The following is a 72089-nucleotide window of genomic DNA, read 5'->3' on the forward strand; positions in this document are numbered from 1 at the left end:
ACTAAAAAAATCACTGCTTATTTCCTAGATGGTTAGCCTGGAAGATTTTGTAAAGCTTCATTTTGTCTCTTTTTTCTGTATTTTTAATTTTAAAATTACGTAATAATATTGACTATGCTTTCCTCAATTTCATGTACACACCTCCCGGATATTCCAATATGCCTCCTAGAAAAGCATGCCCTTCTGAGTGGAAAGGATATCATTACTTACTCTAATGATGCAATCCATGATCCAAGCATCATTTTTTTTGACAGCAACATCATATTAATCTTGCTTTCAGAAAAGTACTATGTCATTTCATCTTATTGTTAAACTCTCCCTGTATTCTATACCTTTGCAATTCATTTTTTAGATAACAGAGGAAGATCGTATATTTGTTACATTTCATCTGTTGCAACTGGCCCATTTTTCTAGCTTATTAAGGCCCTTTGGATTTGATGGTGTTATTCATTGTATTCACCATCCTTTCCAATAGAAATGTCATCCATAAAGTTGATATATCTATCCATAATAGCAAAAGGGAGCAGGAATTTTTTGTTGTTTGTTTTTACGAGATGGAGTCTCACTCTGTCGCTCAGGCTGGAGTGCAGTGGCGTGATGTTGGCTCACTGAAACCTCCGCGTCCCTGAGTTCAAGCGATTCTCCTGCCTCAGCCTCCCAAGTAGCTGAAGTTTTAAGGTGAGAGTATTTTCTTTATGTGGCTCCATACTCTGTCCAGGAATAATTTCTCTGACATTTGAGTATTAGAGTAAGATGAAGTAATATATTCCACAGCTTGTTTCATTCACTTGGTCTCATGTTCTTAATAACTTGATTTTGCATAATTAACATAAAGCAAATGTACTTGTAAAGGCTTCTGCTTTTCTAGAGGCAGTGAAAAACTTTATAAAAACATTGGATTTTCTTATTAAAAGGAAGCTAATAACTACTTCACTGAGTTACATGTCTGGCAGCACTGGAGATAAGGATGTGCTATTGAACTTTCTACTTGTTGTTAAATAGCAAACTATATTGTTTATTTATAACTTAATATATTGTGTGAAGGAATAGGCAATGGTGCTGCTTACGGAAACTTTGTATTCTTGAGAGTAAATATATAATATAGTTTGGATATTTATCCCTGCCCAAATCTCATGTTGAGTTGTAATACCCAATGTTGGAGGTGGGTCTGGTGGGGGGTGTTTAGATCATGAGGGTGGATCCCCCATGAATGGTTTGGGCCATCCCCTTGGTGATAAGTGAGCTCTCACTCTGAGTTCATATGAGATCTGGTTACTTAAAAGTGTGTGGCATCTGCCCCCTACTCTTGCTGTCTTGCTCCTGCTTTCACTATGTGACATGCTATTTCCCCTTCACCTTCTTCCATGAGTGTAAGCTTCCTGAGGCCTCCCCAGAAGCCAAGCAGATGTCAGCACCATGTTTCCTATAAAGCCTACAGAATTGTGAGCAGATTAAACCTCTTTTCCTTATAAATTACCCAGTCTCAGGTATTTCTTTATAGCGATGCAAGAATCATCTAATACAGAAAATTCGTACCAGGAGTGGGGTTTTGTTATAAAGATACCTGAAAATGTGGAACTGACTTTGGAACAAGGTAATGGGTAGAGAATTTGAAAGAGTTTGGAGGGCTCAGAAGACAGAAAAATGAGGGAAAATTTAGAACTTCTTACAGACTGGTTAAAAGGTGGGACTAAAAATCTGATAGTGATATGGATAATGAAGTCCAGGCTGCCAAGCTCTTGGATGGTAATGAGGAACTTAGTGGGAACTGGAGCAAAGGCGACACATATTATGCATTAGCAAAGAGCTTGGCTGCATTCTGTCCATGCCCTAGGGATTTGTGGAAGTTTGAACTAAAGAGTGGCAACCTGGGATATCTGGAGGAAAACATTTCTAAGCAGCAAAATGTTCAAGATTTGGCCTGGCTGCTTCTAATAGCACATGCTCAGATGTGGGAGCAAAGAAATTACTTCAAGTTGGAACATACATTAAAAAGGAAAGTAGAGTGTAAAATTTTGGAAAATTTACAGCCTGGCCATATGGCAGAGAAAGAAAAAGCTTTTTCAGGAGAGGAATTCAAGCAGCCTGTGGAGCATCCACTTGCTAGAGATATTTGCATAACTAAAAGGGAATCAAGTGCTAATATCCAAGATAATCAAGAAAAGGCCCCAAACCATTTCAGAAACCTGTGCTGAAAGCTCTCCCATCACAGGCCCAGAGGCCTAGGAGGAAAGAATGATTTCATGGGCCAGGCCCGGTGCCCTGCTTCCCTGCACAGCCTCAAGACACTGCTTCCCACATCCTGGTCACTCCAGCTCCAGCTGTGCCTCAAAGGGGCCCAGGTACAGCTTGGGCTGCTACTTTGGAGAATGAGAGCCATAAGCCTTGGCAGCTTCCACGTGGTATTAAACCTGCAGGCACACAGAGTACAACAGTGGTAGATTCTTGGCAGCCTCTACCTAGATTTCAGAGGCGGTATGGGAAAGCCCGAGTTTCCAGGAAGAAACCTTCTGCAGGGGCACAATCCTCACAGAGAACCTCTACTAGGGCAGTGTAGCAGGGAAATGTGGGGTTGGAGGCCCCACACTTGGTTCCCACTGGGGCACTGCCTAGTGGAGCTGTATGAAGAGGGCCACCATTTTATAAGAGAGTGGAGAATACTCAGAGAGATTAAATAACCAGGGGCACACAGGGTCCTGGGGATAAATGGAGAAAAGGTTCAGCATGGCCAGGAGAACCAGAAGTTTGAGGCAAATGGGAGGGAAATAGAGAATCAGAGGTTACAGCAAATTTCTCTGTAGTCACGGCAAGGTCTTTGGAGAAGCTCAGATTGACTTAGGGGCATGGCAAAAGGTAAACATAAGTGAGACTTGGGCCTAGCTTTGGAGGAGTATGGGAAAAGCAGATGCATCGGTATGTTAGGGAGGTGAGTCTACTACTACAAATACTACTACAAATTGACATAGAAGCTAGCATTTACTGATTGATTACTTAATATTTTCCAGGTATTGTTCTGAGTCTTTACACATATATACATAATTATTGCAACCCTGTGGGACAGGTACAATAATCCCCTCATACAAATGAAGAAACTGAGCACAGAGAGATTAAGTAAGCACTTAACTAGTAAAATTAAAATTCAAACTCAAGCAGCTTGGCTCCAGAATTGATTCTCTGGAAGATTCATATGTATATTAAATTCTTTTCCAAAATGTAAAAATTAAACTTGAAATTGTATATATGCCCCATAGTGAAAGACAGAGTTTTAAGTCAAAAATTAATGCAGCATAATTGTGTACAATTCAATAATATTTATTACACCTAATTGAACATTCATGTGAAATGTATTCTTTTATATTATCATTAACTTTTGTTCTTGTTGTTGTTGTTGTTTTTGAGACAGGGTCTCAGTCTGTCGCCCAGGCTGGAATACAGTGGTTCACAGGGTTTCACTGCAGCCTTAACCTACTGGGCTCAAGTGATCCTCCTGCTTCAGCCTCCTGTGTAGCTGGAACCACAGGTCCATGACACCATACCTGGCTAATTTTTGTATTTTTTGTAGAAATGAGGTCTCACTTTGGGTTGCCCAGGCTGATCTTGAACTCCTAGGTTCAAGCAATCCTCCCACCACAGCTTCCCAAAGTGCTGGGATTACAGGTATGAGCCACTGCCCCTGGCTATTATTAAATTTGGAAAATGTACATCACATATGCCATAATCATTTCCAAGTCTTTCCAAGATTTTTTTTTTAATTTCAGCTCAAAATACTAGAATGAAATGCGCACTCAAGACTAAAGAAAGTATATTCTATGCTCAAGAAAATGTACAAATATTGATTCTTTTTTCTTTTTGAGATGGAGTCTTGCTCTGTCGCCCAGGCTGGAGTGCAGTGGTGTGATCTTGGCTCACTGCAACCTCCACCTCCCAGGTTCAAGCAATTCTTCTGGTTCATCCTCTCAAGTAGCTGGGATTACAGGCCCCCACCACCACACACGGATAATTTTTGTATTTTTAGTAGAGATGGGGTTTCGCCATGTTGGCCAGGATGGTCTCAAACTCCTGACTTCAGATGATCCATCCGCCTCAGCCTCCCAGAGTGCTGAGATTACAGGCATGAGCCACTGTGCCCCGCCTACAAATATTGATTCTATCCATGGTTTGGTGAAAACCATAAAAGTTCAGCTTATTCTCCATGGCATTGGCAGGGGTCGTGTATAAAGATGACGAAGTCCTGTCCAGCATGCTGTAGAAGGAAAGTGCTGAGTGAACGTGCTGAGTTACCCACTTAGCTGTCCCAAGTTAATAGGAATGTGGATGGACGCCGTGCACAATCAGCATGAAATTTTACGAAGACCTGATTTGAAGAAGCCACAAAGGGAGCTATGCTGGTGTCCTAAAATTGAAAAAAAAAAAAGTACCAAATTATATACTTCACATATTTGGACCTTTTTCTAGAAATGTTAGCCTAGTAACAAAGTACCACATAAAGAAATTTTATAGAATTTACGGTGAACCTGCATATATTTCTTGAAGTAACTTTGCAAAGAATGAATGCAAATGCTTTACAAAGAAATATTTCCGGGCGTGAGAAGTTGAGGGAAAAGGGGGAAGGACTGCTAATGGGTACGGGGTTTCTTTTGGGGGTAATGAAAGTGTCCCGTAATTGGCTGTGCTGATAAAGGCCACACAACTCTGTGAATCTACTAAAAACCATTGAATTGTATACTTTAAGAAGGTGAATTGTATGGTACGTAAATTGTATGTATATAAATGTATAGTATGTAAATTATATCTCAATAAAAGTGTTATCGAAAAATTTGAACTTCTTTTCAAGTTCTTACTGCAAATTTAATTTTTCTTAAAGAAACATATGTAAGTGAAATGATCGCACTAAGTAAAGTATACTATTTTCATCCTCAATGTTTACAGTTTCCTCTTGGGATTTATTTTCATATACTTCTGTGGAACAGTGTGTGTTTGTGTATGTGTTGGGGGGAATAGATGGGTCCCCGTTTTCTCTCACTTTCTGTTCATTCATTTGGCAAATATTGATCAAGGCACTGCCACACTGCAGGTATTGTTTTTAGTACTAGGGATATTAAAAAATGAGCAAAACAAGCAAAAAGCCCTGCTCTCATGATGCTTACATTACTGGGTTTTCCTGCCTCAGCCCCACCCCAAGTCATCAAAACACAGACTTATTTCCAAGATACTCACTTTTTCAAGTGAGTGTAGATTTTTCTCTGTAAGAGATATATCAAGGTATATACAATATTTTTATTCCTATGCGCATCTACATTTTACTTTCATTGTAATCTGCTTCCAAATTTCAACAACTTCTTTTCCATTGACAAACTAGTATAGACAGTCAACAGAAGTTTTAGAATGTCCTTTGATTCTCCATGTTTTTCCCATTATTCTTTCATTTGCTTGATGTTCATATTCTGTAGTTGCAAGGGATACAGGATTTCCCTGTGAACAATGGTATTTACCATAACATAAAATATCATAACATAAAATACGACTTTTTTTCCATATATTATTTACCATATATTACCATATTTTTTCCATATATTATTTACCATAACATAAAATATGACTTTTGTATGTGAATATGCATGTAAATATGTATGTAAATATGTATGCATGTAAATATGTATGTATGTAAAATGTAAAAGTTTTAGGTATGTAAATATTAGCAAAATATTACAACTTACAAAAAGTTACATACTTACAAAAAGTTGTAAGTTTGTAAATATTAGCAAAATAAGAGCTACCTCTAGGTAAATTGACTTTATGTTTTATACTTATGTTTTACATTTTTTAACTTATGTTTAACATTTAGAAAGTGTTAAAGAAATCAGTGTACTTTTAAGGAAAAAAACAATTAGACATGAAATTATATCCACATTTATAAAAGAAAATGTAAAACTGGGAAAATACTGTGATACGTTTAAAATACCAACGGTTTAAAAAATTGATGTATCTTGCTGTGTATTACAACTTAATGTGGCATTGGATTAAATGGCAATCACTTCTCTCAGTGACTCAGTTTTCTTTTATCTGCAAAGTCCAGGATATACTTGTTCTTTCCACCTTATGGGATTGTCATTGTGGGGATCAAATGGGGTTGTATGTTTGCAAGCCACTGAAAACCATACCCACAAAAAAAAAAAAACCTATCGATATAAAGTCATGATATTGTTAAAATCATCTCTTTTCCTCCCTTTTGAAATGTTTGTAAATTTCAATTCAATGTCTCAGAGCTGGTTAGCTTCTAAATCTGATGTGTGGCACATTTACTGGGGTCTCTGTGGGTCTTCTATGCATCCCGGTGATACAGTATCTGCTGGTCCTGTGATCACCATTTCTCACCAAGTAATGTAACTCTGTGTATAAAGATATCACTACCAAAAAGTTTATTAAGTGTCGTCTGTAGTTGTGAAAAGTTAGAGAGAACTAAATGTCCACTTAGAGGGGCTTCGTTAAATAAATTAGGCTGCACTTATGCAATGAAATACTCTCCAAAAATTAAATATGATGCACCAATGTTTTTATTAATATAAGATATTAATGATATGTTGGTAAGCGGAAAAAACACACCATCAAAGAGTAAAAAATATGCATGTAAAATATATGCAAATATATTCAAAGAAAGGTGTTAAGAATATATGAGAATGCCAGGGTGTTAGAAAAATTAGTCTATTTTCTGATACTTCTGAAAATAGCATTTATCAATTTTATAAATCATATATTTTAAAAACTATCTAGATTTCCAGCTGATATAATTCTCTGTCTAGTTTGATTACAAAGCCTAAGTGATTAAAGAGCAGAAAAATTAGAAACAGATACCCACTTGCCAACAGCCACTTTTCCCTTACTCACTTGTTTTGTTTTTGTTTTTGTTTTAATGTTGCCACAGTACATAATTTTTTATTCTTTGACTTTGTTTTTTGAGACAGAGTCTGGCTCTGTCACCCAGGGTGGAGTGCAGGGTCGCAATCTCGGGTCACTGCAACCTCCACCTTCCAGGCTCAAGCGATTCTCCTGCCTCAACCTCTCAAGCGGCTGGGATTATAGGCGTGTGCCACTATGCTGGCTAATTTTTGTCCTTTTAGTAGAGACGGGGTTTCCCTGTGTTGGCCAGGCTTATCTCGAATTCCTGACCTCAAGTGATCCAACTGCCTGGGCCTCCCCAAGTGTTGGGATTACAGGTGTGAGCCCATACTCTAAGTATCTACTTGCACATAAAATGAGAGGACCATAAGCACAGATGCCTGCAATATTGAATCAACATCAGACTCTGAGTTGTTGAGCGAAGATATCAGAACTTTACAAAAACAAACTATCAGTCATCATTTCTTCAAAGAATTCCTGCAATTTTCAGCAAGAAGTAGATAAAATAGAGTCACGTGTCCAAATTTTCTATGCTTTTATTTATGCAGAAATAAACATGGGTATTCAACTCTAGGCAGTGCACTGATGTCACAGAGGGAGCTTTTTAAAAACAGCATGCTGTGGCTCCTCCCCGGGAAATCTTGATTCAATAGGTTTCTGTGGGAACTGGAAGTCTAATGTAAGTAACTCCACAGGTGATTCTGACGCAGAGCTGATTTTGGTAACTATTAATAGTAATTTAATGCAATGCCCACCAGATGGCACTCATGCTCCAAGAATAGAAAGGCAAGTCGGAAAACTGCTCAATCTGTTAAAAGGCTGTGCTTTGTACTCTGCACGTGTCTGCCTTTAAAAGCCTACACTAGGCCGGACGCGGTGGCGCACGCCTGTAATCCCAACACTTTGGGAAGCTGAGGTGGGAGGATCACCTGAGGTCAGGAGTTCAAGGCCAGCCTGGCCAACATAGCGAAACTCCGTCTCTACTAAAAGTACAAAAATTAGCCGGGCATGATGGCAGGCGCCTGTAATCCCAGCTACTCACAAGGCTGAGGCAGGATAATTGCTTGAACCCGGGAGGCGGAGGTTGCAGTGAGCTGAGATTGCACCCCTGCACTCCAGCCTGAGTGACAAGAGCGACACACTGTCTCAAAAAAAAAAAAAAAAGTCTACATTAAGTGACTCTCATTGTCTAAAAATAACAAAAAATAACAAATGGGAATATAAAATGTTTGTTCTACTCACGCCTCTGCAGTGTGGTCCATAGGACGGAGACATTGGGCCCATCGTAGTGTGAGATTGTTCTGGACACGTCTCCTGGATCGTCAATGCTAATGAAGTAAAAGTTGACGGTGAGAAGCCTTCCAGCAGGAGCTAACAGGGCTCACTCGCAGTGCTTGTTGTTTGGATACATGCCTGGATAGCCGGGGCTGGTGAATGAGCCTCTGTGTCCATAAAGACACACATTTCCTTGCACATCCTGCAAGGAAAACAGGACAGGAAGTTTGATTCAACAATGTATAAACCCCCATTCAGTCTGGCTTGTTAGGTAATAAGACTTTATTTTCTTAAGGTGCTGAGACTCTTTGCAAGAATAATGGAGGCAGAAACCCCTTTTCCTGTTCCTCTTCATTGGGCTACACCCATTCTCCTCCCTTCCCCTCTCTTCCCATCGCCCTCCACCTCTTCCATCCTCAACACACATGCCTTTGACTGCATATCATGACCCAGGGACAAGTTCCTCCAGGACTGTACTTTGAAAATTGGGCGTTGAGAGCAGAATGGGGGAAAAAAAAAACTTGATAAAGTAACTGTGGGAGAAAATCAAGTTGTTGTCTCTGTGCTTTCGATGGGGCAGAGATGTTTGCATGCCCTGAGTTGATGCTAATGATGTGAGTGAAGTAAAATTAGAGGTAAAATTCAGCGCTAAACCAAAGGGAGTGTGTTACTATAGGTGGTGGCAGGAATGACTTCATTATAAAAGTGACTTTACCAGCCTAATAATGGACATACTTAAGGTCGACTACTTCCAGTTTTGGTGTTAGTTTGTTCAATTTGTTAATCTGTATATGAAGGCTGTCATGATTTAGACTACATATAGACTACATATCTGTGGAGATCCAGATCGCCTCCAGGACAGGAAGAAGCTGGCATAGTTACAGAGCACCTGGCTGGGCCTCTGACCACCGAGGTCTAGTCCCACCTCCACCTCAGTCTAGCGGAGCACTTTGGGCAACTCATTAATCTTGGTGGGTTTTTTTTTTTTTTTTTTTGAGACGGAGTCTTGCTCTGTCGCCCAGGCTGGAGTGCAGTGGTGTGATCTCGGCTTATTATAGCCTCTGTCTCCCAGGTTCAAGTGATTCTCTAGTCTCAGCCTCCCGAGTAGCTGGGATTACAGGCATGCGCCACCGTGCCTAGTTAATTTTGTATTTTTAGTGGAGACAGGGTTTCACCATGTGGGCCAAGCTGGTCTGGAACTCCTGACCTCAGGTGATCCACCCACCTTGGCCTCCCAGGGATTACAAGTGTGCAACACCACGCCCAGCCTAATGGTGGTGTTTTATTTCCTGATAAGGCTGATAAAATTTCAGCATTGGAAGTCATCTGTATCTTCCTTTGGGTGCCAAGATTCCATTACCCGTGATTATCTTAATAGAACCATTTTCTTAAGATATTTAAAGTGATTTCTGTTTATCTTTTTTATTTTGAAGGTATTTTGGTATTTCAGGACATTTCATAAAGGTGTTCCTCCTCTCTTGCATTAAATGTATTGACATGACTTAAATTTTCTTTAGCTGTTTGATAAGTGGCCAACCAAAAATGTGAGAAGATACTTACTACGTTAAAAAAGCAATTTCTCTCCAGGACTGCCAACAAATGTCAGGGCCTGCGAGAAGCACAACCACTCATATATATGCCAGAATGTGTTCATCAGTTGGATTTCTGGTAAATATTGTTCCTTAAATTCTCAAAGAACTTCCTTGATGGTGAAACCAAAAGCCAAAAAGTCTAACAAAATTGAATTTATGAAAGAAGATTTTTAAATCTTCATACCTTATATATGCTTCATATATGATTATGTATTCTTTTATAAACGGAAGTAATGAATAAATGTAGAATTTAAATTAATCTGGCCAGGTGCGGTGGCTCATGCCTGTAATCCCAGCACTTTGGGAGGCCAACATGGGTGCATCATTTGAGGTCAGGAGCTCAAGACCAGCCTGGCCAACATGGCAGAATCCTATCTCTACTAAAAATATGAAAATCAGCTGGGCGTGGTGGCGTGCGCCTGTAATCTCAGCTACTCGGGAGGCTGAGGTGGGAGAATCACTTGAACCCAGGAGGCGGAGTTTGCAGTGAGCTAACATCGTGCCACTGCACTCCAGCCTGGGTGACAGAGCGAAACTCCATCTCAACAACAACAACAACAAAGTAATGTGTACCTTCATTGTTAAAAATCTCTATTCTTAACATGAATTAACCAGGTACACAGGTAGCTAAAAATACAAGGTTACTTTGCCTTTTTCTATTAGACACCTTATGTTTTTCTCACCTACATTGCTTTCCCGTACAAAATGCAGATAAATGTCTTACCAGTGGGTGATGAGGTCCAGATGATTTCATATCCACGATTGAAAATTACACTATCACTCTTAAATTGTAGGTATAGTTCATTATTTTAAGAGAAGACGGGGTTTGGCAGCAGAGTTCCACAGCACTTGCCCAGTAATGGTGAATTGCTGTTACTTCCATTTCTCACCCTTAGGAAGGAGTCATTCATTATTAAACTTACACTTTCTTCTCCAATGTATATACATTACAATGTGAGACAGTTTGAATGATGACACTTTCGGAAAAGCTTTGTCTTCTTATATACCTAAGAATGAAGGGTTTTCTGAAAATACATGCAGAAGTCACCTTCACTTGCAAAGGTGAAAAATGTTCCATGTGTAGATCAAAAAACATTTGTATTTGGATTCAGGAATATCTGTTAACCTACAGCAATTAAAACATCAGACTGCTTTTTTATACAATAGTTTGTGCTACGATCCTGCAACCTTTGCTTTTGAGGAAACATTTGGAAGAATGTAGGTAAAGTGAATTTTTAAAGGGTGGGGATGGGTGGGGACAATGTTGCCTGCCCTGTTTCCAGTCAACTATTATACGTTTTTCATTGTGTGTGTGTGTGTGTGTGTGCGCGCACGCGCACGCGCACGCACACACAGGTTTCCCATTGATAATTACTTGGCTGTAACGGGGCTATGAAAAAAATACAATGCAAAGTATAATAAAGTTCAGAACAAAAGGAATTTCTGCATGGGTGAAGGACAGAATTATAAATCTATACAACTTTTGACTGTTATTAAATGTGTTTTAAAAACACATTCCGAGACCTTGTTGCTTTTTTGTTTCAACTCCTCATTTTTGAGTAGAGACATATAAAAACAGAAAATGAGTTGGTGTTTTGGGAGGAGAGAGAACCACACTGTGAATTCAACCACTTTCTGTCCCCCAGCCTGGCTCCTACCCTGCATTCACAACCAGCCCTGCTTCCAGAAGGGCTCTCGACGCTTCTTAAGGAAACGTTACATAGGCAATGTATGTCGGAACCAGCCTGACACGTAGAAATGCTGATTTTACTGATCTATGTATTGGTTTATTGGAAGTTCCTGTCTTCTATTTGTAATTCCATGGTTTAAAATTTGGTTAATTGCTGGTATCTTAAGTCACAGAATTAAGACAGTCTAATCTTGCTGGGCTGTGTTGATCAGGGGAGATTCCTTTTAGGTCTATGTAGTAGCCCATGGGAGAGAATAATGCCTTTCTAGTGCTTCAGGGATTATTCTGCTAGTGTTTAAACAAAGTAGAGTTGCCATGACAGAGTAGCCAGTTATCCACTAGTAGATGGCAGGACTGCCATATTTAAGACCTGCCAGCACTATACTCTTGAGTTTGGGTGTTTTCACCTAGGGGTCCTCTTTTAAAATGGTGTTGCTCTGAGAGGAGCAGCAAGATACTAATTTCCACTGACACTGCCGATAACTTGTCTTATTCACTTTCCTCTCCTAGGAGGAATGGGGCCACCGAGAGCAGCAGGCATCCTGGGACATCAGAGGATCCTGAAAGGGGAGGTGAAGGTATGAAAACAATCGCAGATTCCAGGCATGGTCTAGAGCTCGGCCCTCGCTTGGTAGTAACACAGAATCCTCAGTCAGACATTTCCGTTCCCACTGCAGTTCACAAGAATGGAATGCTGAGGCTTCCTGGTCCAGCTGCCAAGAAACTATGCCCACAGTCTTCCCACTGAGAGCCAGACATAGCTACATTTTACAGGCCTAAGCTGTGGTTTCCTTTCTTTGCTTAGGGGACAGGAAGTTTCAGATCCATTCTATGGAGTAAGGAAGGACAGCGAGGAGGAATGGTTCTCACTCTCCATGGCTGGAAAGCAAAGCTTTGCTTCTCAGCATCTATCAGGCAAATGGCAAATGTTGACTCTGATCAATAATGGTCCATTCAAGCTGGAGTGAGTTAAGAGTTAGTTGAACTGTGACTCCAACCTAACGGGATTATTCCATCTTTCCTCCAGATCCCACTCCCCTCATTCTTTCTGCTTTATGCTTCATATAAATATATGAATCTCCATGGTGACAGAGGTACATAGGTCTAAGTTGAATAACTTGACTGGCACAAAGAATACTGTGTTTGTCTTTTCGTTTCCTCCCTGCTACATACATCTTTTGGTTTCCTATCATGTGAATATTCTTTTAGAAAAGGCATGAGCTTACTCTGAGTATTATTTATGGCACTACATGTTAAGGCTATTGATTAATAAAGGATTTAGATGAATTCCAAAGGGGAGAGCTTTCCAGGATGATAAAACTCTGCATCAGGAATCATGCTGAAGCTAAACCCATAGGCAAAGACCATGTGCTGGAACACCCTTCCTCACCAGGCTGGGCAGAAGGTGACAGCAGCTCTAGAAGCCAAATCAGATGAGGTGGGTTGCAGGCGAGAAAATATGTTTTGTTGGAAACAAAAGCTGCAGCTACCAAGAAACTAGCAGCTGAACAGAAGCCCACTGGAAAGAATCCTCCCACAGAAGGAAAGGCGCCTGCTGCATACACTGGTACAATTACATATGCTACAAAGATCAAATCATCTTGGGCAGCTTATTTTGAATGAAGACCTGATCAAAGAGGCAGCGAGAAAAAACATAATAAAAAATACAACTCCAGATCAGGTGTAGCAGAACAAGCAAACTTTTTGGAAACCTTACTGAAGTCTCTTGTATGGTGAAACAAAGCCAATTTAGAGAGCATCAGGATGAGGTTTAGATTTAAATTCCACTCTCAGAGGAACTCAGCATCCTTATCCTTTTGGGTCTTAGGTTCCACCTGAGTTTATTTCCTAAGGATGAATGCATTTTCAACAGGGCTTGCAAAGGTCACAACCCCATGAGCTCTGGGGTTTTTCTGGCAAAATGCAGGTGCTGAGTTCCACACACTGGGTCTGCATCAGATGAGGCTTATTCAGACCATCTTCTGCCTATGAGCGATGATATTCATGTTCCATCTCACATTCCCAATGCAGGTGATGGGGCAGAAAGAGCACAGAGGGAGCTCATCGGGGGCTCTGGAGGACTCCAAAGGTTCAGTCCCACAAGGGGCATGGCTCTGCCTGCTCCAGGCTCAAGGGGGGCTTCTCTCTCACTGTGTCCTGGGGTGGGAGTGGAAGGTGGATGGGTGGAGGGTGGGCAAACAGCAAAGTCACTTCTGTGTCCAAATTAGAGCCCTAGAGTTGCAGTGGAGAAAGGACAGACCACACCTCCTGCGACCAGGGAGCACTTATTCAAGGAAACACTTGTCTTTAGAGGATGTTGATGATGCCCCAAACTTACCGTAGGTGTCAGGGAAATCAGGTGAGCTATTTAGTATCATTCAGTTTCATTTTACAGAATCAGCATATTGTTCTTAAACTTTCTTCTGATCCTTTTAGGTCTCAACTTACATATTGCCCTCTTAAAGAAGCCGTCTAGTTCCCAGACTGAGTTAGGAACCCCTACCCCTGCTGGACTCAGTTAGTCCTTTCCACATTGTGCTGTAAGTGGCTATACCCCATCTGTCCTTCCCACCAGATTAGGAGTCTTCCGAGGGCCCTAAGGTTCCCAATTTCCAGTGTTTGGACTGGTGCTCTGTAAATGTTTAGGGAATTAAAAGGTAATGAACAAATTAATGAAACAAATAAGAATCATAGAGTATTAGCAGCACTAGAGAAAAGGTGTAAAATCTTAAGTGATCCATCATCTTTTAAATAATTCATTTAAATGATATTCAAATGTGTATTACCTCCAAGAAATCGTTTCTGCATTCAATTGAGTTCTTAATGCCAAACAAATGAAAAAAGAGGGAAATGGTGTGGTTCTGGGGGGGCTGTGAGAGTAATGGTGCAATCCATGTCATTGTCATAGTTATCTGGCCATCCAGGACTCCTCAGGTTGCCAAAAGCCTTGTGATAGTCTCTGTTGCAATCTTAGAGGAAAAATATGCATAATTAATGTATGCATTCCAATATTCAGTGCTCTTTCAACTTCACAGGAATAATTCAAAAAGATCATTGCATATGAACAAACTTTAGAAAAAAGTAATCCAGCTTCTTTGTTTACCTTTGAGATGATTGAGATCCTGAGCAGTGAAGTGAATTTCAAGCAGCACACACAGATGCAATGCAGCGGCTGTTCACACAAACACCCCTACGGGAAGCATGACATAGGAGATTTCTCCTTTAAAGAGGAATACTCGAGGATCCTTTGAACTTTTCTGATCACATTGAGGTGGAAGCGGCTAGCATTCAGACTCTCTTTTAGGACAAGAACACTACCTCCAAGACAGAGTTTTGCACAAGGATTTTAAATCCATTGGTGACTTATTTGTGGGAAATCGTTCTTTACCTTTTTTTTTTTTTTTTGGTAAAATAAATATCAAAAGTACTTTTGTTTGTTTAACCAAAGGCAGCTTTCATTTGAATTAATTCAAAATAAATATTAAATAAAGTGTTCTGTGAAAATAAACTTCTCAGTGATAATAATCAGGTAACTCTTTCAAGGCTTTTTGATTTTTTTTTTAAATTAAAAAGTAAACTTTAATGTCGAAAATGCAAACTTGGGGAAGACAGAAAAGATCACAGATAAGGCTGTCACTTCACACTTGGAAGGCTGCACAGCGGCCGGGCAGAGGTCCTCCTCGCTTCCCAGACGGGGAGGCGACTGGGCAAGGCTTTTTGATTTTTACAAAAATAATTTTCTAAGATTTTCAATTTTGTGAAAATATTAAAAGTCTCTGAAATATAAACTTCAAATGGGTAAATTGTATCATATGAGAATTATATTTTGATAAAGCTCTTGTAAATATACATATATTTCTTGTAAATAAGTATGTATATTCAGTGTGGTTAAGTGGATAAATTAACAAAATAACTGGTATATTTTTAAAATCAACTACATAGACGTTGAAGAAAATGCTAGCATTCTAAGCATCTTGGTTAGTGTTGTATTCTCTTTACCTCTTTAAAAACCAGCTTTAGTAATTTGCTAAATTGGGCCTTTGTTCTAGTTAAGAGATAGGTATGGTTTTTGTTAACAAATCCTAATTTACTCACAGGAGTCAATTCTAGAAATAATTGCAACTATTCTAGGAATAATTGTAATGATGGCAGCTTTTCTGAATAAATGATGAAGTTCCAGGACTCACCTGCTATCTGATAGGTGAAACTCATTCTAGAATTTCTGTTTAAGACTCTAGATTTAAAATGACAATTGCAGTACTCATAGAAGAATAAAACACTGGCACAGCTGAAGCATTTCTGCCACACAACTGAATTCTTGAATTTCCATGACCCTGAAATGAAATGGAAGCCAAATCATGTTAGATTTATTTTAGAAGAGAACAGCATAACAGAAATTAAACTGCATGTAAAAGTATGGTTTAAATATTTAACCATGGAAATCAGCTCTGTTGTTGGAAGTGCTCTGCAAGAAGACTCACGTTGGCCTTGGAACTGACACAAGCGCACCTTCCCAGAGGAGAGTGCGGAGGGGAGGCAAAGTTTCTGCTGAAACCACAGACACTTCCCTGCTGAAAACAAGACCCCTCCCCTCTCATGCGACTTCCTAGCTGAGGCCTGTGCCATTGCTCTGAGTGCCACCAGGCTGTTTGAGAGCTCACTGGATTTCTCCTCCTGGGGCTTTTGCCATTCCTAAGCTCAATGAGACTAACAACCATCATTGCCCTGATCCAGCCCTTGCTACCCCTTAGCAAAACTAATCAGAGCCTTTCGTTCCACTGTACATCCCCAAGCCAGCCAGGGCCTGTAATGAGGTCCCAGTTCCCCTTTGTAACACTTGGGCAGCCCTCATTACCTCTCAAAAGCCTGGAGTAAATGCAGTTGAATGCCCATCGGTTCTTGCATAAAAACAAGTTGTACCAAAGTCAGGGTATTTGCAGCCTCCCTGTCTCAAGTATGTCTCTAATATCTGCAGTCCTTCAGAACCTACTGAAAGACCCCACCCACCTCTGCTTGCAAACTCCTCTTAGTGCTTGGGACTTCCACTCCTCCTCCCCACCATCTCCTGCTCTTGGTCCTTGTCTAACTTTACTGTATCTTGTGAACTTTAACTGCACTGTCAATCATTCTCTGTACACATCCCCCACCTTTCCACTTTGTAGCCTTAGCAAAACCTGGTTCTCCACCAGCCTCCTGGTAGAGGTCATTCTTTTCCCGTGCTCCACAGTTCATTGAGTAGGAAGGGTGGGGGGCCAGCCTAGGGGGAAGGGAGGGATGCTCCACGTTCCTCACTGCAGCTTCCATCCTCGCCTCAAAGCTGGTTCACCTTTGAGGGTCTCTACGTCTAGCCAAATATATTCTCGCCATTGTCATCACTCTCACTTACTTTTCTCCCGGTTACTTCCCTGCATTTATGAAAGACTTGAGGTGACTCAGCTCATAGTAGTCTCCTGCCCCTGATTTCCTTTCTGGACCCTTAGAGGTTTCAGTGTTTTTACAGACAAGCCATTAAACACCCTCACTTTGTATTTCTTAACACCAGTGACTTCCATCTCTGTGTCTCTGTTCATCTCCAATGCCAGTTAGCTACTGTACATCCTCTATAACAGCCCTACACATCATTCTTTCATGATCTTCCAATTAGACCTGCTTTGTCTATTCTTGGATACTCTGAGAATGCCAGTTTCTCCTAGCTCATCCATCAATGTTTGTCTTTCCTCCCAACCTACCCAGTCTGAAACCCTTGATTGTTTCCTGTATTCATTCAGTTGAAAACATTATTCAGTCATGACAAACACTGGGTCTTACTTGCGGCCACTCCAGCTGCTGTTATGTTCCAGCTGGTACCCAGTGCTCTGTAAGTGGCACTCGGTGCCCTGTGGAGTGGTCCACCGTGATCCCCATTGTCTTAGCTTCATGAAGCAGTGGCAAATTGAAAGAGCTTTCATCCAAAGGGCCTTGTTCCACTTGGCTCTAAATCCTTCCAGTAAGGGTACCGCTGGGTAATGGGGATTTTGTCCTGAAAACCATTACCAACAGAATGATGATAATCTAGCATCTTGTCCACCTTGAGAGCTTGGGAGCTCATCTCAGTGTCTATGCCTTGCACAAAACTGAGCAAGTCCAGGGCCTATTCAGCTGCCAGCACATCTTCTAACTCTCCACATTGGAGTCAGACAAACGGGACTTTTCTCTCCCCAGCAAGACCACGTGAGAAGCAGGGGACCCCAGATTTATAATGAAGACAACCCTGAAAACTCAGAAGACAACAAATGGGACTCCACTATTCCAGCACATGGGGCTTGAACATGACATTCTTGGAATGAACTGGTGAGGGTTAGTTCCTCCCCCAACTACAGAAAGACAATCCAGGTATTCTCACATGTTCTCCCTGGTATCCATCCACAGTTCATGGCCTCTCCCTTTACATATTTTCCCTGGATAATCTCATTCTTCTCATTATTTCAATTACCTATCATGATAATGATGATGCACAAAAATCTTTGGGCCTTTGGTCAACATCCCACTTTGTGTCCAACTATCTCTTCAACATCTTATTCCAGAGGAAATTTAGACTCAGCATTTTTTAAAGCTCAAAATGACTTTCTCTCTCTCTTTCTTTCTTTCTTTCTTTCTTTCTTTCTTTCTTTCTTTCTTTCTTTCTTTCTTCCTTTCTTTCTTTCTGTCTCCTTCCTTCCTTCCTTCCTTCCTTCCTTCCTTCCTTCCTTCCTTCCTTCCTTCCTTCCTTCCTTCCTTCCTTCTTTTCTTTCTTGTTGCTGTCATTGTTGAGACGAAGTCTTGGTCTGTCACCCAGGCTGGAGTGCAGTGGCACAATCTTGGCTCACTGCAACCTCTGCATCCCGGGTTCAAGCAATTCTCCTGCCTCAGCCTCCCGAGTAGCGGGGCTTATAGGCACACACCACTGAACTGGGCTAATTTTTTGTATTTTTAGTAGAGACAGGATTTCATCACATTGGCCAGGCTAGTCTTGAACTCCTGACCTCAGGTAATCCAACCGCCTCGGCCTCCCAAAGTGCTAGGATTACGGCATGAGCCACCGCGCCCGGCCCTTTTGTTTTTATCTCTCTTACATTACCATGAATATAGACCTCTGAAACTGGCGCCAAATGGCCTCTTCACTGATTCTCTTGTGTTCTGTATTGACCCTTTCAACTCAGCCTATAAATAAATCCTACTAACTATATGTATTTCTGCAAGCATGGTCCATGGAGCTCTGGTATTGGCACCAAAACACCAGAGATGTTTGTCAAAAATTCAGATAAATGGGTGTTATAACTCAGTCTCTGAGGGTGGGCCAGGGAGGATGCACTTTTAAGATGCATCTTAATGCATTCTTAGGCATGTGAAGCTTCGAGAGCTCTGGACCTACAGGACCAAGTTCAAGTTTCTTGACACACCTGATTGGAGGGCTTTGTGTACAGATGAAAAGCACATTAAACTGGAAGTAACTAAGAAAATTATTTAATCATGGCCTCATTATTTCAAGTGTTTTGCAAATGCTGGTGAAAAGGTCACTAGATGCGACTGTCATTCATCCTATAATTGTTACCTGTGGCAAGTCCTGAAGCTCTAAGTAATTCTGCATGCAGTCTTACAAGCTCACACAGTTAGCTTGACCTGCTGATGTGGAGGAGTGTGAAAGACCCAAGTACAGATGGAAAATGGGACCTCTGGGTCTGATGAATTGGGTGATGAAATATTTTATGGGGTCCAAGTTGCATTGTATGTTCCACCACAAGGCACTGGGAAGAAAAAGCAACACAGGAGCTATTTTATTCATGTCTCATCTCAGGCAATCTTTAAAATTCTGTCTTCTCTGTCTCCTACCCCAGGGGAGCCATATTTTTATCATTCCATTAAGAATTGGGAGTTTATATCCTTGACTAAAAATTGTATCAGATTCGTACCACAGATTAAACATAGAGTGAATAATATGGTGTTTAGTAATTGACATTGAGTTTAGATAGTAATTGACATTGAGCTTAGTAATTAACATTGAAATTTCAATATAATAAGCAGGGCATTCTTTTCAGTGCATGAATACATGTGTTATTTCATAACATATAAAAATGCTTCTATTTACTCACTGTCCATGATGGTGTATGTAGCATTAAATCCTTCCCTTTCTAATGTTAAGTCACTGACGAATTGAACCAGAAGGAAGTTACCAGAAGAGATAAAAGGAGCAGGTATGGTGGAACCACAAAACATTCCAGCCAAGTTGGCATTTTCATTAACCCCATAATGTAACTGAAGAAAAACAATTCATTACTTCTCCATTATTTACAAAAAAGTTGCATCTTTCACACTAAATTGGATGCAAAGTTGCAATAGGTCACGATTAAACATTTTTACATTGATGTTTTTTGAGGTGGTCTTAATTTAGGAACAGAATTATAATTGGATTGATTATATTATGACTTTCAGTAAAGACCTGGTATGATGCCTAACATTTTTTTCCTGTTTGGGAAAGTAATCTGTGGTTTTAAAAAGAATGTGTCATGAGAGTCCGTTCACCCACTGCTACCTTAACCACTGCACCTACTAACACTCTGGCCTCAGCTGCTCTGATCTTTTGCCTAGATGATCACTGAGCCTCCCACGAAGTCCCTGATTCTGCTCTTGTTCCTCTTTAGTCTATTCTCAAAATGTCTTTAAGAGGATACTGTTAAAATGTAAGTCAGACCAGGTCCACTGCTCTGCTGAAACCCTCCTAACTGCCTCCCATCCACTCAAAAGAACAGCCAAAGCCATCACAATGGCCGTCTCTCCTCCTCTGCCACCCCTGACCTTTCTGATCTAATTTCTTATTGTCTCCATTTTGTTCATTTTGCTTCTTGAGTGAAACCAGGCATGCTTCTGCTTCTTGGGTATGGCCTTTGCCTGGAATGCTCTTCCCTGTATATCCACATCGTTTGTCTTCCTACATTCCTTCAGGTCTCAGATATCCCCAACTTGGCCAGCGTGGTGGTACACGCCTGTAATCCCAGCTACTCAGGAGACTGAGGCAGGATAATCGCTTAAATCTAGGAGGTAGAGGTTACAGTGAGCTGAGTTTGTGCCACTGCACTCCAGCCTGAGTGATGAAGCAAGACTCTCTCAAAAAAAAAATAAAAAAAATAAAAAAAAAGATAGCCCCAACTCAATAAGGCCTTCCTTGTGTAAACTCTCCTAACATTCCCATTCCCATCTCCTTTCCTGCTTGACTTTTCTCCACAGCAAGTATTACCTTTTACTATATACTACATATTTAACTTTTTTTTTTCTTTTTTTGGAGACAAGGTCTCACTCTGTTGTCCAGGCTGGAGTGCAGTGCTGCACTCATAGCTCACTGCAGCCTTGAACTTCTGGGCTCAAGTGATCCTCCCACCTCAGCCTCCTAAGTACCTGGGACTACAGGTGCATGCCACTATGCATAGCTAATAAAAGAAAAATTTTAGAGATGTGGTCTTGTTATGTTGCCCAGGCTAACTTGTTTATTTCATTGTCTTTCCCGCTGAAGAGAATACAAGTTCCATGAATGCACAGATTTCTGTTCTGCTCACTGCCATGTTCCCAGTTTTTAGGTGTCTGCACATGAGAGGCACTCAATAAATATCTAATAAATAAATAAACAAGTGCTTTGATTCCTCTCTTCCACAAGCCCTCCCAAAACTGTTCTCCCTGAGGCTTCTTTAGCTCAATGTTTCAAGCCTACAACTTCAGTCATCTCTGATTCCTCTCTCTCTCTTCACTCCACATCCACTCCATTCTACCTTCAAAATATATCTCAGAGGGCTCCATCTCCAGGTGACCACCATTGTCCTTCACCTGTTCCCACTGAAACATCTTCTTAATAGACCTAATTCCGGAGCAGCCATAGTGTTCTCCACTGAACTGCCTGCATGTCTGCAAACTCCAATGAGATGATGCTCCTGCTCTGACGAAAATGCTCCAGCAGGTCCCCGTTGCACCTAAAGTAAAATTCCAGCTCCTTCCCACAGTCTCCAAGCCCCAGCTGCTCTGACCTGTGCCTGCTTCCCAGGTCGCCTGCACCTCACTGCTGGTTACACTTCCTTCATCCCAGGAGGACTCCTGCCCATGGCCCTGCTCTTGCAGCTCTTGCTGCCGGGAGACGTCTTTCCTCAGCTGAAGCTGAACCCGCACAGCTAAGGACTCCCTGTCATGGGCCCTCACCTCACATGTCACCTCCTCAGAGAAGCCCGTGCTAGCGAATGTTGCCCTCTCTCAGCAACATCCTGTTTTATTTTCCTATTATAATAAAAACTGATCTTATTTATTGTTTATTTGCTTTGTTTGGTCTCTTTCACAACAAGCATGTAAGTCCCATGGGTGGGGAGACAGAGACTCTATCTGACTTCTTTACTGTGGTGTCGCCAGCACCCAGAACAATTCCCAGCCGTGGTAGCCTTCTAGAAACATCCTTTGAAAGAGTGGGTGCTTGGATTTCTCTCAAACACAGAACTAGAAAACATTTGTTTTTTTCTGAGTAATCTTCATTGTATTTCTAAATGAGTATCTGTGTGTATCTAACTCCAAATATTAAATTCATAACAGAGCTATGATGTGCTGAAGGCTGCAGAACAGCCATGACCATGACTACTGACATTATTCTAAATTGCTAGGATTATATAAGACAGGAATGGCTAAAACCAGTCATTTTGAAAGAAAAATAAATGCACCACTAGATGGCACCGTCTTTCCAACTTAAACATGATTTTAGTTAATTCAGAATCTGAAGAAACTCGAGTTTTCCAATCTTCACCCCCTTGTTTCACGGAAGAGCACATTTGCCAAGTTTTAGATCATGCACTTTTTCTGGTAAGCAAGTTAAAATTTCATGATAATCATTGCTGTCTTTATGATCACGTTTATATTAGCAAGCTTTTTTTTTTTTTTTTTTTTTTTTTTTTGACACGGAGTCTTGCCCTGTTGCCCAGGCTGGAGTACAATGGTGTGATCTTGGCTCACTGCAACCTCCACCTCCTGGGTTCAAATGATTCTCCAGCCTCAGCCTCCCAAGTAGCTAGGATTACAGGCACCCACCACCACACCCAGGTTTAAGTTTTGTATTTTTAGTAGAGACGGGGTTTCACCATGTTGGCCAGGCTGGTCTCCAACTCCTCACCTCGTGATCCACTCACCTCGGCCTCCCAAAGTGCTGGGATTACAGGCATGAGCCACCACTCCCGGCCACAAGCATCTTTATTCTGGGACCTGTGTGCCAGGCCTCAGTGCTGGGTCCTGTGCATACAAGGATGTATAAAGCCCTATCTAGACCTTCAAGACATAGACCTCCTCATGAATAAAAGGGAGTAAAGGTCTATAAATTAAATATACATACACTTGTGTGTATATGCACATACACTATATATGTATACATATAAGTATATGTATGTATATAAATTATATACAAATAGAGAAAAATAAGTGCTACAATAAAAAGAATGGAAGTGTATCATGAGAACCCACATGATGGAGACAGACATTTGGATTGGCCCTTAAATGTAAGTAGAGACCTTCCAGACCTACAAAAGAGGAAGGGTATCCCAGCCAGCCAGACATGAGTGCCAGGCCATGGAAGTGTGAAACACATGGCATGTGTCAACAACTTCTGACCCCCTTCACTGGGCCTGGAGGCTAGGGTGAGAGAACAGGAGAAGTGACGAAGTCCAACAAACAAAGCTGTGAAGTTCCATACATTTCATGCTAAGGAGTTTGGATCTGATCCTACATGATGTAAGCTCGGATTTGGGCTTTAAATGGATAACTGGTAAATGTGAAAGAAGGTATGAGGAAGAAGCCAGGGCTAGATGGAAAGAAATGACGTATGTGCCTGGCCCCAAGCTGGTGTTGGATTAGTTCATTCACTACCACAGTAACATTTCTCCTTGGTAAGCTGAAATAGCTTGTAGCCTCGGGATAACTGACATAGGAGGCTCTAGACTGTGTGTCAAACCCAAGATCTCTATCTGCTCTCTTGTTCTCTGATAACACTAAGTCTCCACTACAGACTTTTGCCAGGTTGCCCTACAGTGCATTGCAGGGGGTGCCCTATACAATGATGAGGAGAGGGAATCATATATAAACCAGGATATAAATGGTGTCTTTAGATCTACACCATCATACACAGCTACGGGCTGCATTCTGGGAGTATGCATTTCCTAGCACAACTGCATTGGCCTGGAGCTTGAATTATGTTCCAAGTCTTGTGGATGTGGGTAAGTGCTGAGAAGAATGTTATATTTTCTCAACTTTTAGAACTCTGATAGTTTTAGAATCTGCTAAAGGTCCTGAAGGCATTGTACAAGTAAATTAGTGGCAGGCAGGCTCTGCTACAACCACGGCAAGATCCCACACTTCACCCAGCTGTTGACTTGAGCAGTCAGAGAAACTGGGAAAGAAAAGTTTTGGATTTTAATTCCTATGAACTTTTAATGCACAAGGGCAATAGGCTTTGATATTGGACTGTAATTCTTTTCAAATTTAATAATTGTATACATTAATGTCCTTAGGACTTTATCTTTTAATATTTCCCTGAGAATTTGGTCACAGGAGGATTTTGATATTCTTACTTGGAGCATCTTAGAGTATCTTCATGAATTCTTTGATCTTATTGCAGAACGTCTGATGGGGCCTGCCGGGCAACATGCCAGGGCATAATTTAGTATGGGCAGAAGAATAGAGAGTGACTTTTCAGGTTTGGGGCTAAACTCTGACTCATTTCAGAATCTTCTGGGGAAAAGAAGTTATATTAGTCCCAATTGCCTCAGAAAAAAGCCACAAAGAAGCAATGATTAGAATCAGCTCTGCAAGTGCAGGAGTTTTCCTAGTATTGTTTTCTAAAATCTCAATGTTCTTTTCTAGTTGTTGGAGCAATGTCTAGAATATAGTAGGTATGCTAATTAACACTGATTGAATGAAAGAATAAATGAATAGTAGGTGCGACCTCATAGGGATAGGAACATGATGCCTTCCGTAGACTGCTGATCCTCTCCCCAGAGATGGACAGCACCTCCTCAGCGCCAGTGTCTGACACAGACTGAATGGTTAAGCCTGGTGTGTTAAGTCAGACCTTCTCAATGAGGTCAATACCACCCCATAGGGAGTGTTTTGCACAAGTGTGGTGGTTTTTGGGTCATCACTATAATTTGGGGCTATAACTGGCATTTAGTAATTCACAATACAGTTTTGCAAAGTGAAAAGTTATGTCCCACATAACTTTTGGATGTCCTGTCTGACATTTGTGTAAAGAAAACTTTTTGTAATTATTTGATCCCAGAACCTAAATCCATTTTATATATAAACACAAAAATATTTTTGCACAGTTTCATTTTGCACCAAATTTCCAGAAATGTAATTATTGTGTAAGCTGTGGGAAGACTGCACTTTGTTTGGTTTAGAAATATTTGTTTTGAGTCTTTCCACCAGTTTGGAAATTCATGCTGCAGATGGCGATGCTGCTATTGCATTGGCAAAAGCAACCCATTCATATTTGTTTAAATGTATACTTGTTATTCAGCACCATTCCATATATAAAAAGTATCTATTTTATTACGTGACTTTGTGTAGCAGTGTTAGCGTATGTACATATGTGAACATACACTATTTTATGTACTTTCCTTTTCCTTTTCATTGCCTTCAGGATATTATAGTGATTTTTTGAAATTACATTATGGGTACGTTATAGCATAGATGATGTTCACTTCAGGTGGGAAAGGACACATTACAAAATATTGGCTATGAAAAGGGGCACAGACATCTGTAATCCTCTTACTTTGGGAGTCTGAGGTAGGTGGATCAGGAGTTTGAGGCCAGGAGGTCAGGAATTTGAGACCAGCCTGGCAAACATGGTGAAACCCCATCTCTACTAAAAATACAAAAATTACCCTTTATTGACAGCTCCTCAAGAAGCCGGAACTCCTCAAGATATGTCCTTAGCTCTCTATACCTCCAGTGATGCTGGTACAGGGCCTGGCACATACCCTTGCCAACTAACTCCTTTTGCAATGGATGTGATGTGGATTTCAATAGAGGCCACTCAGTGAAATGCACAATTCACTAGGTGATTCAGTTACTGTAATTACTCTCCAAGTCAACCCTTTCACAAACAATCATGATAGAATTATGAATGAATAATGGAATTAGTATGATTTTACTTGTGTATCTACCACAGAGTTCAGTTAAATTCGCTTTTCTAAAAAGTGATTTATAATCTCTAAAAAGAATCTAAAAGGGATCAAATGTCCCATTTATCACAGAAAAGTCTCTTTAATAAAGAAACCTTCAAGCTCCACATTCCAAGGGTTGTTCTTTGATCTGCCAGTTTACTGGTAGCTGGAAACATTGCCAATAGAAGGAAGTTGCTTTTCCAAGGGGGAAAACAAGAATAGTTCTGAACAGAATTTATTTGAAAAAAAAGGTATTTATTTTGAAGCAAGAAAATAACCCCTTGTTTTTGATATTGCAGTTTCTGGCCTAAATGAATTGCAAAAATTCAGACAATAACAAGCTATTTTAATGACATTATCAAGTCACACTCCATAAAAATGGATCTTGAGAGTAAATCCAATCAACTCTCCTAGCAAAGCCATCCTCAAAATATTCTTGAAATTGTAATTTTATATGCAAATCCATTGTTTTTAATTTTTAAGAAAAAGAAATTCCGTAGTGCCCATGCCTATTTGGAGTTACTCCAAGGGGGGAAGAAAAAGGGAGGTAAATTTGTTTACAATTTATGTCAGGCACAGTGCTAAACACTCTAGTACACATAATTTTAATCCTCAAAGCTGCCTTTCATGGGAGGTACTATTATGTGATTTAAAGAAAAATAGATGAAGTGATGAGGAATTGGGGAGATTAGGAAACTAGTCTGACAGCAAAATTGGGTTTGAGTCCCCATACTGTCTGTCTCTAAACCTTATTACCTTTCTGTTAGACCAGGGGAGCTCTTGAACAGCTCTGAATTCAGCTTTAGGCCTGCTCTAGTCATTTCGGTCTCTCCCCACCATTTTTTTTTTTTTTAAGTGTCTCACTCAGTTGCCCAGGCTGGAGTGTAATGGCACAATCACAGCTCACTGCAGCCTCTACCTCCTGGGTTCAGGGGATCCTCCCACCTCAGTCTCTTGAGAAACTGGGACCATAGGTGCTAACCACCACACCCAGATACTTTTTTTGTATTTTCCATAGAGACGGGGTCTCACTGTGTTGCCAGGGCTGGTCTCAAACTTCTGAGCTCAAGCAATCTGCCTACCTCTGCCTCCCAAAGTGCTGGGATTACAGGTGTTAGTCACGGCACCCAGCAGGCCAGATCTCATTTTAAGAAAGGAGAATTTAACCTGAATTGATATTCCTTGTTACCTTTAGTCGTTCATGAACTCCTCTGATCCAGCTTCTGTGCCAATACTTTCTTAAAATGGTTGTCATCCAAAGGAACGAGGCTGTTCTTCATCTTTACCTTTCTTGGCCTCTGCTTTACAATTTAATAATATTGACCACTCTTGCTTTGTAAAAGAATCCCCCTGCCTCTTGACTTCAGGGATACTACACTATTCCTGGTCTTCACATTTATTTTTTCATGATGCATCTGTTTCTTTTTCTGCCCGTTTTGCCCTCTCCAACTGCCTCCCTGGGTACCTTTCCTGGAGCTGAGAGCCTGACTCTCTGGAATCCATGCTGACTTCCTCTAAGAAAGCATCCTTTCTCTTGCTGGAAGGAAGGCTCTTTGCTGCGTCCTCTCTATTCAAGGAGTTGTCTTCCCACTGGAACTCCATTCTATTCTCTGCCCACTGCAGTCTCATTTGTCTGTCTTGCTCTCACCAAAACCACACTGCTATTTTTCTGGTCTCCCGGCCTTAGCCCTTTTCATAGTAAAAGCATAAGCATATCTTAAGTACTCAAATGGGTATTCCCTCCACAAATTTTCCTTCCTTTTCTTTTAAAACAATTTTCTCTTAAGTTTATGACAGTCCTAGAACTTAAGTTTCTCTTACACCTCTCTTGCCATCTCCACCATGGCTGCACCCCTGATCCAGGTCTAAGAGTGGCCTCCTCACCTAGGAGTGACCTCTCCCTGGAGCCCTCCCAGCCTCCTCTCCTTCTAGTTCCCACACTGCTGATTTCAGATTAGTCTTCTCTAGCTACTGCTCTCATCACATCACTCATTGGAAAACCTTCAACAACTCCTTATTTTCAGTCACACAAAGTCTAAAGTCATTAGTTTGACTTTCAGGAACCTTTGTAATCTCAGTATTTCTCTACTGAAGTATTTCTCTCTTATTGCTACTCTTTAGCACTATTCTGCTTCAATTCAGCCAGCCTCTTTACTTTTTTTTTTTTTTTTGAGACGGAGTCTCGCTCTGTCGCCCAGCCTGGAGTGCAGTGGCCGGATCTCAGCTCACTGCAAGCACCGCCTCCCGGGTTTACGCCATTCTCCTGCCTCAGCCTCCCTAGTAGCTGGGACTACAGGCACCCGCCACCTCGCCTGGCTAGTTTTTTGTATTTTTTTTTAGTAGCGACGGGGTTTCACCGGGTTAGCCAGGGTGGTCTCGATCTCCTGACCTCATGATCCGCCCGTCTCGGCCTCCCAAAGTGCTGGGATTACAGGCCTCTTTACTCTTTCGAGAACACGCACATATCAAGTTCAGCGCCTTTTTGAAAATGTTCACCTTGCTTGAATTCTCTCCTGACTTGAGTAAGCTTTCCCTCACTCTATCATGTCTTTCTTGATCATGCCAGAGTTTCATGAACTTTCTTTCCTTTTAAGTTTGCACATTGCTTCAAGCCTACATCAAATGCATTCCTTAGCGATTAAATGCTTACTATCCTGAACTGCACATTCTTAATTTGCATGTGTCATCCCATAATTTTCCAATCAGACTTAAGCTCCTCATAAATGGAAATCTTGTCAGACTTTTTCTCCTGAGAGTGCAGTAGTAAATGTTGATTGATGCTACTTAACTTGCAATCTGAACCCATATAACCTGATAGGTATAATAACTTAATATTAAAGAGTCTTAACAATTGAACAGAAGTTTCTTGATTTACGTTTTTAGTTTTATTTTTATTTTTTGAGACGGAGTCTTGCTCCGTCACCCAGGCTGGAGTACAGTGGCAAGCTATCAGCTCACTGCAACCTCTGCCTCCCGAGCTCAAGGGATTCTCCTGACTTAGCCTCCCTAGTAGCTAGGATTATGGGTGCCCACCACCGCACCCAGCTAATTTTTTTTGTATTTTTAGTAGAGACGGGGTTTCACCATATTGGCCAGGCTGGTCTTGAACTCCTGGCCTCAAGTGACTCGCCCACCTTGGCCTCCCAAAATGTGGGGATTACAGGCATAAGCCATCGCGCCCAGCCTTAATTTACTTTTAATGTGATTTCAGGACCATTTTACTATCTAAACATAATATGATAAGCAAATCTATAAGCCTAAGAAATAGACAAATTAAGAGGTGATTATTTGTGTCACTGACATTGTTTATTTTAGGATTTGCCAAAGCTCCTTTGAGTATCTCTTTCCAGAAAATTGACCTTCCCATAGATCGTCTCTTGCAAGACATTGATGAATAGGAGATTTTAATGCTAATGTTAGAAGCCAGTCACACAAAATATTTGAGTCACCCATATTAAAGATTAATTTGATATGAAGGTAGGGCATCTATAATATTAAATGTTGCATCATTGAAGAATAGGTCATTTAAAAAAGCAGTAGTACCTGTACTCACAATTTTCAGAACTTCCTGTAATGATATAAACTGGAATACACTATATTAGAGTCTGGGATGAGTAGACTCAGTTAAAAAATAAAACAGCCTTACCTTTACCTGATCATAAAGGCATCTTTGCCGAGTACTTGCTGCCTCCAGAGCAAACGTATTGAAGGTGAGGTGAATTAGTTTGTTTATAGGTAGAATTATGATCCATACACAGTTTAAATTCTTGTCATATATTCCATTCGAATCAGAATCAGGAAAGGCAAAGATATTATTCGACCTGTCAGATAACCACCACATCCTTGCTGAGGCCCTGCATTAAAACAAAGACACATCACTATGCAGACCAAACAGAACAGACCTTACATTGCACATGGAGGGTTTTTAAAAGAACATAGTTTCCATTTTCTGTCACACTCTGAGAACATGATCAGATCATTCTCTCCTGGGCTCCCTCCTTTCCTCCCTCTCTCTCTCCCTTCTTTTGGTCCTTCCTCCCCCCAACCCCGCTATCCGTCCCTCCCTCCCTCTATCCCTCCCTCCCTCGCTCTTTGCTTTGAGAGCAGAGTCTTCAGTTCTCCTTCTTACCCATAGAGTTGCTGAGTGGGAAAACACATGGGGTTCTATATATGTTTTTGGAACTGCTGATGTGATTTATTGAAGATTTTCCTAGCCTTGAAAAATCCAATTTTATACAAAATCAAGTATTTTGCATAATAAAACTGGTGGAAAATGTTCATATGTTTTACTTTTATATTCCGCTTTTATGAACACTGTCAAACTGAAAACTGAATTTATGAAGAATTTACCCAACACACCAAGAAAATTGCTGCCAACAAATCTTTTATTTACATAGTGTGATTGAAAGAGGCTGAGTGGCATTTAACACTGCAGTCCTGTTTATATTCAGCCGCATTCTATATTTAACTTTTTCTTTTCCAAAACATGAGAAGTTAAAGAAAAAAATCTTTATGGAAGAAAAGGCCTTCTTTGAGATCAAAATTTTATAATTCAGAATAAAAATACAAAGGAGAGATAAATAATTATCTCAAGATAATTAAATGGTCTACCATAAAAACATACAAAAAACAATTCTCAGAACATAGGATTTTGTTTTGTCTACTCCATGGCCTAAGCAGATAGCTCAGAAATGATTTGAGAAGAGCTTAAAGGGATGAACAATTTGTTGACAATTTTATAAGAAATGGTGAGGATAAAATAAGCTCAAAATAGCCCTAGTAGGAATAAGAATTAAATAGGTACTGAAAGTAATGTCTGTAAAGCTTGCGTTCTACACAAATACAGGTCATTGCTAGTTCCAAAGTTAAACTTCACTGGGATTGGCCTTCAGTCTATTTTTCTTATTCCAGTTTTTGCTCACAGTGAAAGGACTGCTTTCAACATTAGGGGGTGCTAAGATTTTGTACTTGGACCTTGGCAGGAAACATAAACAATGGTGGCTCTCCTCAACTCTGACTGTAAATCCAATGGATAGCAAATGGCCAGGGTGATTTTTGTTACAGGTACATTACTTAGTAGGTCAGGCTTGCCCTGTCCATAGCTTCTAAGTCAGGCAAAACCATAGAGTATTTGCATAGTCAGACATTTCTCAAAGTTGAAATGCTCCCAAAGGCCCAGTCCGTGATAGATGTATTCACAGATGGCATCTAGGACAAAATTATTCTGAAATGTAAGCAATACACAGTGATGAACCACATGTTGCTAATGATTCTGCTCATCTGAAATAGGCCTGCAAACTAAAGAGAGAGTTGGAGTTTTTGAAGTTTGAATAGCTTTGATTTCAGTGTGAACTGATTGTTACTTAAGGAAACCACTTAAACTTATCGGCTTTCATAGTACAGAAGAACAATGACTGAGGGTATGAATGGATTGGTAAATTTATTTATTACATATAGTTTTAATATTCAAGGAAGTATATTTAGTATTTAAGTAGAAAAAGATCAATGATAATCCATCAGTAGTGATAAGGCATAGATAAACAATGATGACACAATTTAGAAAATGATAGGTTCAGTAAAAGAGGCAGAAAACTCTTCTAGCTTTAGAAAAATGTGAAGATTACTTTGGGCTACGAGGATCTCGACTGTTCCAAATAGGAGGTGACTTGGATCTGGGTCTTGAAGCATAAATAGAATAAAACCATGTAAAAATGGAACTGGTATTGGCAATTCCAGCCTGAAGGAATCTCATGATCCAAGTTTAAATGGGCAAGAATTTACATTGTATGTATGGGCAAGCGTAACTCTGAGAAAACAATAGGGCACATGAAGGAGAATAATGAGAACTAGGTTTGGGAAAACAGGATGAGGTCTTCTATAGAGGGCCTCAAATGCCAGATTATATAGAGTTTGGCTGTTAGACTATGTTGTGTGGCTAATGGGATCCATTTGAAAGATTTTTAATCAGAGAAGTGGTAGAATCAGGATGTACTTGCTAATCAAGTCTGATCTAAAAATTTATCCAGAACCAGCATTTTACATGTAAGGGAATGGGACTGAAGGAGATGAGACCAGGTAAAAGGACATTGCTGTGGCAAGGGCTGCAAGTAGGAGCGCTGAAGAGTTGGAGGTAGGTAGACAGGAAAATGGTGTTACTGGGCATTATTCTAATAATACATCAGCTTCAAAAACTAAATGTTATTTTATCACTGCTTGTTTATTAATTGTTACTAATAAGTTCATAATGGCAAAATAGCAATTGTACTTGGGCACAGTGAATGCCATTACACACACTTATTATGTAGTGCTACTACTATGACTAATGCCATAAGGCACACACCCTCATTCCAGGGAACCCCAGAACAAGAATCACTGATGTGTTTGCCATGGATTGAGTGGTAGATTGACTGATCCTTCCTTCCTTCCTTCCCTCCTTCCTTCCTTCCTTTCTTCCTTCCTTCCTTCTTCCTTCCTCCCTTCCTCCCTTCCTCCCTCACTCCTTCTTTCTTCTTCATTTCCTTTCCTTTCCTTTTCTCTCTTTCTCCCTCTCTTTCTCTCTTTCTTTTCCTTCCTTCCTTCTTTCTCTTTCTTTTTTCTTTTCTTTCTTTCCTTCTTTCCTTTCTTTCTCTCTCTCTCTTTCTTTCTTTCTTTCTTCTTCCTTCCTTTCTTTCTCTCTTTCTTCCTTTCTCTCCTTCTTTCTTTCTTAATTTCTTTCTTGCTTTCTCTCTCTCTCTCTTTCTTCCTTTTTTTCTTTCTTCTTTTTTCCCTTTCTTTCTTTCTTCTAGATGAGGACTTTCTATGTTTTTCAGACTGTTCTCGTATTCTTGGGGTCAAGGAATCCTTCCACCTCAGCCTCTTGAGTAGCTGGGATTACAGGTGCATGCCACCATGCCCAGCTTAATTGGCTGATTTTTAATTCTTCAGTCCCTCTGTCTTCAGTCTCTCTCTTTGCACTGCACTAAAATGGATACAGTATATTTTTATGTGCACTTGATGTTAGGCTTTGGCTGTACGACTTGCTTTAGACAGTGAGTATTAGTGGTCATGAAGCATGCAGAGGCCTTAAACGTGCTTATGTTTTGTTCTTGTTTTTATTTTTGTCTAGGACTTTGTGCTCCCGTGATCTGCTAAGATATCATGCCCTGAGTAACTGCTGGTTCAAAGAAAAAGTGGATTCATGTGGAGCAGACTTGAACCTGGACTCAACTTTACAGCCAATTACAGCCAACCTGCAGCCTGGAACAGTGGCAGGCAAGCTAGTCCGTGGACCCATAAGTGATAAAAACAAACGTTCATTATAAGACACTGAATTTTGGATGGTTTGTTATGCAGCACTGTCATGGTAATAGCAGACTAATACACACACTAATATTAATAGCTGGTTTGAGCTATGAAATTATAATAGAGCTTAATGCTCAATTCATAAAATATACACACAGAATAAAGAAAATGGAGAAAAATTATCTTCAGATAATCCTGGCCAAAACAGTTAAATATTTGAAGTGAATATCATATTACATGAGTGAACAGGTATTTGTGTAGTGCAGGAAATAGCAATTGCTCTAATTCCTCCACTTTAGTGCTTAAACATAGCACAACTGCTCTATGTAAAATGAAATGTAAGTATATATGTCTAAATGTAAGGATCAATATTAACAAAAGAAGGGTTCTTTCCCAAAAGTAGCTATTGCCACGTTACTCTTTCTATGTTTCAATGGTAGAGGAATATAAACAAGGGCGACTTCTGTGACTCTGAAATGAAGTCCTATGCATTAGAAGGTCATATATATTTACTATACTGATATTTTGAAATTGCCTTTCTTTAATGTATAAGCCATCTTAACCTTGATATGTTTAGCATCATCAATTCATCATTTCCTCATTACTACACATTTTTGAACCCCCCAGACGGCTCTCATCCATCAGCACCTGCCTCATCAGGCAGGTGTGTCAGTCACTCTCTGATGATACACCCTGTGTCCAAGAACAAATGTCACTCTAACTTTCTTTCCTAAATTGGAAATATCTCTGTCACACAAAAGAGCCATTTCTTCAGAGAAAATAAATGTTTTGGCTAAAGAAATATTGGAAGCATAACCCCATAATAAGCAGTGAGATCCAGGTCTAAATCTACTTACTTAAAAGTCAGTAACTGAATCCTGAAGTATTACCTTCCAATGACTAAACCTCAGAGTGAAGCTCAAGCCAGGATCAATCTGATAAGGGAAAAAATAGTTGCATTCTCTAGGGTAAAACATCTTGAAGGCTTCTGTGGAGTTAGATACATTTTTAAATTGTTATTTGGAGAACTGACATTTTTGTGGCTCACATTCCATGTGGCTGACATTTTATTGAGGTTGTCTAGATAGCATCTCTGCCTGTTTCTGGACGAACACTGCTGAGAAGGTGCACAGCAAGCTGTACAGGCAGATACTTACTGCCTTGACAGGCACTTTCCTATTTCCAGCAAGCCATCTGTGGCTTTCGGCTGCAGGTGAAGGAGGTTTTACTGGAAACTACAGGAAGCAGAATCCAAAGGTATTTAAAGCTGGTGCCTTAGGGAAATGCGAGCACACCTAGACAGCCTCGTTTCTATCACACAGGGATTCAGGGCTAGAACAGCATTATCCTTTTTTGGAATCAGCCTTACTGTGGTTTTTAAAGCTGCAGATACACAATTGCCCCAAAGCAGTGTATTCATGTAAAAACATTCAACTAGGTTTCAGATGATCCTGTTTTGTCTTTTTTTCTAAAAGTAAAGAGTGTTTATTATTTTACTCCCTGACCTCTGGTTATGTATAATATTTATGTTACACAGGAAACATAAGTATAATATTTACATTATACAGGAAAAATTAGTAGTTTTTGTAATGAGATTTTTAATTGTTTTGTTTGTTTTTAGTAGCTTCCCTCAATTTGACTCACTTTAGTTATCCTAATTTTTAACCTAGCCTAAATTAAAATGTGTTTTTAGTTTGGTAATATTTAGGATCATAAAACTAAAAGAATGGTAATTTACTAAAAGAAAGTTAATTTCAGCAAGCTAATTAGTAGCTGTAGTTAATAGAAAAAGAGCAATACCGTACAAAGAACTTAGAAGAAGAAAAGTTTTATCATTATCCTTTAATTTATCTTGCATTTTTTAGATATCACTGAAAATGCTCTATGTATACATCATTAGTCCCAGGGCATTTTATGAGAATCATTCTTTCCAACTTGGAAATTTAAAAAATAATTTACTAAGCAAAATGATATGATCATGTCAGTTGATGCTGAAAAAGGATTTGACAAAATCCAATGCACAATCATGATAAAAACTCTTGGCAAACTAGGAATAGAAGAGAAATTTCTTGACTTGATAAAAACTACCTGCAAAAATCTACAGCTAACAGCATACTTAATGGTGAAATACTAAATGCTTTCTCCCTATGATCCGGAACAAGGCAATGATATTTATTTCACACCCCTCTAACTCAACATAGTATTAGAATTCTTACCAGAATAAAGCAAGGAAAAATATAGAGAGAGACCGGAAAGGAAGAAATAAAATGCCACTTTTGCAAGTTTAACTGTTATCTGCAGAAAATCCTAAGAAAGATAGAAAAATATTCTTAGAACGAATATGTGAGTTCAGCAAGAACTCAGGATAAAGGAACAATACACAAAAATCAATCAAATTTTAATATACTAACCGTTAACATGTAGAGACCAAAATTAAAAACAACACCATTTATAATCATTCCAAAAAATGAAATATTTAGGTATATACTTAATGAAGCATATGCAGGCTTATGTGATGAAAATTACAAAATAATGAAATAAATAAAAGAAGGCCTAAATAAGTCTAGATACATACATGCTCATGGACTGGAAAACTCAACATAGTAAAGACATCAATTTTCCCCAAATTGATACATAGATTTAATGCAATTCCTATACAAATCTTAGCAAGGTTTTTCTGCAAACATAGCTTAATTTATTTTTATTTTTTATTTTTTAGGATAGGGTCTTGTTCTGTCACCCAGGCTGGAATGCAGTGGTGTGATCACAGTTCACTGCAACTTTGAACTCCTGGACTCAAGGGATCCTCTTGCCTCAGTCTCCCAGTTAACTAGGACCACAGGCGAGTGCCACCATGCCCAGCTAATTTTGTTATTTTTGGTGAAGACAGGGTCTTGCTATATTGCCCAAGCTAGTCTCAAACTCCTGGTGTCAGGGGATCCTCCCACCTTGACCTCCCAAAGCTCTGGGATTACAGGCATGAGACACTGCACCCAGCCTTTATTTTAAAGTTTGTATGGAAAGGCACAGGCCTTCAAATAGCTGAAACAATCTTCACAAAGAAAAATTAAGTGGGAGGAATCGCTCCATCTGAAATTGAGGCTTACCATGTAGCTATAGCAATCAAGACGGTGTGATATTGGTGAGGAGTTAGACACATAATGGAATAGAATAGAGAACCCAGAAACAGACTCACACAAATATGCCCAACTGATTTTTTTCAAAGGTGCCAAAGCAATTCAATGAAGGAAGGACAGCCTTTTCAACCAATGATGCTAGAGCAATTGAACATCCAGAGGCAAAAAATTGACTTCCACCTAAATCTCATATCTAAACCAAAATGAACTCAAAATAGATCATAGAAACAAATGAAAAATGTAAAATCATAAAACTTTTAGAAGAAAACAGTAGAAAAATCTCTGGGACCTTGGGGTAGGCAAAGAATTATTACATTTGGCACCAAAAACTTAATCTATAAAAGAAAAAGTCAATAAATTGGACATCAAAATTAAACATTTTTGTTCAGTGGAACGCCAATATAAGGCAAGAAAATGAAAAGGCAAGACATAGACTGGGAAATAACATTTGCAAACCACATACTGACAAAGGATCATTATTAAGAATAGATAAAAACTCTCAAAACCTAGCAGTAGAAAAATACTCAATTAGAAAGTGAGCAAAAGATATAAATATATATTTCACCAGAGAATGGATATACGGATGACAAAAAGGCACATGAAATTCTTTACCATTAGGGAAACACAAATTAAAACCACATGAGATGTTAATACACACCTACCAGAATGGCTAAAATAAAATTAAATAACAACAACAGCAACAATAACAGTACTCTACAATGAGATGACCGAGGGAGGGATAGGGGGTTCCCAGGTATAGAAAGCAATGACTTCCTAATCAAAATAATACAAGCCAGAACATGATGGAATAGCATTGTAAAGTCCTGAAAGAACATAAACTCCAAATTGGAACTCTATATTCAGAGAAAGAATCCAACAAAATTTAAGAAAATCAAGTCACTTTTGAAAAACAAAAACAAAGAACACATTTTACCAGAAGATCTCCAATAAAAGAAACATAAAAGAGAGGTGTTCCAAAAGAAATAAATTGATCCCACATGGAAGTATAGAATTTCAGGAACAAAAGAAAAAATAATAGCAATGGTAATTCTACATTATTAATAATTGTGTAAAACAACAAAAATGTTTTGTGAACCTAATAGGTATGTAGAATTAAAATACTTGACATATATAGCACAAAAGACAAGAAGTGGGTAAATGGGTTTAAAATGTTCCAAGATCCTTGCATTGATTATAACATGATAAAAGTATTGATTTTAAATTAGATTCTAACATATCAAGGTTGAATACTGTAATCTCTAAGGTAAATATTGAAATAAGAGTAACAGGATGTGTAAGTAATAATTTTAAAAGGGGAGTAATAAAAAAGTGATTAATTTTAAAAAGAAAAGATAGTTAAAGGAACATAAAAAGAGGTGGGACAAACAAAACACAAATAGTAGAAAGGTCTATTTAGAACTAATACTGTTAGCAATTTTATCAGATATAAACACATTAAATTCTCCAATTGAAAGACATAGCCAAACAAAAGTCAAATATATTCTTCAGGATAGAGAAAAGTTGAAAATAAAAGCGTTTAAACATATGTCACACAAATATGAACCAAAAGAGAGCTATGGAAGTTATACTAAATCAGAACAAGTAGAAATTAAGGCAAAAAGCATTTAAAAATATTGTTACATAATGGTATGAGTCAATCTACCAGAAAGATATGATAATTACAAATGTATATGTGCCACGCTGGTTTCAAAATTAAAAAGAGCAAAACTCTAGCCAAGATGATTCTACTGATCTTCTAACTCTCTTATCTGACTACCTACTGAACACTAGCTGGATATCCTAAAGGCATCAAATTCTCCAGACAAAACCTAAAGCTTTTATTATTTTATTCTGCAAAGCGCTGTCCTCTCCTAGTAATTTTCTATTTGAATGATGGTGTCTCAAGATATTGTCCAGAAACTTTAGGAGCATTATTATTTCTTTTTCCCAAGCCACCTCTTTCAAATGGAACACTGTGTTATTGATTCAATATCTTGAGGATTTCTCCTTTCAGTCCCTTTCTTTCTTTTCATAGTACCACTGCTCTTAACATCCCATGCCTAAACTATTGCAGTGCTTTCCTAACTTTTTCCCTGGACTGCTGCTTCAAAACATCATGCCCACGGTGCTAGGATGTGCTTTCTAAAATAAATCTGACTAGATCATAGCACTCTCCAGCTCAAAACAATTACGGGCTCACCTTTGCACATGATGCAGAGCCCTCCATGTCCAGCCTTTGCCTATCTCTCATGTCTCAGCACCTGTTGTTCTCCACCTTATGCCCCGAAGCATTACAATGGGCAGTTTAGTCAGTATCCCTTGAAATGGGATAAACCTGTAACTTTGTACATGTGTGTTTCTTCCCCATAAATTGTCCATTTTCCCAATGAATGACTTCTTTTTTTTTTTTTTTTTTTTTTTTTGACAGAGAGAAACTCTGTCACCCAGGCTGGAGTGCAGTGGTGTGATCTCAGCTCACTGCAACCTCCACCTCCCAGGTTCAAGCGATTCCCCGGCTTCAGCTGCCCGAGCAGCTGGGACTACAGGTGCGTGCCACCACGCGTTTTTGGTAGAGATGAGGTTTCACCATGTTGGCCAGGCTGGTCTCAAACTCCTGACCTCAGGTGATCTCCCTGCCTCGGCCTCACAAAGTGTTGGGATTACAGGGGTGAGCCACCATGCCTGACCAATGAATACCTTATCATCCTTCCAAAATAATACTATTTATATCTAAAAATTCTTGCTTGCTAAATGAGTGACAAGTATTTTCTAATTTAATCATCACTGAACTCTATATGGTTGTTACTATTAGTGTACTCTTTTTACAGATAAAAAAAAAATCAAGACCCTGAGTGGATAGGTAAATTGTCCAAGGTCAACCTCAATGAGATGTACAAACTGAATATGAATCTGGGATACGATGCTCCAAGTTTAACTTCTTACCCATTGCACTGTAATTCAGGACTCACATTCTCTGAGGTGGATCCTCTAACAATCTTGTGTCCTTTTTTCCACCAAATATCCAAGTACCATAGATCCCTTCTTTTGTGCTTCCAGTGCCCTTTGCAAACACTTCCGTTAAAAAGCATCCCTGGGGTCTGGATGCAGTGGCTCATGCCTGTAATCCCAGCACTTTGGGAGGCTGAGGCAGGTGGATCACAAGGTCAGGAGTTCCGGACCAGCCTGACCAACATGGTGAAACCCTGTCTCTACTAAAAATACAAAAATTAGCCAGGTGTGGTGACGCACGCCTGTACTCCCAGCTACTCAAGAGGCTGAGGCAGAATTGCTTGAACCTGGGAGAAGGAGGTTGCAGTGAGCCGAGATCATACCATTGCACTCCAGCCTGGGCAACAGAGCAAGACTCCATGTCAAAAAAATAAACAATAAAGCATCCCTGGGCATTTTTCATCAATTCCCACAGAGGCAATGAAGGCTTATTAAGAAAATCATGAGTTGGGGGACTGTCAAACCTAGTTCAAAGCTTGGCTTTACCTCTTACAAACCCTTTGACCATAGACAAATTATTAATCTCTTAAGTTATTATTTCTTCCGTTGTAAAATGGGGTAATTCTTGTCTCATGGGGTAGTTCTGAGGATTAGATGAAGTAGTATACATCAAGCAGCTCATGCTACATCTTGTAGGGCACAGTCTTGAGGACAGGCAGTCATTTTCATGATGCCCTGGGATTTCCTGACAATTCTTTACTTGCGAGCAAGAAAAATGTACAGCTACCACATAAAGTTAACAGACTTTCCATATATTAGTATGAGGAGGACACAGTCCCACTATTTTATTTCCTAACAATTCATTTATAACAAAAGAATCTTTTAAAATTTTTATTGCTGACTGTATATATTTTGCTTTTACCTTTTACCTTCTTGGGAATACTGTATCAAAACCAGGCTGATCTGAGTAAGGATGATGATTATTATAGGAAATTTATGGGTAATTTAACCCAAAATAACCAGTTACCTGCAATAAAACTAGGTCGTTTCTTGTGTTTTAGATTACACAAAATAAGTGCTTCTTCCCAGCACTTGTTCCCTTCAATGTTTTTCAAAATGTTATCTTATAATTTAACATTAACTCAATTTTATTACTTAGTTTGGTCTCCACAATACCATCTGGTTTTATTTTCACAAGGACAGCCCCACCCTTCAAGACCAGGAACGACAATCTAGTCATCGGTGGGGGCACAGACTCCGGTGTTGAAATATATTTATTAAGAACCTTTCCTTTCTTCTTGCTGATTTGGTATTTAACTCCTGTCTACTCGCTTTTGTAAAGCTTTGGTGAACTAAGTATTAGTTGGTTTCTTTATCCTGATCCCACATTCTCAGCTCTGCAAAAAACCTTTCCCCATAAAACTCACAAAGAATAACCTGAAGATAACCTTGTCTTTGGTATCATCCCCCAAGGGAAGTCTAATCGCCAGTGAAAGGTACAGGGCTTAAAAAGGGCAGAAATAAGCTTAGTTGGGTTTTTCTTTGAATGGATTTACAGTTTCAGCTCATCTCATTCTCAGACTTCATCAAGGGAGCAAATGACATTAGGAAACCAGAAAAATAACATGCCTTGGTTGCTTTCAAGTAATACCCCCATTATTACTAAACTGAGAGTTATTTGATCAGTGATTTATTGAATTATTCAAGTTATAATTCAACTTCTTTATTACATTTGTACTTCTAACAGTAATGTGAGCTGACGGCTTCAGTCAGGCTGCCGACAGGTACCTAGAGACACATACACATATATTTTTAATGCCATTTAATTTTTAAAAGTTTATTCTTGTATTGGTTAGCTATTTTTAGAATGCCTCACAAAGTTTAAATTTAACATCAAAACCAGGAAAATTAAAAATAGCTGCAAGCAGAAGTCTGAATTGTACTTGTTAGGTTTTTTCTATTTGTTGTGACCATATTTTCCATCTTTGTGGCCCTAGACCCTCTTCAGCTTTCTCTGTCTCCTTCTTTCTTTCTTCTCTGTTTCCTTCTTTTTTTTTTTAACTCCTTCAACTTCCTCCTGCCACTCCCACTGCCTTCCTTTAACGTGTTTGAGAGGCATTTTCCAGATGTTTAAGATAACAGGCAAAAATCCACAGGTGAGAAACACAGATGACCCAAATATTGAATGTGATCTGGTATTCCTAATTCTCTGAGGATGGAAGTGATTCAATTTACCTCCCTGTGCAGAGCTTAAGCAGCAGTTTTATAAACCAGGATTGAATTTTGAGAATGAGCTGAATCTAGATTAAAATCTGATGTATACTATGCGGTATATTATTATTTCTCATTATAAAATATGATTTTTGAAGTAGGCACAATTTATCCATTTATTCTGTAAATCGCTCATATGGACAATATTGATGGAGTAAAAATTATGTACCAGGCCTCTGCAAGGCCTGAGGATTTAATCAGAATGTAGCTTTTGATTTCAGATTTAGGTTATGAAATGTACTTTAGGATTTGAGGGTTAGGTGTCACTGCAAAGTGGGTAGGGATGAACAAGAAATCATTGTAGCATGATGTGGTCCTGTTGAGAATGTTGATCCCTGCCCACCCCACCCTCAGCCATCCCCTAACCTTAGCAATAGGGTCAGGGGGAGGGGCTTGAAAATTTGGGACTTCAATATTACTTTCTAATGCATAGATTCTTTCACTCTGACAGCTAAGGTGCTTTCCAGAAATTATCTGCTTCATCCCCATCACATTCTTAAAAGATAAATGGTTGTAATATTTCAAATTGATCAGTTTTTTGGATAAAAATTGATTTCCAAAGTGTTATAGATCTTTTCCAAAGCCATATCACCAGGCAATGACATCAATCAGCTCTTTCCGTCTGGCCATATTACTTTTTTTCTTTTGTTTTGTTTTTGAGACAGAGTTTCGCTCTTGTTCCCCAGGCTAGAGAGCAATGGTGCAACCTCGGGTCACTGCAACCTCTGTCTCCCGGGTTCAAGTGATTCTCCTGACTCAGCCTCCCAAGTAACTGAGTTTACAAGCATGCGCCACCATGCCTAGCTAATTTTTTTTATTTTTAGTAGAGACGAAGTTTCACCATGTTGGCCAGGCTGGTCTCGAACTCCTGACCTCAAGTGATCTGCCTGCCTCAGCCTCCCAAAGTGCCAGCATTACAGGCATGAGCCACTGTGCCTGGCCTATCTGGCCATATCTCTACATTTGTTGGACTGTAATTCATTCTGTCCTTGTTACATATGTGCTTGGGTATTTTTGCCTTGAACTCTTAGTAAAGGTCTCTGAGTCCAACCTTAATGGAACCTGACTCATCCTCCACGTGACAAATACCCAAGGTGGAGGAAGACAGACAGTGGCCCTCCTCGGCAGCACATGTGCTCTGGGCAACAGGGACTGCCTGGGAGCTTTGAGTCCAGCCACTGACCTGGCTTGTCCCTGAGGGTGCATCTTCCCCAGCTGTCCTCCTGTGCTGTCCTGCAGGGGGCACTCCTCACTGCCTTCTTGACAACTCACTAATTGAGATACCTGCAGACCTCACATGTAGTAGAGCCAAGTTCTATTTTTACACTGAAGTTTCGCTGAAGTGTTATAGAATACATCATTTTAGAAAAAAAGGTGAGACAACGAAGGTACTGCACAGTAAATTAATAAGTTCACTGAAAGCCCCTAATCTAACCCTACGTGTAGAAGAAGTTTGGTGTGTAGTGTGATGACCATATTGCGAATAGACTGAGCAACTCTCTGGTAAGAGGCCAATTTGGGAAGAAGAACATGGAGTCTCTGATGGTTAAAAACACGTTTGCAAGTGTGAAGTGCTTTGTGCGGGACACACATAAGCAGAGTCAAGGCTGGAGCTGACTCTACTGGTAAAGGAAGGTGCAGCAACTAATCTAGCAGAAGTTAACAGAACAAAAGGCACTTAAAAGTATCTGTTCTGCCTACAGGCCATGCCTACTTAGCCAAATCCACAGAACCAACAGCTTTTTAAACTTTATAGGATCATAGAAGCCATTGACAATCTGATGCAAACTATGAACTTGGTTAAGAAAAGTGCTCAGGTTTGCAGATTATTTCAGAGTTTCACAGATTGCTGCAGCCCAGTGTGATCATTTTGTTTGTTGTCAGCCATTCATTTATTCAATTATTCATACCGTGTTGAAGCACATGGGAGAAACAAGCAGGCACATTTCCACTGCAGTTAGAGATCAGCTCCTGCTTGCCAAATGTGCTTTCTCCTTACACATGAGATCCCACGCACATGGGCCTCCAGCGGCAGAAATTCCATGCAAAAAGGAGACCCAATTTCACTACATATTTAGTAATTAGCAACTAAGGGATAGTTCTCCCAAATTTGCTGTGACTCACTAGCAATACAAATATAACAAATGCACAAGATGAAATTAACCTAATAGTCACATAATTATATAAGCCAGTCTCTTTGTCAACTCCTGAAAAATGGAAGCAGATGTACATAAAGCATTGTCAGCTGTATAATCTAAATAGCAAATCTGCAAAACCCTACGTAGTGTTTTAGTTAAGATCAAAACAGAAATGTCATAGAATAACATGGTCTCCTCTTCACATCAATTATTTACAAAGTGAAGATATTGTTTTCCAGGCTGAACAGTCTTGTAAATGAAAATTCACTATCTGGTCCACAAAGTTACTTTCCCTCTCTTTAGGGGAAAGGCAGAGTTGTTTTACATAAATGAGTTGGAGGTGAAAGGGGTACCTTATTAGCCAAGTTTAAGTGTTTTCATCCAGATCTATAACTAAAAGACCCTATAAACCCTATAATCAAAGCTATTCTTATTGTTCCTTCCTCCTTTCCTCACCACAAACAACAAAAATTAAAATGAAACAAAATCTAAAAGTTATGCAGAATGATAAATAAACTTGTCAATGTGATCTCGAAATCTTTGTAAGAGCACTGCAAGGCAAAATGATAATACTCAGGTTTTTCACTTAAGCATTACCATCAAAGAGTAGTTACAATGACTTCTTAAGTATTTCCAAGTGGCTGATGGCATCTATACAGATGAAAAAGAGGTAACAATCATATTCATGAAATATAGGGGTAACACAACACTGGCAAGGAGTTCCATTTTTGCATTCTTCACTTAAACCTTTTCTCTAACTGTGGCCAGAGGAAAACAGTAAGTGACTGTAATTGTTCAATGACTCATGCATAGACAATGCTTCTGACAGTGTAAGATTTTTCCTTCTGTTAAATCACAATAAGTCTAAAAATGTATTCTTTGTGGCTCGGAAAGACACAGTAATTTAATAAAGCTAGGGAACCCTGGCTCACTTGAGAGGCTTCATGCAGATGACAGCAGTGAGAAGAGTGTTAACACAGTGATTACCATTTTCTTGTGAGAATATATTAGGAAAAAGAAAAACAACTTGAAAGGTAGCAAAGCAAATGCAGACATACGCCCTTTGGTCTAAAGTCTGTGCTAAAGGCAAGAATATATCCCTTTTTTTGTGCAAAAAAAAAAAAAAAAAACTCCAAAGGAAAATTAATTTTTCTTTCAAAATAGCCTTGTGTCTTTTGTATGCTATTTCACTTACACGATTCTATCAAGGCAACGCTCTCTGACTGCCCATGAGACTTGCTTTCAAGTTACTGTTGAGACAGCTAAGTAGGAAAAGTGGCAAAGGGATTTCCTGATACAATTTGTCATGAGGTGTGTGGTTTACTGGGAAGCCTTCAAAACACAATGTCTAATTGCTTTCCTCAAGAAATGCATAAAAAATTTCATATGCCCAATATCAAGAAGTTGAAGGTAAATTCTGCTTTGCAATCAGAGAAATGAAGTTTATCCACACTATGGGAGAAAGAGAAAGAGTTTGAAAAGTGAATGAGGGTTATTATTACAGAAAGCTGCCTGGGTTTTTCTGAGTCTTTACAGAGTATGAGATTTGTTTGGAGAGCTATGCATTTTTAGCACATTAATCACATCTATATTCAAATGGAAAAGGATGAAAACACTTTCCAGAGTAGAATATTAATGATCTTAGACTGTGCCACTGATTTTAAATTATTCCAAGTTCTGACTTAATTTGATCTGGGTGATTATTTCTCACATGCAGTGTTTGATGTTGATCATTTATTTCTCACATGCAGTGTTTGATGTTCATAATTTATTTTTCATATTCAGTGGGAGTAATCTGGGGCGTATTTTCAGTTTATCCTCACACCTAACTTTACCTGTTCCGCCTACATCATGCTCTCCAGCCCAAATTCCTTCTCAAGCATCAGCTTCCAACTAAACAGCTCTATTTAGACAGGTCTTCCAACCCAAAATGCCCCAAATTAAATATAACATTTCTCCCTTAAATCATAGTCTCCTAAGGCACCACCATCCAACAAATTACCTACAGAAAGTCATCCTCAATACACACCCTCATTAAAATATCGTCAGAGTCCAAACACCGTGCTTCCAATGTATCCTACCTTCCGTCTCTCAGATTTCTGCCGTTTCTTTTATCTGTTTTCCCTCTGTATTCGTTCAAGGCTTTGACATTTCCCATCAATATTTCTATCATAAGCTTCTTCCTTCCCAGGTTATAGGTTCTTCACACCTTCCTCCACCACGCTACCAAAGTTATCCTTTTTTTTTTTTTTTTTTTTTGAGACGGAGTCTCACTCTGTCCCCTAGGCTGGAGTGCAATGGCACAATCTCGGCTCACTGCAACCTCCACCTCCTGGGTTCGAGTGATTCTCCCACCTCAGCCTCCCACCTCAGTTGTTACAGGCCACAACACCCTTCCCAGCTACTTTTTGTATTTTTGCAGAGAAGGGGTTTTGCCATGTTGGCCAGGCTGGTCTTGAACTCCTGACCTCAGGTGATCTACCTGCCTTGGCCTCCCAAAGTGCTGGGATTACAGGCGTGAGCCACCGCGCCCAGCTGATAAAGTTGGCATAGGCAATGGGGCTTTCTTTTTTGACCTGGCCCTTGTCTACATTTAGGCTCAACTTATACCATTTCTATAGGTGATAAAATGAGTCTCGGGACTTTTCTGAGTGTGATTGTGTAGAAAGACTTCGTCTTTGTATGCTGGAGAGGTACCTTTATTGAGTGATTTTTTACAACAGTAAAATATGTCATACATAATTTTTAAAACCAAGCCTTTACATGGCATATTCTTCTAAGCTTCAGTGAAAAGCAATTATAGTCAGGTGGGGAAAAAATGAATAAAGCAGAAAGGTAACAGTCCTGAAAAAGAGATTTACATATCCGGAATTCTTACCCCAATGACTGCCGAAAAGGTATCTTCCAGCTTCTTGCTGTTTGAAACGAATCTGTCTTGAACACCAGGAGCATACTATTATTGTGGCTCTTCATATTTGGTGGGCGCTTGGAACCACATAATTTGCCAAGAAGGGGATCGCTGGTATTGGCACCATCATTAATTGCCAGGTAGTCATGGGAGCAGGAGGTGGAAGGAACCGCATCAAAATCTCTGAACCTGTGAAATGTACCTTGTTAATACTGATGTTTCCATTTGGACGTCTACTAAATTGTAGCTTTAGCTATTGCAAAAAATGACAAGGAAAAAACTAACAGCAGAGCATTCAAGCCTCACTTGATAGGAAATATTAGAAATCAGACAGTACCTTACTGATCAGTTCAAAAGTTTTGCCAAATTTGGTTTTAGTAATTACAATACACCAAAAACTGTGATAGCAGCTGGGGATGTCAAGGTGAGTAAGATACAGTCTTAAGACTTCAAGGAATTCACAGTCTATGGCATATTAAAGTCCATCTGAGATCAAGTTTTGAAAAGTTGAACTGATACTTATTATCCCAGCAACACTTCAGGTTTTTAGGCCTCATTAAAAATATGGTATTTACTCTTCCCTTTTTATTTTATGAGATGAAGTAGAACTTATGGAAAGCATACTAATATAATAGAAGAAATGCTGGTTTTAGAATCATAGCTCCATTCTCCTTCTCACAGTCTCATTTCCCTCTTTTAAAATGGAGTTTCTATTAAGGTCAGGTGAAAAACAAGAAATTCCCATATAAGATCTCTGTGGTGGTCACTGACTCTTCTGCACATGGTTCCAGCTCTCTGCCTCCCCAGCACCGGTAGGATTGCCCTAGGTGCACACTTTGAGGTTTGGAATGGCTGCTGGGAGTTGCTTTGACCACAGAAATGTAAGCAGGAGGGAGACATATTACTTTATGGAAGAAGTTTTACAAATGACTACTTGCTTTTCCACATTGCCTTCCCACTGCAGTGATGATCATGGAAGCAAATGTAAAAATGAAGCTTCCATCAGCCTGGGTTGTTGAATGACCATGATGAGCAGAGTTTCCATGCCAGGCCACACTGAACATACTCATTTAAATGAGAAATAAACTTGTTGAGTTAAGTTGCTGTGCCATGGGGTTGTTTGTTACCATGCATAACCTATCCTGACAGATGCTTTTCTCTGTCTTATACAGTGTTTAATTTAGGCCTTATTCTTGATCATTTGAAATAACAATTTCCAGAGTTCCTGAACAAGCAAGGCTTCCTACATGGTTTTACTTTAGAGTTTTATGGTGGGTTTATTATAGCTTATTTTTTAAACTTGTTTAAATTATTTGTGATCTTGTCCTTTTCTCTCTCTCTTTTTTTTTTTTTTTTTTTTTTTTTTTTGAGATGGAGTCTTACTCTGTTGCCCGGGCCGCAGTGTAGTGGCACAATCTTGGCTCACTGCAACCTTCACCTCCCAGGTTCAAGCAATTCTCTTGCCTCAGCCTCCAAAACAGCTGGGATGACAGGTGTGTACCACTACGCTCAGCTAGTTTTTGTATTTTTTTTTTGGTTAGAGATGGGGTTTCCACCATGTTGGCTAGGCTGGTCTTGAACTCCTGACCTCAGGTGATCCGCCTGCCTCTGCCTTCCAAAGTGCTGGGATTACAGGCATGGGTCAATAGGCCCAGCCTGCTTTTTCAATTTATTTTTGCCAGTAGCTCTAATAAATATTCCATAATATGGAATAATTTTGAAAATATATAATAAGCTGTCCCTTGAGATAGCTAAATACTTATTGTAATGATACTACGATTGGTCAAAATATGCTTGGAAATAATATCTGGACTTTTTATTATTAGTAGTATACTTTAAGTTCTAGGGTACATATGCACGGCATGCAGAATTGTTACATATGTATACATGTGCCGTGTTGATTTGCTGCACCCATTAACTCGTCATTTGCATTAGGTATTTCTCCTAATGCTCTCCTTCCCCATCCCCCCACCCCATGACAGGCCCCAGTGTGTGATGTTCCCCAGCCTGTGTCCAAGTGATCTCATTGTTCAATTCCCACCTATGAGTGAGAATATGTAGTGTCTGGTTTTCTCTCCTTGTGATAGTTTGCTCAGAATGATGGTTTCCAGCTTTATCCATGTCGCTGCAAAGGACATGAACTCATCCTTTTTTATGGCTGCATAGTATTCCATGGTGTATATGTGCCACATTTTCTTAATCCAGTCTATTATTGATGGACATTTGGTTGTTTCCAAGTCTTTGCTATTGTGAATAGTGCCACAATAAACATACGTGTGCATGTGTCTTTATAGTAGCATGGTTTATAATCCTTTGGGTATATACCCAATAATGGGATCGCTGGGTCAAATAGTTCTAGATCCTTGAGGAATCGCTACACTGTCTTCCACAATGGTTGAACTAGTTTACACTCCCACCAACAGTGTAAAAGTATTCCTATTTCTCCACATCCTCTCCAGTATCTGTTGTTTCCTGACTTTTTAATGATCATCATTCTAACTGATGTGAGATAGTATCTCATTGTGGTTTTGATTTGCATTTCTCTGATGACCAGTGATGATGAGTATTTAGCCATCACAAGGGACAACTTCAAAAAAGGCAGTACTCTTTTGGATATAGAAGTTTTCATATGTTAGTTAAAAACTAGTCATATTATTTTGTAATATTCATCATTTTATAAATTTAACAAGATGGACAGTAACTTCCTAAATCATCGCCCCCATGCGGGGTCTTTTTGTAAACCATAGAATATTGTGTATTGATAATGATTAAATTCATTTGTGATGGCCTATTTCTCAGATGTGTTCTCTTCATATCATCTTCTGGTTTAGTTTCATTCAATTACGTTTATTACTAAAGTGTGCTCCTTGAAACACTAGGTCCATAAGATCAAGCATAAGTACTGTAATGAAATACATTTAAGAAATGTAGCCTACTGTATTCCCTCTTGGATTTTCACAATGCATATAAACACACCAACAGCACACACTAAAAAGAAAATATATAATAAATGCTTCCTTTTAATAGCCTTGAGAAAAAAAAATGTTAATTTTTTTTCTAAAAGGTTTTGGTTGGTTGAAGGTTTTCAAACTGATGATAAGGAAGGAGGTGAAAAAATTATTGATTTTCTTTTACCACATGTAATATTTAATGTTATTGTAAAAGATTAGAGAAGAACAATAGCTAGATAATTTCCAACAACACTGCATTCATTTTAATTCTCAACAGAAAACATATTTATTTTCCACAATAAGAATCCACAAAGAAAGATAAAATCTCAGTTTCTGAGAGGACTTAAATCTGCTTTAGCTTTTTATTTTACATAATTTTCCTAGGAGAGCACAGAAGAGATCTGAAAAAGCCCATTGACAGAAAAATTTGTGTAGCCAGAATCTTTGAGAGCCTTTTATTAATATCTGCATCTTCTACCACACCTGGAATCTTATTTGTTTCATAGAATGTAGGCTCTTAGTTCACAATAAATAATTCTCTAAACCTGCAGACGTAGGCTGGGTGCAGTGGCTCACACCCGTAATCCCAGCACTTTGGGAGGCCAAGGCAGGTGGATCACTTGAGGTCAGGCGTCCAAGACCAGCCTGGCCAACATGGCAAAGCCCCATCTCTACCAAACATACGTATACAAAAAAAATCAGCCAGGCTGGTGGCACACACCTGTAGTCCCAGCTACTCGGGAGGCTAAGGTGGGAGGATCGCTTGAACCCGAGAGGCGGAGGTTGCAATGAGGCAAGATCACGCCACTGAACTCCAGCCTGGGTGACAGAGTGAGACCTTGTCTCAAATAAATAAATAAATAAATCAGTAAAATAAAATAAAATAAAGATGCAGACATAAATTTGATTATGGTGAGCTCTAGGATCCAGGCTGAAAACTGAAAAAATATATTTAGATTATATATATACACACACACACACATATATATATAGAGAGAGAGACAGAAAGAGAGAGAATATATAACATACCTGTATGAGTTGGTGTGTATACCATGGTGGGAATGTTTGTGTTCCCCTAAATTCATATGTTCCCTAAGCTAATGGTATTAAGAGGTGGGGCCTTTGGGAGGTGATTAGGTCATGGGGGAGGAGCCCTCACAAATGGGATTAGAACTTTACAAAAGAGGCCCGGGAGAGAGCCCTTATCCCTTCCATCTCATGAAGACACAGCAAGAAACTGCCTTCTATGAGCCAGAAAACAGGAGCTCACCAGGCATCGAATCTGTCTTGACCTTGGACTTTTGCAGCCTTCTGTTGTTTATAAGCCACCCAGTTTATGGTATTTTGTTAAAGCAATCTGAACAGAACAAGGCAATAATCCTACACATATAAGAAACAGATAGTGAGTCACAGCAGCAAACAGCTCACCGTTACGCTTCCACGCCTGGGCAGGTGTACTTCACAGGCCTCCTGCTCCTGGCCATCTGACAGTTTTTGTTCTTTTGTCCCCAGGACCTAAAGGACGCTCTGTTTTCCTACAAATAGTCCCAGTGGGAGCTGCAGTTTTCTTTGAGGTCCAGCCTATAGAACACTTACTGCCTGATACAGGAACCAAATCAGGCTTGATGAGAGATGTCTTTCAGTTTGAGAGCCAACTGATACATGAGGTCTTTGGAAGTAAACTGCAGGGAGTACAGGATCTTTAGGGCAGAAAATGATAACAGACAAATAGAGGGGAGGTAGGTAGGTGTGGTCTTAGCCCATCAGGCTTCTATATGCAAAGTCCTATATGGCCATGAACTATATTACCTTTCAGAGTTTCCCACCACATGCCGTACACCACTGAAACAGGCTGTCAGGAGAAAACAGTCTTGAACTTTATCATTCTGGAGAATGGGAGGTTGCATTGCCCTCATCAGTCTTGTTGGGAATGGGTAAGACTGGGGAGAAAATTGACCAAGGACAATAAGCCATCTCTTATAGCATCAGTTTAGAGGTGGTCTGATACAGGAATAAAAATAGATATCTTAAGTAGTTAGAAAATGTATCCTTGGAGGCCTGGCGTGGTGGCTCACGCTTATGATCCTAGCACTTTGGGAGGCTGAGGCGGGCGGATCACTTGAAGTCAGAATCACTTGACATGTTAGCCTGACTAACATGCACTCCAGCCTGGGTCACAAAGTGAGACTTTGTCTCAAAATAAATAAATAAATAAATAAATAATAAAAAAGAAGAAAATGTGTCATTTGAGGACAGTTTCGGTAAACACTGAGGACCTGGTGTTCGGAGGAAGCCTGGCAGGAATTCAGATTTTGACTCTTTATGTGTGTGTTACTTTCGGAAAGCAATTGGACCCTTCTGAGCCTTAGTTTCCTCATCAGTGAAATCGGAATAATCTATACAATTCCCAATCTATAATCTATATATACCTCATATGACTGTTTTAAGAATAAAATGAGACAATTATTGCAAGTGTGAATCAAAGTTCTTTGTGTATGATAAATATTCAACAAATGGCAACCGCTTTCTCTTGCCCTTCCTCTCTGCTTTGATTTCAAGAGGGGTTTACACCTTGACAATCCATTCTATGATGCTCCTTCACAAGTGCTGGGAAACTACAATGACTGTTTTAACTGGTGAGTGCTTGTTTTTCACCCTTAGTTACTACAGGCTTGTGTGGAGAGGGGGAGTGTCATTTCCCAGGCTGAACTATCATGTAGGAACCTCACTCCTCTGTGTAGATTTCCGTCCAGACTGCCAATGAGAATCAGTGCTCTCCAACAATAAAGGAATGGCTCTTCTGTAAATAATGCTGAGAGGATTTTCTTAAGAAAGCCAATTTGTCTTACGTACTTGAGCTTGATAACTTTGTCGTCACTAATGGTGATGGTATACAGACAGTGCATATTGTTTGGGTAGTCTGAGTACGAATAGGCAGGACTCTTGATGATTCCAGAAAAGAAACAGAACACACCACCGGCCGGGCGCGGTGGCTCACGCCTGTAATCCCAGCACTTTGGGAGGCCGAGGCGGGCGGATCACAAGGTCAGGAGATCGAGACCACGGTGAAACCCCGTCTCTACTAAAAATACAAAAAATTAGCCGGGCGCGGTTGTGGGCGCCTGTAGTCCCAGCTACTCGGGAGGCTGAGGCAGGAGAATGGCGTGAACCCGGGAGGCGGAGCTTGCAGTGAGCTGAGATCCGGCCACTGCACTCCAGCCTGGGCGACAGAGCGAGACTCCGTCTCAAAAAAAAAAAAAAAAAAAAAAAAAAAAAAAAAAAAAAGAACACACCACCACAGGCTGCAACAGGAGACAAGGGAATATGAAGAGAATAATGATTAGCACCAGCATGGAAAAATGATTTTGAGAGATTCTATACTGTTGTGCATTTTTCCCTAAGAGAGATAATAATTATTTTTCTTAAAGTGACTTGTATCTCCCTTCATTGTGTTTACAAATAATTCTGATTTTTTTTCATCTAGGAAGGAAAATAAAAGACAGAAAGAGGGTAGAAACAGGGAAGAATATTTAAAGGCACATATTGGAAAGGAATCAGTCTGAGTCAAATTGATAGCCAGAGTGAAAACCCACCATTGAATCACGCACCTCTGATAATGGTTATCGGGGGCACCTGAGTGGGTAGTCTGTCCCCAGGGCTCCTGCCTGGGGACAGGCTGCTCCTCCAACCCAGGTGGCTTCTGAGCAAGTGGCCACCTGAATGCACGCCACCGTCTGTGCACACCTCTCCCACGCCTCCAACACAACTTCAGGGTCTGCAAAGTGATAGCCAGAGATTAGGTGAAACCTTGCATAACACATTTTTATGAGATAGCTTATCTTTCCTTGCCTTTGTTTATAAATTGTCCTTTAAAAAGTTGTGGAAGGTTGACTGCCCTTGAAATGATTTGCTGGAAGCACCCTTTTGCAGATTGAAAACAGTTAATTTTTTAACATTTTTAGAGCATGGGTAACTAATGAAAATATTTGATTCCATGTGGTTTAACGAAGAGTTTGTTTCTTCTTTCAGAGGTGTTGGCTGGTTTAGCGGAAGGAGAATGAGATTAAGAGCCTGCAGGCCTGGCTGAAAGTGCTGCGCTGCTCCCTAACCAGCTGTGTCTCCCTTAGCAAACCTCCCTTCCTAACTTGGTTTCTCATTTGTCAAATTGCAAAAATATAATGTCTACCTCACCTGTTTCATGTGACACCTGTGCGATCAAATGTAGGTCAGCTCTCCTATCTGATCTCATTTTTATTTTAATTTGTAAAATAATTTCCTCATTTGTCTCCCAACTAGAACAGTGTAAGTGCAAGTTCTTTGTAAAACTGCAAAAGTAGTAAATCATGTATACTCACTAGGTGTCAGGAATTGTGCTAGGTGTACAGTGTATTCTTTATTATTTACAATATTTATTGTTATTATTTGAAAAACCTTTATTATTTTATTTTCTATTTTAGATTCACAGGGTATGTGTGCAGGTTTGTTACATGGGTATATTGTACAATGTGAGGTTTGGGCTTCTATTGATCCCATCACCCACACAGTGAACATAATACCCGATAGGTAGTTTTTCAACCCTTGCCCCTCTCTTTTCTTTCCTCTTTTTAGAATCCCCAGTGTTTGTTTTTCCCATTGTTGTGTCTATGTGTATGTTTTTTGTTTCAAGAGACAGGCTCTTGCTATGTTTCCCAGGTTGGTCTCGAACCCCTGGGCTCAAGTGATCCTCCTGCCTCAGCCTCCTGAGTAGCTGCCGTTGCAGATGTGCACCACCACGCTGGGCCACAATGTGTTCTTTTATCATCACAGTGACCCTTTGAGGAAAATAATGTATTATCCCAGTTTCCAGCTCAGAAAACTGAGGCTCTGATAAGTGGAGCCAACATTCAATCACATATTTGTTTCACTGATGAGCCTTTTTTTAATCACTGTCCACACAGCCACGATTACTATTTTACTTTTATTGTTTCAGCCAATAACAGTGACACAATGAGGGCACAGAGGATTTTATTTTCTCAGAGATGGGAGTTCTTATGGTTGACCTGGTAACATTCCATTTACAGAGCACCTATGTATTCCTCAGTTATAACTGCATTTCCACAAGAGATGTTAAATAGTAACTCCCTAAAAGACTGTGAGAAGGGAGAAGACCTTGGCGACATTGATCCCATCCCTCACAAGTTAGCCCCACTGCTTGAGTACAATTATTGAGTCATCCTTGTCAGATAATCAAATATAATTTTTTTAAGAGACAAGGTCTTGCTTTGTTGCCTGGGCTGGAGTGCAGTGGCACAATCACAGCTCACTGTAGCCTTGAACTCCTGGGCTCAAACGATCCTCCCACCTCAGCCTCCTAAGTAGCTGAGATTACAGGCACATGCCACCATGCTCAGCTAATTTTTAAAATTTTTTTGTAGAGATGGTGTCTCTCTAATGTAGCCCAGGCTGGTCTCAAATTCCTGGCCTCAAGGGATCCTCCCTTCTCAACTCCCTAAGGTGCTGGGATTAGAGGCATGAGCCATCATGCCTGGCCTGTGAATATGTTCTGGATATAAGTTAAGAGCTTTTGGAAATGAATTTCTCACTAGATTCCTACTTTAGTACAGTGAATGATATCTCCTCTCTGCTGCCTTTGGTCATTTATATTAAGAAAATGAGAAGAAGAGCAAAGGGAAACACAAATATATTATGCAAGGCTTTCTGGTAAAGGATTTTTGTCATAAAGGGCTTAATTTTTCTAAGCTAAGCATGGTACTTGTTACTTATTTATGTATTTATTCATTTATTTATGTTGGCTTCAGAGTATTCACTTCCTTGTTGTTGGATAATAACTGTTAGAAGAGAAATTTGTCACTCCCCCTTCTGGTCCCCCTGCACTTACTCAGTGTCTGATAGCATTGGTGGGTTAGCAAGGAGTGATTTTCTATATAGCCCACACCTGATGATTCTGCATAGAGACTAGTAAAGACCAGAATTAGGAGGGTTGGTGGCAAGAATGAAAATGACTTCAGAAAGAAGAAAAGGGTTTTCATTCCGTAGAAGTGATTTATGCTCTAAGGATCAGCCACCCGACCAGCCACTGGCTGAGCACTGTCAACATTCTCAGCACTAGGGATGCAAACGCTGTTGGTTGGAGCTCCATTTCTAGCGGGAAGGTGGTCTTGGATAGGGGTGGGGGTAGGGGCAAAAGGATGGAAATTGCTCACAGGGGCCAGGTGAGGACAAATAACTTTCAGGGAAGAAGAGCAGAAATCTCTTTCATGGAGAAGAGTTGTTTGATCAAATAGTTTCAGTTCAGATGCTCAAAATTTGTGGTGACCAGAGGGGTGGAATTTAGTTAAGACATCCTTCTACTGAGGATAAACAACATCCTGTGTCTACTATGTGGGCTTACAATTAACCTAACTTGGAGGGAGTTTATGTCTTGACTCACAGTTGCATTTTTTATAAAGGAAGCATCATTAGAAGAGGCCGTGGCTTTTGGGGTGCTTTATTTGCAGAAACTGGACTCAGGGCAGGGCTGGGGAAGGTGGAATGGTAGTTATGGGTCATAGCCACAAAGAACCAGGTGCAAATATGTCATTAAAAGCAGGGGGCTCTGTCGCCTCAAGTCTTGGGGTGAGCCTTCAGAGCACTATGCTTCTGACTTTTGAGAAATGTCTTTCCCTCACAATACATATAGATTATTTTCTTTTGTTGTTTTTTGACTTCTCCTGTGGGCCTGATATGGTAAGAAAAATGAAGAAATGCTCATCTAAACTTGTTTTGACATGCACCTTTTAACATTCTGCAGCTGCCACTGCTTTTGATGTAGGATTTTTCTTCTTGGTCACTTTGCAAGCCGGGGACTTCTGGCTGGCGATGCCCCACATGAGCCCTGCTTGGCTATGCTGGCATGCCCCAGCTCACCTGTGTTACAGCTTGTACCTGCATTCAGTGGTTCTGGAGTTCTTGTATCACATCCAAGAAGAATGAGGATATTGAAGGCTGGACATTGAAGGTTGAGGAGGGTGGTAAAGAATTTTATTGAGTGATAAAACAGTTTTCAGCTGAGAGGGGACATGGGGGTAGTACCCCAATCCAAAGGTAAGAAAGTTCCACATGTGGCTGGGTCCAGGGCATTTTATGGACTCAGAAGCGGGGTGTGTGCTGATTGTTTTGTGAGTATGCAAAAAAGGTTAAAGTGAAGACACCACTTAAATGTGGGCATGACAGTGTAGAAAAACCAATTAGGGAAGAGTAGGTATATGTAAAATAGGTGAAGGGTGGGGACCAGTCAGAGGAAAGCACATCAAATGGGAAGACAAGTTCTCAATCTAGTCTGAGGATTTAACTGGTAGTTTGACTTTCAGACTTTGTAACAGTCTTCGGCTGGGGGTTTCACTAGGACCCGCCCCTATTTGCCCAGGCATTTGACTGCCTCCTGTCACTATCGCTGTCTTCTGCTCTCAAAATAAAGTCACGTCCAGCAGAGAAAATTCAGTGTTGGCGTGAAGGCTGAACACATAGTCTCCCTTACTCTTATTTTGTGTTTGGTTCATGGCTTCATATCAAGGCAAAAAGTCCTGTCTCAATTTGTCAAAGCCACTGCAGATTTTTCTCCTGGCAAAGTGCAGGCAGTAGAACTATCAGATTCAGCTGGGTTTTGCAGAGATTCCCAACTAGCGATCTCCTTGCCTCTTCTCATCTAACTTCATACCTGGGGTGGCTGTTGTGACTTTGTTTTCTGAAGTCATAATCAGACACCCACCCCATGTGATTTCATGGTCAAACACCCTCTATGATCCCATAAGCAGACACCCCTATAATCCCATGAGCAGATGCTTCCTGTGATCCCACAGTCAGGTGTCCTCGGAGCTCCCTCAAGAGCCCCTGGGCCCCACCTCCTTCATCCTATTATCTGGCACTCTCAGAACCCCTCGCCAATTTCCCCATTTGAGCACTCCACCCCAACAAGTATCAGAATTAGGGGGAACAAAAAGTAACGCTTCATCAGGAACAAGTTGCCCTCAGCTGGAGGGAGAAGGGTAGAGGAAAAGAGAAAGAAGTCCCTAAAGGCATCATGGATTTCACAGTCCTAGGGTAGATACTTGGAGAAATAAATGCTCTGAGCCACAGTCTGCATGTAACATGAGATGCAGAAAAATTACCCTTTCAATTCCTTCTCTTTTCTTTTCTCTTTCCTCCCTCTCTTCCTACCTTTTCTATTTGTTAAATGCATTTGCTGTTCATAAGATCTCAGAGAATAAATCATTCCCTAAAATGCAGAGGTCTAGTTATATAGTGCCATTAGCATCTTCCTTCTCAACACAAGCTAACCACCTAGAGTCCTGACATTCATTCATTATTTTCTTTGTTCATTTCATTTATTGAGTGTATACTTTGTTCCAGTCCTAGTGTTTCCAAAAGAATAAAAGCAATGACAACTTTTGTTTGTGGAGTATTTTCCATCAGTAGACACTATATTAAGTGTGTAACAGGCAAAATACATTCACAAAATGGTCCCAACAACTTAATTGTTACTGCCTGTTTTCCAGATGAAGACTGAGGTTTCAAGAATTAAATCACTTGGTCAAGGTCAGCAGAGCCAGGGCTGGCACACAGCAGTTTGAGGATGGACTCTAACCTTGCTGTATGCTGTGCTCTATCCAGGACTGGTTCTCCAACTTTAGCTGCATCAAAATGCTTGGGGGACTTTTAAGAACATGCATTTCTAGGCCCTGCTCTCAAAGTCTGTGATTTATAAGTTTGATAATTCTCATTTCCAACAAGTTCCCAGATGTTGTTAATGGGGACCCGACTTTGAGGACCGCTGCTCTATGCTATCCTGCCTCTCACGCAGTCTCCTTCAGGTGCATCTGCTTGAGGGAAGGTGAAATGTACCCTGCAATTAATTTGCAGCTCAAATTCATGCGACCTGTAGACAGAAGAGCCCGCTTTCCCCACCCGAACTCCACATGCTACCCTTTTCCTGCCCTGTATCCTCAATTGAGAAGTCACCTTGGATTCTACTTCTTCCTTCGAGCGTTCTAAGAAAATACTCTGGGGAGAAAACCGCTTTGATTCAAGGTGCTGGTTGCTCTTAGCGACTGGCAGAAGAAGCTACTCCGCGTGTTTCAGGGTGCTGGGAATGAAAGTGTGTAACACAGTACAGGCTGGTAAAGAATCCGCACATTCATTTCTGCTCAAAACACCAGCATCAGACTTCAGTTGCTCTAGAACACCATTCTGAATCCTGAAAACAGATAGCAAGAACAGCAGCTGTACAGGAACTCTTTGTTTATGGAATCCCTCATGTAAACACAGCGAGGGTGATGGATCATCACTCGGCCCGTAAACATGGCTGTGCTCCAGCAGGAGTCTTGTCCTCATCTGAGCCCACTGACCTATTCCTGTGTCTGCAAACAGTGGCAAAGCGGAAACAGAAAGGAAACAGAAGTGAGGAAATGGTGTTGCGTTGCAAAACATGGAGAGAACAATTGGCATTGTGATTCCCAGGATGAGCAGGACCCCACCGGCTTGCAGAGGCACCAACTCTAGAGGGGGTGGTTCCATTCTCTGGCCCTGAAAGTATGTGCTTTCCGCAGCCTTGAATTTGTCCTGCCTCTAAGGAAGTTATTTACACTTTTGCACAGTGGGATAGTTTTATGAGCCAACCCTCTCATTTTTATGAGGGTTCCCAGGGTGAAGCAGTTATACAATCTTACACCAACACACCAGCTTCAGTGAAGAACAAACAATATAAAGTAGGCCATCCAGACCCATAAAGCAGGCAACACCGAACCGTTGTGATTTAAACTCAGTTCAGTGATGATCTGGCTTATTACGATAAGATAGAGGAATGAACAGAGCCTATGCAGAGAGAGGGAGCAAGTGAGTGGGAAATAAATAATTCATTGTGCTCCTTCCAGAAGCTATAAGTTGAAGGGACAGAAATCTCATTATCAGAAAAAGGACCAAAATTCAATTGTTAGGATGTTCTTTCAAATTACTTTTCAGATTTGTTGGTTGAAGGAAATGACACCACCTTCTACCAAATATTTGGTAAGCAATCCATCATCAACGCAAGGCTTTCAGACTTTAATTTGGCTTTCTGTGTATGACAAACCAACTTCTCCTCCATGAATCTGTGGAGAACGAGGTCTCTGAGTGTGCTTGTATTTACAAATGAGTTTGCTAAGCTTTGACTTCATAAGAAGACAGGGCTAATTAGGAACTAGACTGTGGATCTTAAATTTATCAGCAGGCTAAGTAGCTGGTGACTGCCCCAATCAGAGCCAGCTTCTAGGAAAGGAAACAGGACTTATGTACATTTAGAGTGATGCCCAGCTTCTTAATTGCCTCAAAGTATTTACAGATTAACTTTACTACCAGCAGTTCAAGAGGCAGGATGAACCCTGGCAGGGCGTGTGCTTCTCTGCCTCGCTCTTCTTCTGGAGCTGCCGATTCCTTATTTTAGCCTGTGTTCCTTGACTGTATCTTTTTGTTAAACCCTGGAAAGTTTCTTTCTGATGCTGTTCTGCAAAGTAATCTGTAGTTTATTTGGCAAGCCTCCTGATAAAGCAATTTTCTAAAGCCTTACCAGAATTGCTAAGGGTCACCAGCATAGCCTGGTATATGTGCACAATATAAGACAGAAATCATTCTGGTAAACTTTCTTTGACAGAAAATGTTTGTATTAAATTGTTGGGTTATTATGGATTGCACATGCTGGATAACAGAGGTGACCCCAGACTTCTCACATGGCTCTGTGGTTGCTTATAAATGAACACTACTAAGGATTAGATAAATTTTGAATTAGAAATTTCTAATTAGTCAATAAAAGTGACCAGAGCAGTTAGGATGATAGATACATATATCAATAGCAGTTTCAGTCACATTTGAATTTAACACAATCTCCAATTCAATTTGAAATTTTTATTACAGTATTTGAATCTGCAGTCTCTAATTATTTTATAGTTTCTGAACTCAGCAGAGGATGATAAGATTTGCTGGTGGGCTGTGTGTGATACCTTCCCTGCCTTATCCAAAGAATTGTTGTAAAGATTTATAAGATATTTGTTGTCAACTGAAAGGAGCTATGCAAATATAAGCTATCTTGACATTCCATTATTTAATATTCTAATAACATGTTTACTCATTTTTTGTGTTTTAGTTTTAAACATTGAAACTACATAAAATACTATCTCTTTAAAATCACTATGGTTTTCTCTTTATGCAATAAGCTACCATGTCAAATCTTTAAAGAAAACTGTCTTCTAGAAGAGATTAATGAAAAAAATGGACCTAGTTGGTGCATTGTAAAGAGTACCTATTTGGTTATTGCATATGCCTTATATTTAGAAATCCAACATAATAGGAATTTGGATAGGAGGGAGACCCTTCCTTCTTGTTAAATGACAGCAGCTATGAGGCCAAGAAATAGGTTTTTAGGGTTTCAACTTTGACCACAGAGGTCAGTTTGCTTATTTCAGCAAAACATGGTACACTTGGGTTCTAAGAGCCAACTCTTAAAAAAATGAGCAGAAGCCAGTGAGTCTGGCTTTGTATCTTCATAAGAGGCAGAACATTCTATACTATACTGTTCATATTATGCCAAGTCTGCTGGAGGAAGATTGGCGGCTACACCTCTTGGGCTTTCCCATAACAAGATGTTCATCTCTGGAGTCTATCCTGGAAAGCCGACTGCACATAAATCCATTCTAATTAAATATGCCACTCTCCAGGGAAAGATGCCTTCATTACAGGACTTGTTTCAGGGGAATGTAGATATGTGCATATCTACATTTTAGTGATGGACACCAGAGTCTGTTTGCAAGCAAGACAATATACCATCCCCCTCTTTCTCCTCTCATCTTACATCTTGCTATCTAGAGACTCACACAAAACAAATCCCTTGGGATTGCACTTACTTCCAGGTATGTGAAGTTAAACTCTTCTCAGACACACACGTCTTTCCATTACAAGAACAATGAGAAGTTTTCTATAACTTCAAATCCAGTGGTGCCATTTCCTAATTGAGACACCTGGCCCAATTGGGAATTAACGAGCACTTGCTGATGATAAAGTTAATGAGCAGTTACTTACAGCCACAACTAAGAAGCATGTCTTTTTAAAAAAATTATATGTATGTATATATATTCCAGAGAAGAAATGTGAACCTACAAATAAGTGGTCATCCTTTTACTTGTTTTCAAAAATGAAATATTGTCTGAACTGAGATGTCAAGTCTTATAAAACAAAGTTACATTCAAACCCCAAACTGACTCATTAACCAGACTCTGCTTTGGAAATAGCCAAGTAAAAGAGGATTCTGGAAGCACATTCCTTGCTTGGAAACAGTGTTGCCACCTTCCTCTCCCACTCCCTCCTTCCCATTCCTTCTGGGAAGGGATCCTTGGAACAAGTGTCAAGAATATTCAGGTCAGGTTGGTTTCTGTTTTACCTCCACTACACCGCAAGTGAAGAAGAGCAAGACAGAGACACTTGAAAAGCCACGTCAGGCCAGGCATGGTGGCTCACACCCGTAAAAGCACTTTGGGTGGCCAAGGTGGGTGGATCACCTGAGGTCAGGAATTCAAGACCAGCCTGACCAACATGGAGAAACCCTGTCTCTACTAAAAATACAAAATTAGCCAGGCATGGTGGCACATGCCTACAATCCCAGCTACTCAGGAGGCTGAGGCAGGAGAATCACTTGAATCTGGGAGGCGGAGGTTGTGGTGAGCAGAGATCGCGCCACTGCACTCCAGCCTGGGCACCAAGAGCAAAACTGCATCTCAAAAAAAAAAAAAAAAGAAAAAAAAGAAAGAAAAAGAAAAAAAAAGAGAAACGCCATGTCACCCTTTCTATCCCAAGGATTTAGCTGTTGTAGGACACCAGGTACCAGACAAGAGAGAAAGAAACTACGGGGCACACATTTTTAAAAAGTCTACATGTAATCATACTCAAGACTTTTGAGTTATTCAAAAGCAGACTTTGACTTTTATATGGAGAATACTCTTTAAAATGTCTTTTTATGCCAAAAGGAATCACAACAAAAGCAAAAATTGACAAATGGATCTAATTAGACCTAAGAGCTTCTGCACAGCAAAAGAAACTATCAACAGAGTAAACAGAAAATGTACAGAATGCGAGAAAATATTTGGAAATTATGCATCTGACCAAGGCTTAATATCTAGCATCTATAAAGAATTTAAACGAACTTATGAGATAAAAACAAATAACCCCATTAAGAAGTGGTCAAAGGACATGAACAGACACTTTTCAAAAGAAGGTATACACACAGCCAGCAAGCATATGATAAAAAGCTCGTTAGAGAAATGCAAATCAAGAGCACAATGAGATGTTATCTCAAACCAGTTAGAATGGCTATTACTAAACAGGCAAAAAATAACAGATGCTGGTGAGGTTGTGGAGAAAAGGGAAAACTTATATACACTGGTGGGAGTATAAATTAGTTCAACCATTGTGTAAGACAGTGTAGCAAATCCTCAAAGAACTAAAAGCAGAACCACCATTCAACCCAGCAATCCCATTACTGGGTATATACCCAAAGGAACATAAATCATTCTACCATAAAGACACATGTATACAAATGTTCATTACAGCACTATTCACAAGACATGGAATCAACCTAAATGCCGATCAATAGCACATTGGATAAATAAGACATGGTGCATGTACACCATGGAATACTATGCAGCTATGAAAAGAATGAGATCATGTCCTTTGCAGGAATATGTACGGAACTGGAGGCCATTATCCTAAGCAAACTAATGTGGAACAGAAAACCAAATACGACACGTTCTTACTTAGTAAATGAGAGCTAAATGATGAGAACACATGGAAATGGAGACAGGAACAACAGACACTGGGGCCTTCTTGAGGGTGGAGGTTGGGAGGAGAGAGAGGATCAGAAAAAATGCCTATTGGGAACTATGCTTAGTACGTGGGTGATGAAATAATCTGTGCACCAAACCCCCATAACATGAATTTACCTGTATAACACACCTGCACATGTACCTGTGAACCTAAAATAAAAGATTAAAAAAAAATTTACAAACTCAAGCCATATCAGAGTGCCATGTATTTTTTTATTCCATTTATGTGACATTCTGGATAATACAGAATCAGGAAACAGATCATTGATTGCCTTGGGCTGGAGGTAGGGAAGGGGGATTGACTATAGTGAGGCACAGGAGAACTGATAACATGTGGTATATCAAAGTCTGTCTTTAAGAGAATGTTCTGAACTAATGGAATCCTTCTATGTACTTGTGGTGGTGGATACAGAACTTTATATTTTCAAAACTCATGGAATTGTAGTCCTAAAAGGGGTAAATCTGACTCTATGTAAATTACATATCAATATACCTGACTTTAAAAAATAAAAAATAAATAAAATATCTTATTAAATGTCTATGTTTTCAAATAAATATAAATTATATTGGAGGAATTTACACTCAGGTGAGGAAAAAATATTGTTCTGATGACACCTGAGTAAGTGCTTAACCAGTTGTCCATTTCATAGCATGTAGACCTACTGCTATAGTATTTTTGTTTCTATGAAAGTTATCACTGATTTATTTGCCCCTCATTGATGATCTGTCTGCTCTTATGTATTCAGATGGTGTGCAAATTCTCTGAAGGTTTCCCTGGAGACAGTATCCAGAAACTTGTGGTGAAATTGGACATTACTACCTTGGTATTCTCATGTTGAGATTCACTTGGGCTAAGGGGCATTCCTTTTGGTCAACAGGGCTGATATTTCTGGGTTCCTGACAATGAGAATGCATGCAGGCAGTCTATTTCAAAGTGGGACAATGAACTTTTAGTCCCATGTGCACTTTTACTTTTCTTTTAAAAAAATTTTTACTTGAACTTTGGGATTAATACCCTTTGTTCTCAATTAAAATTGTATCCTGCAAGAATTTCTATTTCTGAGTAAGAAGTAAGTCAGACGAAAATAATCCTTGTGAAATGACTTCTCGGGTGACTTTGGAGAAAGCTTTTGACCAATACTCCATGGGATGACTGAATTTCTTTTGATTTATTGATGGTATATTGAAAATATGACACCCTGCCCTAACATGATAAACACATGTGTGCCCTCCTCTGATAATATGTGGTATATTAAAGTCTGTCTTTCATGAGGGTTTAGTCAGTGGAACTACAGGAGAATGTTAAGAATGAAGTCTTGACCACACACAACACACATGCCCTTTACCGACGGGGTATGGAGGACACAGAGCTCTGATAACAATACTTATTTAGGGTGCCCCAACCATGCCTTTGTCTAAGGGACGAAGCACGTACCTAAGTCTTCTTGGTAGTAAGTGTATACACATCATTAAGAGCAAACATTGGTTTCAGAAGCAATGCATCGCATGCTGATGTTTCAGCTGGCTTGATAGAAATGCTATGGAAAAAAGTATAGAACTAAATTCCAGCAATTGCATTCTAAGCTATGCCCTGCCAGGTGGCGACTGGGGACACTTTTTATTCAGGTCAGAGATTACCTTAGTGAAGGGAAGCAAGGAATAAAATGATTTAAAAGGAAATGTGGTTCTTATCCTTGAGAACCTTAGAATAAGGAGGTGAAACAGACTTGATGATTTAAGAACATGATCAAACAATATCATGTAAATAAATATACGCTTAATGATTACGTAAAAATTATCCTTTTTTTTTTCCTTTTGAGACAGAGTCTTGCTCTGTCACCCAGGCTAGAGTGCAGTGGTGTGATCTTGGCTCACTGCAAGCTCTGCCTCCCGGGTTCAAGTGATTCTGCCTTAGCCTCCTGAAGAGCAGGGATTACAGGCACATGCCACCACTCTTGGCTAATTTTGTATTTTTAGTAGAGACGGGGTTTCACCATGTTGGCCAGGCTGGTCTTGAACTCCTGACCTCAGGTGATCCACTTGCCTCGGCCTCCCAAAGTGCTGGGATTACAGTGAGCCACCGCACCCAGCCTATTCCAATTTTTTCATGTAAAAAATACTGTCTTCCTACTCTGGCAGAGGAAGTCCGTGTTGTGCAACCCCCGTGGCTCTAAAAGGTGCTTGAGGCTGGATCTGAGAGCCAAGTGGACTTGCATTTTGTCCCCACTTCTTGCTTGCTGGATGGATTTAGGGGAAATTTCTTAAATGTTCTAAGCTTCAGGTTTTTTTTTTTCTCTAAAATGAGTAGTCTGTCTTTCACAGGTTTTTGTAAGCATTTACAGACCATAAGGCTACACACAGAGAACACACATCCTTGCCTCCTCTCCAAGACTAAGTGGGGACTGGTGGTTCTGGGCAGGGTTGATTGCAGCTTCCAAGGAGAATCAAGCTTAAACATCTTCACCCACGCCAGCTGCAAAAGGGAAAGGCTATCGAGTTAGCAGGTTGAAGCATCGCTCATAAAGTAACTGCTTCCCCTTGCAAAAACTCTGCATAGAACATCTCCAGCCCCAACCTGGAGCAGAGCAAGAGGAGAGGCTGTCAAAGCAAAGAGAATTCTGCCAGGGCCTAGAGCCCCCTGGAGTCACAGAATGGGTCTCAACTGACCTATTGCCACCCATTCTGCCTGTTGGCAGATGCCCTGGTCCCAGTTTGTATCTCGCCTCTTCAGTCATCACTGCTCATGTTCTGCTAAGATGTTTGGCCATGAGAATAGGAAATGTCAGTGAGTCCTGCTATGGAGCCACTTGAGAATCTTGAACCAATGTCCTGGACCTGTCAGGGGCTTAAACCAGAATTCCAATAAGCTCCAGGAAGGCCTGTCCTGAGGCTCCTATTCTAACATCGGTAGCTGGCTCTGCTTTCGGGGGAAAATGCTGTGGATGACACTCTTCTTTGTGGCTTTGGGGCATGAAGTGCCTGTCGGCCCCTCTTGTTCCTGGTGAGGATCCACTCTCCACCCCTTAGGGGATCCTCCTGCCTGACACTGATCTTGAAACCTGGCTTATCTTAGATCTTATTCTTGTGTGATGTTGCCTGATATAAACTCTTCTTACTTCCTCCACCTCCACATTCTTAGATTTATTTCAAAATTGTAATCATTACTTACTTTAGAATAAAAGTTAGTGCAGCTAAGAGTGCGAATGACTCCCGATTGTGAAGCAATGCCAGACGGCAGCACTGGCTTACTTTAGGATGTAGGAACCCAGACACTCAGAAAGTCTGCTGTCACAACAAAGGTGTGATGAATACTCCTATTGGAGTCTACAGAGCTCTCAAACCTGCCTTCTTCTTCTCAAACCTGCCTTCTTCTTCTTCTTCTTTTTTTTTTTTTTTTTTTTTTTTGAGATGGAGTTTTGCTCTTGTTGCCCAGGCTAGAGTACAGTGGCACGATCTCGGCTCACTGCAACCTCCACTTCCTGGGTTAAAGTTATTCTCCTGCCTCAGCCTCCCTAATAGCTGGGATACAGATGCACACCACCACGTCTGGCTAATTTTGTATTTTTAGTAGAGACAGGGTTTCTCCATGTTGGTCAGGCTGGTCTTGAACTCTTGACCTCAGATTATCTGCCTGCCTTGGCCTCCCAAAGTGTTGGGATTATAGGCATGAGCCACCGTGCCTGGCCAAACCTGCTTTCTGTCCCAGTTAAATGACAGGATTAGGTGGCAGTGGAGAAGCTGTGGGTCAGGGTCGTGGCAGGTGGGTAGGCTGCTGGAAGCAGGACCAGGACTGTGTTTAGGGAGATGTCCCAAATTGAGTAGTAGCATTATTTTAGGGAAAAAAAAAAATCCTTAAAACTCACCATGCAATACTCTTCCTCCGAGAAGCAGCTGTCCCCGGGAGGCATCAGAAAGCCGCCGTCTGACTCAGTTTTGGGGTGGTCTAAACTTAGTGTGTGTGAGACATCTTCTCCCACTGTTTGTTTCTTCTCTCGCTTACTCTGGTTAAGGAACAGACAAATCAGCTTGGCCGGAACATTATGTTTCTATTCATTTGCTGGGGTGCTGGACCCACAGAGCAGCCTTGATAGTGTTCAACGCTAGTGCCATGATGATCAGGCAAAGCCCTGGAGCCACGGGTGGCATTTGGAGAAACCAGTGGGAAGGAGGGGTCTGTAAATATCTACAAGCTTGGGCACATCACTCACCTTTGTCACTAAGTGGCTTCCAAAATAGACTGTATCCTGCGAGGGATTTGAATGGAGACATTCTTCCTGAGTGGGAAAGTATGTGCAAATTGTACTGAGATCAAGCTGCAAGGATAGGAAATCACATGCAGAGGAGCGGACAGAGTGGCAGCGGATGAGCAGGCTAAGGGAGTGATAGAGTCCAGGGGCAGCGTGGACACTGCCAGCATAATTATCTCTGGACCTCATCACCTTAGCCACTTTGGCACCTGGGCCATGGCTGCAGGTGGAGGATGGAATGCAGCTGGCCAACTGGATACTACCTTTCCAGGGCTATCCTGAGTGCTTCCTTTGCTCTCATCCTGGAATGAGAGACAGTGGTTCTTGTGAACCAAAACACAAGATAGGTAAATCATATTTTTAAAAATGTTTAATTTTTATGGGTACATAGTAGGTTATTGGGGGAACTCGCCCCCAATATTTCAATGTAGGTTCTTTCTATTTTGCCTAAGTGTTGGCCGGTCTGAGAAATAAAGAGAAAGAGTACAAAGAGAGGAGTTTTACAGCTGGGCCACCAGGGGTGGCATCACATATCGGTAGGTCCCTCATGCCCACCTGAGCTGCAAAACCAGCAAGTTTTATTAAGGATTTTAAAAGGGGAGGAGGTGTGTGAACAGGGAGTAGGTCACAAAGATCACATACTTTAAAGGGCAAAAAAAGGAGAACAAGATCACATGCTTCTGAGGAAACAGAGCAAGGACAACAGCAAGGATCACAAGGCAAAGGGCAAAATTGGAATTATTGATGAGGGCCTATGTTCAGCCTTGCACGTATTGTCTTGATAAATATCTTAAACAACAGAAAACAGGGTTTGAGAGCAGAGAACCGGTTTGACCTCAAATTTACCGGGGCAGGATTTTTTCCCCACCCTAATAAGCCTGAGGGTATTGCAGGAGACCAGGGTGTGTTTCAGTCCTTATCTCAACCACATAACACAGACTCTCCCAGAGCCACCGTTTATAGACCTCCCCCAAGGAATGCATTCCTTCCCCAGGTTATTAATTATTAATATTCCTTGCTGGGAAAATAATTCAGAGATATCTCTCCTACTTGCACATCTGTTTATAGGCTCTCTGCAAGAAGAAAAATATGGCTTTATTCTGCCCAATCCCACAGGCAGTCAGACCTTATGGTTGTCTTCCCTTGTTCCCTGAAAATCACTGATATTCTGTTCTTTGTCAAGGTGCACTGATTTCATAATGTTCAAACACACACGTTTTATAATCAATTTGTGCAATAGTGGTCCTGAGGTGACATACATTCTCAGCTTACGAAGATAACAGGATTAAGAGATTAAAGTAAAGACAGGTGTAAGAAATTATAAAAGTATTAATTTTGGGAACTGATAAATGTACATGAAATCTTCACAATTTCTGTTCCTCTGCCACGGCTCCAGCCGGTCCCTCCATTCAGAGTCCTTGTCTTCCCACAACAGTAGGAGCATATATTTATGGGGTATGTGAGATATTTCGATACAGGCACACAATGCATAATAATCACATCAGGGTAAATGGGGTACCCATCTCAAGTATTTATCATCTCTTTATGTTACAAACATTCCAGTTATACTCTTTTAGTTACTTTTAAAAACACAAAAAATTGTTGACTGCAGTCACCTTGTTTTGCTATCAAAGATTTTACTCATGTCAAACTATATTTTGTACCCATTAGCCATTCCTTCTGCCCCCACCCCACTACCCTTCCTAGGCTCTGGCAACCATCTTTCTATTCTCTGTCTCCATGAATTCAGTTGTTCTTAATTTTTAGTTCACACAAAAGAGTGAGAATATGCAAAATTTGTCTTTCTGTGCCTGGTTTATTTCACCGAACATAGTGACCTCCAGTTCTGTCCACATTGTTGCAAATGTCAGGATCTCATTCTTTTTGATGGCTGAATATACTCCACTGTGTACACGAACCACATTTTCTTTATCCATTCATCTGTTCATGGACACTTAGTTTGCTTCCAAATCTTGGCTATTGTGTCTTGTACTATGGAAAATAATAACTTTTAAAATAGATCACACTGATTAGCTGTGAAAGCAGACTTGCCACCATTAGAAAATAGTTTGTCATTCAAAAATGCATATTTGCATCCTCTAACATCCCCAGCATAGTAGTTTGAGTCATTGCCCTTGGGGATTTAAAAGGCCACACACTGAGAATGCCAGTCCCCAGGGAGTTGGGGTGAATTTCTCCAAAGGCCTGTGTGTGTGTGTGTGTGTGTGTGTGTGTGTGTTTGTTCTCCCCAGGCCAATCAGCAGGGTACTGACCCCAGATGGCCTACAGTGCTCTGGGCACCCCAGCATGGCTCAGGCAATAATGGAAAAAACAGGAGGGCGGACACAGCTCCTGTCATGGGAGCCAAGGACACTGGAACCCTGCAGTCCCTGGCAAAGCCCCCTTTCATCCTACCTTCCTCAGAGACCTCTGGATTTCACAGTCCCCAGGGCCCCTTCCTGTGGCTGCCTGGCCTAGGAGGAACTTCAGTGAGGGAGTGAATGACAGCCATGCACAGCACCTGATTGGTGATAGGCTTCCTGGTTTGTGGGGTGGATGGAAGTTTACCACCTCATGATGTGGTGGGGAGGGGTGCCTGTCAGGGCCTGCAGTAGAGTTTGCAGCATGGGGTCTGCCCCTGGGTTCCTGCCGTGCTGGTACCCAGTTCCCAGGCCCACTGAACCAAGATCTGACCAAGTTTCTCCAAGGAGGAGCCAATAGATGATAGATCATGGAGGCCAATTGTCTCCATGACCTGAGGATCCATGGAAGCACAGGTGGTCTTCTAAGGCCTTCAGAGCCTGGGTTCTTCTAGCTCTTGCCTCTAGCTCTCATTTCAGTTTATGCTGCAATAGATAATAATAGTTCCTTACCTTTGAAAGGAGAGCATTTCAGAATTTTCAAAATCTTTTTGCACAAGTCATTTGATCTTCATGGCCAGCTTTTATGGGGGATATTATAATAAAGATGAAGATACCAAGTCAGAGAGAAAAGAGAGAACTTCATTCGTGTGTTTGATGTGGACAAGTTATGACTTGAACCCAGGCTGGCAAGTGCCAGCCCTGTGCCGCTGCCCCAGAAGGGCCTGGAAGCCATGAGGCCTCACAGTTCAACACGGTGGTAAGATCTGGGCTCTGCAGCCAGGCTGCCCACCACCGACTAGCCATTCATCTGAGGCAAACATGTTCACCTCCATGCCTCAGCCTCTGCATAAAATGAGACTAGCACCCACGTCACAAGGTTGCATTAATACATGCTTGTTAGTACATTATCAGTGTCTATAATGATAGCAACTCTCTTTTGGTGCTTATTACATACCTGGCACTGTGCTTTGCACTTTATGGGATTCATTCATTTAATCATCACAGTAACCTTAGGGGATAGATACACCTTATTTTCCCATTTCAGAGATGAAGAGACTGAAGCACAGAGAGATGACATCATTTCATGCATCAGGAAGACCAGGGACCATGCTCTCTTGATCATAACACCAGTCTTCTTTTAAAACAGAGGTAGGCTCCCGGTAAGTATTCAAAAAATGTTGGCTGCAGCCAGGCATTGTGACTCATGCCTGTAATCCCAGCAGGTTGTGAAGCCGAGGCGGGCAGATCAGCTGAGGTTAGGAGTTCAAGACCAGCCTGGCCAAAGTGGTGAAACCCTGTCTCTACTAAAAATACAAAAATTAACCAGGCATGGTGGTGGGCACCTGTAATCCCAGCCACTCGGGAGGCTGAGGCAGGAGAATCGCTTGAACCTGGGAGGCGGAGGTTGCAGTGAGCCGAGATGGTACCACTGCACTCCAGCCTGGGTGACAGAGTGAGACTCTGTCTCAAAAACAAACAAACAAACAAAAACCTGCAAAAAACATTGACTGCTACTGGGGCCGTTGTCGATGTCGGGTGGTATGATACATGGGCCCCACTATCCCAAGACACTTCCTCTGCAAGTTAGTTCCCAGTGGCCAGAACACCACAATCAAGACTTCAGTTTGGCTGAACAGGACTTTTGTCCCCTGTTAAGATGCAAAGTCCCTCTGGAAAGGCTTCCATGAAACCTGAACTTGCTTGGAAGCCAAGGCATCAGTGAGCTCTAAGCCTGTGTTGGGGGGAAGTTTGATGGAGGGGAGAGAGAGAGAGCCTGACCATACTGCTTGGAGTGGTAATGAGGGACAGTTCTGCTGGTGGAAATGTGGCAGAATGAGGTGGAAATTATGTAAAAAGGGAGGATGAGGACTCGTCTATCTTATGCCTTTTCCCAGCTGTTAAAATGATCTGTATCGTGTGGGACCTCGTTAGAGTTCATTCTTGGAGCACTTTTTTCATGAATTGTTTTAAGGCTGTTATGTGTTGGGAATCAGACTAATAGGGCTTCTTTGACGGATGAGGAATTCAAAGTATGGCTAGGTCACACTGTTAGGCAGTAAAACATCCAGAGCCAGCACCCTAGAATCCTGCCTCCCTGTATGAACACCATTTATTTTCCTATTCTCTGATAAGCTTTACAAGGAGCTATCATATATGAGCTTTGTGATAAATTTTAAAATTTCAGAGTTGATTTTTCTTCTCAGCCTCAGCTTAGCAGTAAGGGTCAGGAGTTCTTCCTTGCTGGTTTTGGCACCAAGGCTGATTAATGTGTAGTTTCCAGTCTCCTCTCCTGAAACCCAGGTTTGATGATGCTTCCC

The 72089-nt window shown here is 40.5% G+C and overlaps 1 long non-coding RNA gene across 1 annotated transcript; it reads right to left on the reverse strand.

Moving 5' to 3' along the window:
• Positions 1-29292: 29292 nt before the first annotated feature.
• LOC144331009 (uncharacterized) lies at positions 29293-50974 on the reverse strand. The gene is made up of 3 exons (XR_013397809.1): positions 50710-50974; positions 46301-46519; positions 29293-29500 (listed from the first exon to the last, which is right to left on the reverse strand). It is a non-coding gene; the product is annotated as an uncharacterized LOC144331009 (long non-coding RNA).
• Between the last annotated feature and the right edge of the window lie 21115 nt (positions 50975-72089).

Source organism: Macaca mulatta, chromosome 9 (genome assembly GCF_049350105.2).
Source record: "Macaca mulatta isolate MMU2019108-1 chromosome 9, T2T-MMU8v2.0, whole genome shotgun sequence".
In the NCBI taxonomy this organism is placed as follows: Eukaryota; Metazoa; Chordata; class Mammalia; order Primates; family Cercopithecidae; genus Macaca; species Macaca mulatta.